General features: G+C 36.6%; 8 protein-coding genes and 2 long non-coding RNA genes across 10 annotated transcripts; 7 read left to right on the forward strand and 3 right to left on the reverse strand.

Moving 5' to 3' along the window:
• Window positions 1–8,662: 8,662 nt before the first annotated feature.
• Window positions 8,663–11,192, forward strand: LOC106175966 (tyrosine kinase receptor Cad96Ca-like). Its single transcript, XM_087018076.1, has 6 exons — window positions 8,663–8,769; window positions 8,914–9,095; window positions 9,318–9,440; window positions 9,841–9,952; window positions 10,398–10,497; window positions 10,995–11,192. Exons 1-6 carry the CDS (start codon window positions 8,712–8,714, stop codon window positions 11,173–11,175), a joined length of 756 nt encoding a protein of 251 aa, XP_086874202.1. The 5' UTR covers window positions 8,663–8,711; the 3' UTR covers window positions 11,176–11,192.
• A 12,452-nt stretch (window positions 11,193–23,644) lies between these two features.
• LOC147760642 (tyrosine kinase receptor Cad96Ca-like) lies at window positions 23,645–25,161 on the forward strand. The gene is made up of 2 exons (XM_087018404.1): window positions 23,645–23,869; window positions 24,351–25,161. The coding sequence occupies exons 1-2, from the start codon at window positions 23,790–23,792 to the stop codon at window positions 24,529–24,531; spliced, it is 261 nt and encodes an 86-aa protein (XP_086874530.1). The 5' UTR covers window positions 23,645–23,789; the 3' UTR covers window positions 24,532–25,161.
• Window positions 25,162–25,172: 11 nt separating this feature from the next.
• Window positions 25,173–26,753, forward strand: LOC147760643 (uncharacterized). Its single transcript, XM_087018402.1, has one exon. The coding sequence runs from the start codon at window positions 25,630–25,632 to the stop codon at window positions 26,749–26,751; it is 1,122 nt and encodes a 373-aa protein (XP_086874528.1). The 5' UTR covers window positions 25,173–25,629; the 3' UTR covers window positions 26,752–26,753.
• Window positions 26,749–29,409, forward strand: LOC147760644 (zinc finger protein 862-like). Its single transcript, XM_087018405.1, has 5 exons — window positions 26,749–27,073; window positions 27,241–27,464; window positions 27,681–27,898; window positions 28,162–28,285; window positions 28,486–29,409. Exons 1-5 carry the CDS (start codon window positions 26,858–26,860, stop codon window positions 28,979–28,981), a joined length of 1,278 nt encoding a protein of 425 aa, XP_086874531.1. The 5' UTR covers window positions 26,749–26,857; the 3' UTR covers window positions 28,982–29,409.
• Window positions 29,410–30,569: 1,160 nt separating this feature from the next.
• Window positions 30,570–32,256, reverse strand: LOC147760645 (uncharacterized). The gene is made up of 3 exons (XR_015335546.1): window positions 32,171–32,256; window positions 31,245–31,292; window positions 30,570–30,992 (listed from the first exon to the last, which is right to left on the reverse strand). It is a non-coding gene; the product is annotated as an uncharacterized LOC147760645 (long non-coding RNA).
• A 2,087-nt stretch (window positions 32,257–34,343) lies between these two features.
• On the forward strand, window positions 34,344–35,123 carry LOC106169420 (uncharacterized). Its single transcript, XM_013548878.2, has one exon. The coding sequence runs from the start codon at window positions 34,344–34,346 to the stop codon at window positions 35,121–35,123; it is 780 nt and encodes a 259-aa protein (XP_013404332.2).
• Window positions 35,124–44,390: 9,267 nt separating this feature from the next.
• On the forward strand, window positions 44,391–49,568 carry LOC106166809 (tyrosine-protein kinase receptor Tie-1-like). The gene is made up of 5 exons (XM_087017104.1): window positions 44,391–44,418; window positions 44,582–44,754; window positions 48,247–48,427; window positions 48,768–48,866; window positions 49,420–49,568. Exons 1-5 carry the CDS (start codon window positions 44,391–44,393, stop codon window positions 49,566–49,568), a joined length of 630 nt encoding a protein of 209 aa, XP_086873230.1.
• A 1,606-nt stretch (window positions 49,569–51,174) lies between these two features.
• On the reverse strand, window positions 51,175–54,261 carry LOC106175965 (uncharacterized). Its single transcript, XM_087017105.1, has 3 exons — window positions 53,844–54,261; window positions 53,070–53,150; window positions 51,175–52,027 (listed from the first exon to the last, which is right to left on the reverse strand). Exons 1-3 carry the CDS (start codon window positions 54,259–54,261, stop codon window positions 51,894–51,896), a joined length of 633 nt encoding a protein of 210 aa, XP_086873231.1. The 3' UTR covers window positions 51,175–51,893.
• Window positions 54,262–58,274: 4,013 nt separating this feature from the next.
• LOC106175958 (uncharacterized) lies at window positions 58,275–61,946 on the forward strand. Its single transcript, XM_087017109.1, has 2 exons — window positions 58,275–60,792; window positions 61,157–61,946. The coding sequence occupies exons 1-2, from the start codon at window positions 60,200–60,202 to the stop codon at window positions 61,944–61,946; spliced, it is 1,383 nt and encodes a 460-aa protein (XP_086873235.1). The 5' UTR covers window positions 58,275–60,199.
• Window positions 61,947–68,168: 6,222 nt separating this feature from the next.
• Window positions 68,169–69,315, reverse strand: LOC147760646 (uncharacterized). The gene is made up of 3 exons (XR_015335393.1): window positions 69,169–69,315; window positions 68,863–68,900; window positions 68,169–68,601 (listed from the first exon to the last, which is right to left on the reverse strand). It is a non-coding gene; the product is annotated as an uncharacterized LOC147760646 (long non-coding RNA).
• Between the last annotated feature and the right edge of the window lie 2,437 nt (window positions 69,316–71,752).

Raw genomic sequence — 71,752 nt, forward strand, 5'->3', positions numbered from 1 at the left:
AAGCACGCCATTTAAGAATTTCATATATATCATATGAGCAAACCTCGGACACTTTGTGAACAGCATATATGCAGAATATAATCACAGGAAGATTCTTTAATATGCTCATTTTCGTATCTGTCAGAAGACTGATGTCTGTTGATTTAGTATTCTTGTGCAATTAAAAAAAATAGTCACAGTAATAGAATCAATCTCTAGAAAACAATGATTAAACAAATCAGATTTTTTATGTCGTATATTCGTATGAAGACGATGCATTCTACAACATACATTGTTTATAGATTGAAATTGTCGATGCAAACATTTCATAGAAATGTTTTGACGTATTTTGGTGAATTTTGGTATGCCTTTTTCTTTAACACACACACACACACGCGCGCACGCACGACTTGTGGGGATCCACCCTAAGACTATCCCGGGACCCCACATTACATTGAATGGCCCTTAATAATGTAGCCCTAGGGGTTTGTGCTCAATGGGCGCACATCTTTGGAAAACGCTATCTGTAATACTGCTACAGAGATTCCCAGGTTCCATGTCTTATATTCTGCACACGGAAAAGAATTAATCGACTCCATGTTGTAATTTCAACATAATTTATTTTGCTAAACTAAAAGTTACATGGTACAAGCATGACCTCTCTCCACTTCTCTCTTTCCATCTCCCCTCTTATTCTCTTCCTGCACCTATTCTTCTTTCCCTTTAGATTTAAGTTCACAGGTTTTTATGCTAAACTTTATCAATTAAATTGTCAATCACAGAACTTAAAAACTGATTGGTTACTTCAGACACAAGTCCACCCCCTCATGGTGGGCACTCCCAATAACTCCATGTAATCAAGCTCTAACAGATAAGTGGCTTCGAATCAAAGGACATTAAAATTTGAACTGCACCACAGCAAATATGGCAGCGATGAAAACAGTGGAGGTAGTTGTGGTGACCTGTTCACTCTAACATTCTGGCTTATCACTGAAATGACCAAATATATCAGCGATGTTTTTAAGTCAAGTAGTGTTTCTTAAGTCACTTCACTTAATCGTTGAAGTAGTCAGTCATTTAATGGGGGAGTAACAAATAAATATTCCGTACTGGCAAGTGACGAGACTGTTATTGGTGATGTCTAAATGATGAATAAAAGATCTAAATAATGGTATAAATGACTTTACAAATAACAATTTAAAAGCGTTAAATAAACTAATTAACTTAACCTCAGAGGTAAAATAAAAATATAAAGATACGAGCATTAACATCTACCCCATCTTCAATAACTGCCCATGTCAACGTCAGAGGTTCATCTGCGAGGCTACCCTACATGTCAAAGTCCGCAAGCTTTTACATATCAAAGCGGAAGAGACTTTAAGCCTACGTGTACGATATGATTAAATTTTAATAGCCAGAAAACTTTCACGCAATATCACCTGCGATGGATTTTAGTAAGTAACTGTTTTTAAGTTTATTATCATGGCACCTATTAAAGTATGATCAGCTATATAGTTTAGCATCTTTAGACCTAGAGTTATCCTGGGCCCGGTTTCATCAAGGCTGGATAGCGCTATCCTATGGATAAAAATGGCCGCTCTCCTCTGGATAGAGCTATCCAGAGGATAGTGCGTTTCATCAACAGTGGATAGCGTTATCCAGGGGATAAGTCAGCTTATCCAGAGGGTAAAGTTGTCCGCTCGAAATAGGTGGGATAAATCTGCTATCATGCTGTTCAATCATCAAAAATGGCTAACCTGCTTGGTTTGGCAGTAAATCCTGTGAGATTTCACAGGCGGATAATAATTAGAAAGAGAATTTTAAAAGATGTGTGTTTGCTTTTAATGCTTTGAGTGATGCTGAAACAGTAAATTACATAACAGACTTGATCAAAGTTGACAGCGCGCCTGCTACTAATAGAACCCATGCAATCTCCATGAGAGACCAATTATCTTTTATTTTACTAAAACATACCTTTTAAATCGACGAAAAAACTCTACACTGCTATTGAAATAATCTGCCAAACTTGCCAAGTCAGCCATTTTGTTAGAAAGTATGTCACGACCTTGCCCTTCAACCTTGCCCTTCAAATTGTAAACATTGCATGAGGCACAACTAATGCAATGTGATGTGTTTTTGACACTGACACTAAAATATGCTGTATATATTAGTCCCATTATTTTAATTAATGTACCATCTTGAAATATACTTAGAATATTGTTAATCATGGGTAATTTATTTTCCAAATATGGTTTAGATCACTTTTTTTGTCAGCAACTATCATGGCTTTTATAATGTTTATAGCAACCAACTGCATTATGGGAATGTCTTTTTCTAAATATGGTATTGGATAAATTTTTATCCACTGGATTACTATCATGCTGTTTATCCAGCCTTTGTGAAACACAAATTTATACAGAGGATAACTATACAGAGGATAAGAAATCTATACCTTGGATAGTGTTATCCATAGGATAGCCTATCCAGCCTTGATGAAACCGGGCCCTGATGTTTATAATGTGTTATGAAGAGAAATGGTATTTTGGATACAAGGTTTTTCATGTGTTAAGATTCACAGCGCTGATTTGAAGGACAATGGCTGTGGAAACAGACTTTCATTGAAATTAACTAAAGATCTTTACCATTTGTATTTATCATTTTCAGTTACATCTTTGAGTAACATTTTTTCTCTGCTCTTATTCATACATCTGACTGCGTGTCATCTAGACGGTGAGCTATCTCGAAACTAACGTCATGCTAAACAGATAACATTCATTAAATATTTTATCTCAACATTTAAATAGTAAACGCTAAATTGGTTCAACATTTTATTGAAATACTTTTAAATGATAGGCCTAATACTTTGTATGTTCCAACTTGTTTCTAATTGGTTACTTTGTACAAATGTTACAATGCTGCTGCAAAGAATAATTTCAATAAAGTTTGATTTTGAACGATACATGTGTGGGTATTTCAGTCAATAGTCAGCTTGCCACAGTTAGTAAAGAGAATACCTTTGTGGCCAACACACCGCTAGTCATGCAGCTAACTGCTGGGGATCCATTCTCATTGTGGTGCAACTTCAGCACATCGAGAGATTTGTCAGCCTTGAGTTTTAGTATTAAATGGCTCAAGGATGGTAATCCATGGTGCACGGTTGTATTAGCAAAAAAGAATGGGACGACAGAGGAGTGTGTTAAAAGAGGCATAACTCCAAACAACGTGTACAATCCTAGTGGTACACAGAACTTTCAACTCAATATTCCAAAGGTTAACATATCTGACAGTGGAAACTACACGTGTGCCATGAATATTCTGGCCGATGCCAAGGACATCACCTTGTCTACAATGACTATTGTTTTGGTCAAGGCAGGTAGGCACCTTGTTTTACAATAGTGATAATAGTTTACAATAGTGACATAAAAACCTTCCGGAGCAAATGACTGAAGGAAACTGGGGCTTGATTCACAACATATCTTACGTTTGACTTTGGGATAAAGGTTTAGCCTAACAAGGTTTGATTGACTAAGTTATGCCTCACAGAGAATCTTAAAGGCCGCTTACTTCGGTGTTTTTTTAAGTAGGCCGCTAGGAGAAATTGCCAAAATACTGACTTTATGCTACAGACTTGACATTTAATATGGAATATTTCAGTTTCGAAGGTATGCCTAGGTAAAAATTCGTTCTTTTTTCAAAAAAACTCCTATCTCATATAAGATTTGTGAATGGAGAAGTGTGTAGTCAGGTGTGTCGCTACCAATTAACTGACTTCCATTCTGTTGCGCTACTACATTATGTAATATGCGGTGATATAATTGGGTAGTGTTCCTTTGGGCTGGTCAATGCTTGGCTTAGGCAAATCTTGGTTCTGTCAAAAAAGTATCCGTATGTCGGCAACTATTGCAGAGAAGAATTTGAAATTTTGCATGCAAGCGGTCAGTTTTGCAGTGCGTAAAATGAGCTAAGAAGTGCTTTACAAATTCGTTAATTTGTGGCAGAATGGCGCGAGAAAGACAGACATTACCAGACAGATTATAGCTCCAAACGGAACGGTCCGCACAGTTTTATAGAGTAATGCCCAGACTGATGTACCTACACAGATGTCACACCCAATGCATCGAAATCATACCTCCAGGGTAAAGGACGCACTGTCCTTCAGGTTATGCTGCTGCAACTAAACAAAAGCCACCCAGTCCGTTCAGAACGAGGGGTAAATTGCCACCAGAATGCGTTTTTCAAGGCCCTTAACGAACACCAAACTAGGTTTAAGCAGGCTAGAATACCAGACGACCTCCGAGGTACCCACTGTAAACAGCAAAACATCGTCGCCTGTTTCTGTAATGAATTGGGGGCCATGACCGTTTCTGTGTAGAACACTGAAACCACGTGGCTTTCTTTATTGAGGTCAGATTTCACCTGTACCGCCCAACTAGTCAAAACAGAGTTTACAGACATCTCGAAGAGGCCTACGACGAAGCATGTGCCGCGTCTAAAGTGATACGGGTCATTGACAGCGTCAGTATTTGGATTGGATACCACATTGGTGCCAAAACACCAATGGTAGTCATTGATGAAAACCTGAACCAGATCAAATAAATGAATAATCTGGGAACCACTTGACCATCATTTGATAGGGGGCACCTAAGGAACAATTTTAGGTTGCAGGGTGAAATTGCCGGTTTACACAGAGCACTTTAATAGCAGATATCTTACAGAACCAAGGGAATTAGCAGCTACCCTGGTCTTCAAAATCGCCACATTTGAACCGCATAGACAATATGTGGGTAAGCCATTACTCGCCGAATTAACTCCTACATGCCCTACATCAAAATTGGACCATATTGGACAATTTTGGACCGATGTCTGGAATAATATTCCAGATTGAACTCTAAAAACCTATCCCAAGGAATGCCTTGCCGCTTGAGAGCGCTGGTAACAGACAGAAGAGGCCAGGCGTAACAGCGACCGTTACTATGACTAGGCACTGACATGAGGGTCCTTTGTGTAGCGTATAACTCTTTTAATATAGAGATCCAAAATATCTATTTTAATTGATGTCGTATGACATAGAATAGGCAATGCATTTCTGTTTGCTTCACTGTCGAATTCAACCAATGAGCTGATGTCACCATGACATCAAAGAGATAATTTAAAGTTATTAAAACACGATTTTAATCCTTATTTTCATTTATCAGTCAAAATAGGAAAAAACTGATGAAAAATGACTTGGAAAAAATATTCCATGTTAAATGTCAAGCCTGTACTTGTGAAACAGACACTACACCTAATTTGATATGGGGCACATTTTCCCCGTTTTGAATACTCTCAATTTTATAACACCGTAACATATACCCATAATTCTAAAATCTTTATACATTCCAATCATAATATTCAAACTTCTGTCATAAAAACCAAGAAGATCACCAAAAAACGCATATTATGTCTGTGAAATAGTTCCTTATATACATTTTGATCTTTTTTATGCCTCTTGTGGGTTTTAAAGGTCACGTAGTGCACACCATTAAGTTTTTACCAAGCGACAAGACTTAAAACATATAAAGACAGTATAGGGGTCGTCCAGAATGAGTTAGGTCGCAATAGCTACCGTATAACTCCATGGGGCTCTCGTTGAATGCAATAAGATAAACAGATTCACACGCCCCCTGCTGTTGAGTAAAATACAGCAAAGCTGGTGACTATACGAGTATGCTAGAAACTACAGGATGCGTGTCAGCCTGTTAATCCGATTGCATTCAGCGAAAGTCCCCTTAGAGTTAGTGGGCAGTAGGTTGATACATTTATTGTGAACCATTCTAATTTCCTCAGAGGCCATTAAAGAGCTTCTACACTTAAGTTGCCTCTCGTTTCAACTCTTAGTTGTATGTCATTTGATAGGCCTACACTATTATTTCAATTTTACATCTTTAAATTTAATGACTTCACATATATATTTTCTGAACTCTATATTATAATATAACTGTATTTTATTACATGACATAGTCAATTGTTGTATTTTTCACATCGACAATTTTAATGGTTTTATGTTTTACGTTTAAGAACTTCAACCGTAATTAATTTCAGGTGTGTATTCTTTAAAAAAGGAATTTTAATATGGCATTAACTTTATCTGTCACAAATGATAAAATCAGCTGATGGACTGTTGATGCAGTACCAGTTGTTTGAAAAGCTTTAAGAAAAAACACTTGATTTAAAACAACCGCTCATATATTTGGTCATTTCAGTGATAAGCCAGACTGTTACACAGAGTGATCAGGTCACCCCGACCACCTCCACTGTTGTCATCGTTGACGTATTTTCCGGGACGCCATTTTCATTGTGGTGCAACTTCAATACATCAAGAGATTTGTCAGCAGTGAGTTTTAGTGTTAAATGGCTCAAGAATGGTAATCCATGGTGCACGATTGTATTAGCAAAAGTGAATAAGACAACAGAGGAGTGTGTTAAAAGAGGCATAACTCCAAACAACGTGTACAATCCTAGTGGTACACAGAACTTTCAACTCAATATTCCAAAGGTTAACATATCTGACAGTGGAAACTACACGTGTACCATGAATATCCTAGGCGATGCCAAGGACATCACCTTGTCTACAGTGACTATTGTCTTAGTAAGGGATACAAAGGAAGGTATGCGTATTAAATGCTCTGAATATAGCGAGTTTTGTGAAAGTTTCTTATTTATTAATATTTATATTACTGTTTTTTGCTTCACAAATATTTTTATACTTTTTTACAATTATTAAAAAATTTGTCACATCTCTTTCGGCATAATGTCACTGTAATTTCAATTCTAAAATTATTTTCAATGGAATTGCCATGTGTAAAATATGTTGGCCTCCTTTCAGATATCTCTACTGAGGCTACACTAATTGGATCATCTGGTACGTAGAAATAGTTTTTTTAGTTCATATTTCATATTTTTACGCACATGTCAAGAGCATGATTACCCTGGCGTATGTTCTCATTTAACCTTTATTGCATTGATTTCTAAGATTTTCATGTCAAATTTAATCACATTCGGACAAAATAAAGAAGGATTGTGCAACGAGTACAATAAATTGTATGTCGATTTAATTTAAGCTTAATGTTCTTTACTTAACACTCTCCAATAATGTATGAATAATGTGAAATGTGGTTAATAATGTATGGTCAACCTTTTTTATCAGCGATGACTCATTCTATCGAAAGAGAACCGAACATTATGGGTAAGTTTAATATATTCAAACTGAAATGAAATGAAGCGTAAACATCGAATTTATTCATGCGTAATAAGTATTTGTATCACTTAAACACGAGTGGCAGTGTTATTAATGGAATCATGTTACTTTCAGTAAACATTTATTATTTCAACTATATATGCTTTAACTATTCTTTGTATTATTTGTACTTTCATCAGACGATTCTTCTGTTATTGGAGGAGCTGTTGCAGGAATTCTTTTTGTAATCATAATTCCTTTCCTCGTGGCAGTTATCGTGTACAAGGTTTGTCACCAACTTACTTATTTCTACATTTTTAAATCTAGAGGTATTTCTGATAAACTGGTGTGATAATATGTTGAGCATCTGTATTTTGATTTATGATTCATGTATGTCAGTATACGCGTATTTCAACAGTAGAACATCCGTAGCTTTCTTGAAGTAAAAAAGGAATATATTATATGATATTAGATGTCAATTCGTTCATTTCAGAAAAAACGCAATGCACAAGTTTTCTCTGGCTTTGGCTGTTTTAGGTTTACTGCAGATGTAAAAATGTCCGAAAATGAGGAAAATGTTCAAGTGTATGAGTTACCGTTATCACTGACCGACGACAAGGTAGCACCACTTCCTAACTTTTATTTTAAGAATTTTTTTTTTATTTGGAATATAAAGACGTGTTAGGGACAACTCCCACAGATATTTGGATCTATCTCCCTGGGGAGTCTTACTGAATTGCTGTCAACTTGACCGGCTTAAACGTCTGTCACGCCTGGTAAAGATGGATCGATCTATGTATGGGAACCCAGTCTTAGGATCATGCTATTTCGTAACGACATAAATCTTTAATTTCAACGTCTGTATGTAGCAGTGGTGATAAGGTTTATTTTAATTAAAATTCATTTGTTTGTGTTTTTCATAGCAAAATGTATATTGTGAAATAGTGCAGAATGAACTGGTAAAAGATCTGAACGACATTCGTTTCGTACGTCCTATCGGTCAGGGGCATTTCGGGCAGGTATGGAGGGCAGAAGATAAAATGAACAATGCTGCAATAAACAACTTTGCAGTAAAACTCTTGAAAGGTAAAATAATTTTCAGCGGGACACTTTAATACGTTAACGTTCTTTCTCGTGTTATTGATTCACATGGCATTGATTAAGATCAGGTTTATACATGTGAAGATCAATGTAAAATGTTGTTTTTCGAGATCAAACACAATCCCATAATGGCGCTGATGGTCTTACTGACCGAAATACAAAATTGATATTCCGTGTTTTAAATAAATGACAAAAAAGAATTTGACATCGAACAGTACATGAGAAAAGCATCCAATATCGCAAACCCGTTTGAATTTATTGTTGCGCGCCAGTTGACCCACTTGCAATACTTTTACTACATGAAATGTGTAATTCTACTTGTATTGAAAAAATAATTTTATATAATAATTAAAAATATGTTTTAGATAATGCCACTGAAGCAGACAGAAAAGACTTTTTACAAGAGATTGAGACAATGGCTTCATTGCCAGTGCATCCGAATGTCGTGAGACTGTTAGGGTATTCTAAAGAAGGTACATTTAACTTAACTACTTTACTTAATTTTCAACGTGGAATGAAGATTCAGAATCTATGCGATACAATAACTTTTGTTCAGTTTTGGACGGAGATTTTAGCCATTCTGGTAGTGTTTCATTCTGCTTTTATGCTTATTCTAGAGCCCGTATTTATATCCCTTGAGTACCTTAGTAATGGGAATCTGAAGTCATTTCTGCGCAATAGCCGCAGTGACAACGCATACGGAAACCTGCATGGAGGGAGTAAGAGCTTAACGTCGCGCGACCTTCTTTCCTTTGCGCAGCAAGTAGCCGAAGGCATGTCACACATATCGAAACATGGGGTATGTAAATGACATAAATACTTATTGCCAATAGTGCCTTCTGATTAAAACCATTCCATGACAATCTTGTCTTCTGTTGACGCGTTTTTTTTGCGACTTGCATTGTGGAAAGGCATTAGAAATAACATAGATATAAAACACCGTTCCCGTTGACTACGTGTTCACTAATGCAGCTTTTGTTAAATACGAATGTTGCTAAAATATATCCATGTTCCTATACAGTTCCTGCACCGTGATCTAGCAGCTCGCAATGTCCTCGTCAGTGAGTCCCTTGTTTGCAAAGTGGCAGATTTTGGTCTCGCGAGAGATGTGATTGAGAGTCGAGAATACCTGAGTAAATTGCAGGTGCGTGAAATGTTAATAAATTATCTTAAAACACCTCCGCAATTCACAGTGTAACGTACATCACATGCAGCCATCCAATTTTTGTCTCCAGTTTATTTATCTTTTTTTATTTCAAAAATGTGCTGTAGTGGTTCAGTCGTGGTAAATTATAGCTGACGCAAGGGCGCCTTTATAAATATTTAAACTCTAACTCATGAGGCTTTGTGCAATAGCTTAAACGTTAAGTTGCGTTAAGAATTATATTTTTGGTTTTTATCGCCAGCTATAATTGTTGTTACTAGGGTGATCTTTTAGACTGTATAAAACAATCTATTTAAAAATCCGGTGATACCCAGTGCATTCATGGTAGGTTAAGAATGTGGATATAATACTGCATGCGTACAATTATCATATACCCCAGGGCCCCCTACCGGTGAGATGGATGGCCCCAGAGTCTCTGTCAGACAGTGTGTACACCACAAAGAGTGACGTGTGGGCCTATGGTATACTGCTCTGGGAGATTGTAACACTAGGTAAGTTATATACCACAAAGAGTGACGTGTGGGCCTATGGTATACTGCTCTGGGAGATTGTAACACTGGGTAAATTATATACCACAAAGAGTGACGTGTGGGCCTATGGTATACTGCTCCGGGAGATTGTAACACTAGGTAAGTTATATACCACAAAGAGTGACGTGTGGGCCTTTTGTATACTGCTCTGGGAGATTGTCACTTTAGGTAAGTTTTACATCCTGCTCTGATGACTGTGTGAACTTTACATTGTCTTTACATTATCATTGTCTTGTGCTCTGTTTGCTCTCGTGCTCTGAATTTAGTTTCTTCATCGATATCAGGACTCCATAATAAAACATAAGCACGTGCAGCATAAAACATGTCAACAAAGGCTTATGGCCGTTGCAATATGTTCATATAGTGATAGTCGAATCTGTTACAAATGGAATACTTCCCCTTTTAGGAGCGACTCCCTACCCTACCATGGTGACTGCAAGAGAATTACTGGAAGAAATTGAACAAGGTTACAGAATGAAACAACCTAAACACTGTACTCCAGAACTGTAAGTTAAAACGTTGTTTCTATTAGCATGTCACGCTGAACTGACGTTTCAATAGCTAGCTAATTGTCTCCTTTGTAAGTCTCCTCAATGAAACTAAATTCAACTGTGAATAACAATTTATTTTCATTTAAAATACGTGTTCAATGCATTTTACGTGTGCCAATATTAGTAGCCATGATATTATGAAATTGTCGCCTCTGTATTTATGCAAATAGTTTGCGCAGCCCATGCAAACCTGCAGTCAATACTAATACTAATGATATTCGGGAAAATGACGAGTATACTTATCTTATTCGCAATATCAGTGTATTATTTTCTTTTGTGAATGATTGTGTGGATTTTGCTCTTTTGACTGAAATGACTGCCACCGGGATATTAGAAGGACTCTACCGCCAATAGTCAAGGCTATGTATACTGTTATTTTTATAATGTGTGAAACATGAAATTTGGGGCTTTTTTTTATCTATCTACAATACAGTATATTATTCACATGTTAGATACCAGCTTATGACGTGGTGTTGGGAACAAGATCCCGGACGTCGTCCGTCATTTGAGGACTTGGTTGCCCACCTGGAGAAATTACTGAGAGAAGGGATGGCCACCCACGTGGATCTGAACCAGTTCTCAGAGAACGCCTATGGCAACGTTGAGAATAAGATAAAGGGAGAGAAACTGTGAAGTAGATTTAGTTGCTGTTTTTTCATATGAACCTGTATGTAGATTAAATATGCAGAGTTTGATAATTGTCCTTTTGTATTAAGTTATGTTTACTAAATGAAACCCCACTGTCGCTGCACATTGATCAGATGCTACATGTAAAAGGCTTCGTGAATCTAATGCAGAATTGTTCAGGCGTAAATTTCTTCAAAATCACAAACAACTGTACACAGAATATGCGGATACAAATTAAAATGCTCGTTCTTTGACGCTGACTTATTAGAAATTGTGTGGAGAGAAGAACAATGTCTGGTTTCACATTGTGTTCACTATTTATATATCAACCAAATGATACGTTTCATATCTGTTTATAACCACACTCTCAAGAATATATATAACAATTAATTTACATAGTTTAAAATTTGGAAGCCATATCAGTGACTTCAGTGATCTGAATAAAATGGCCAGGATACAATTCTCACTCAAATATTTACTTTGAACACAGAAGAATTAGGAATTTGTTTTATATACGATTGCTATTTCTAAGCTAGATTGGTAGGATGCAATTGTTGATTATTTAGTTCAGGCAAGTATGCTTAAACTAGGTCCATGATATAAGTATTTATTATATGTATAATTCTGATTCATTTCTTGCTATCAACCGGCCATTTTCGTAAAAATCCCAGTAAATAGTATCATTATTAGTGTGGTAAAATAAGCATACGTTGCATGGCTTTTGACGTACAAAAACATAATTTTGAGTAAGCATTGTACATATCTATTAATGAAATTATTTGGAAAATAAAAAAAAATCAAAACAACATTCTTTGAATTATTATTATTATTATTATTATTATTATTATTATTATTAAAGCACGTATCGATTTGAGAAATGTAAATATAAATGAAATATAAAACGATTATCTATATACAATAGGCCCTTAAGCACTTTCCAAATCAACTTTACTAAACTAAAAAAGATAATTGTCTTGTTCATAATTTAGCTACCAGTGAAAAATCTATACAGAGTAAATATTCATCTTATCATATTGGACCTTAATTTTCAGCAAGGGGTCATTAGGTACATCTTTGATCGGACTAGTCTGTATTACTATATAAGGAGTAAAATTCCAATATAATTCAACATCTCAACCAAACTACGTGTTTGTCATACAATCCCTGTTACCCCAAGTGACCTAGCTTAGATGATCTTGTGACCTTAATGTGATAGATAAAGTACGGAGCACCTGTTATCTACGCGTTGCTAGGTTGGTTGCCATGGTTCACATCTTGTTGAAGTCGGTGAATACAGCAATATTTAATATATGCAGATAAACATATGCTAGCAGTGCGTTACCTCAGCTTGGGTCTAATGTTAAGCGTCAGTTTTAATTTATCTGTAATCACAGATGATTCCCAGTATGTATTGCTACATTAGTATATCAGCAGACGGGTACTGAAATCTGGAAAATTTGAGTTTTCCAACATCTTGTCTACTGTTTTCATTATAATGCTAAATAATAATTGTGAAAACAAAAATAAATAACAAAATGAAAAATACAGGGAATTGATGAAAATTGTGTAAAACCGGCGGTGAATTCTAATAAGAAGTATTGAGTTTTTTTGTTTATTTTAGTATTGAGTGTTTTTACTTAGTTTATATGCAATCCCTCTGTCTAAAGAACATCAGGAATGTAATCATTTTTATCTACATTGCCTACTTTTGTGTCTATGCAAAATGTATTAGGTCACCATCTCCAAAAGTGAATATGATAGGAACCAGTGTAAACAACAAGTAACATTTTTTTACATAGGTGAAATATGACCAACATAAAAAACTCGTAATATCTCGTAAAAAGTAGAAATCATATATCGCTTTTCTAGGAAGCCATCACAGCTGCGTACTCTACTCGTTCGTCGCTCGGGTTTACGGTTAATGTTTTTGACTTAGCTGATCCTGTTCCCGTCGAGCTGACCGACTTGGGGTTATCATGTAGTGCCAAATCAGCATAGTGGAGGTTCTCTACATTCTTGTCGAGGGGCTGGAATGACCAAATTCTTATATAGTCTCTAGAGCACCAAGAGTTGTTAAATGTGAAAAAAATAAAAGTAGTCTCAGCAAAGGGTTCTTCTATATAAATAATAATAATAAAAAAAACAGACTCGACGTCCGTCTTCCATAACAATGTGACCAAATTTTTGTTAAAATACATATGCATTAGCTTAATTATTATCTCATGAAAGTATCGGTAAAATCCACACTACTTACGTTGCTCTTCCTCCAGTCATCTACATTCTCTGCGCTCTCTTCAATAGGCTGAAATGAGACCTATACCTTCAAGTGGTTTATAGCAGTTACATTAAAGGGTAATTTTATCAAAAACCACAGACCTACAGGTATGTTTCATGTCTGTCTTCCTAAAATGTTACTGAATATCTGTTAAAAATATGCATGTCGACTGTTAATCCAAGTCCTCATTTTTTATCATAAGAGCCACACTACTTAAGTTGCTCTTCGTCTTCTCATTGGTATTCTCTGCATTGCTGTCGAAAGACTTAAGATCGGCGGTGTTCATTTAATTTTTAATATGCCCTGTACATAAATAGGAATAACTAGTACATGTGTTGCATTTCAAGTTATGGCAGTGTTAAAGACATCGAATAACACTAAACATTAGCACGTATATGTTATTAGTTGATTTCTGTTCCTTGCGACTGCTGGTGCCGCTGCAACAAGACGGCCTTGTTCACAAGAAGCCTTTGATTTTATCAACATCATATCAAAACAGTTAAGAGTCCTACTCACATAACTCTTTCTGTACGTGGCCTTTATCTGGTCGATATCTGAACAATAGGATATGAAAAAATCAATTATTGGCGGAAAAAATCATTCAAACTTTGTTCTACATAAGTTTAAACAAGCTTTAATTTTAGTTTACACTTCAATCTGTCACGTAGACTGTTCAGCACAGAGAGTAAGTTACTAACCCGATGTGGAATTCCCTTTGCTATTCTTTTTCAGACAAGTGACCGCGACGATGATGATGGTAATCAACAGCACCCCTCCCCCGCATCCGGCGCCGACGGCGATAATAGTCTCTTTGGATAATCCAGTACTTGCCGGGTCCTTTGAACTACTGGATTTACTGGCTGTAATGAAAAAAATCTTCGTCAAGCAGCTGAGAGTATCGGACCGAATGGTTTCATCATTAAGTGATCACAATCCACACTGTAGAAAAATACGCCCCTACGATACAACCAGTTTGATAGTAACAACACGTCAGTGTTTTTGGCTTCTTTAAAAGCAGAACAATAGGTAAGTTTTCTCATAACTCAAAACATATAACAGTTGGCATAATCAACACGCTGTAAACTTTTTTTTTTTGGGGGGGGGGGGTGCTTTGCTATTTATTCAGATTTTTCGTCTGTAGACAAATCATCGCTTGACCCATCCCTGTGCTCACTTGGATTGGATGTTTTATACCATTTCTTATCAAATCATGTAGTTATAAATGGCTGGACAGTCAATTAGACTGCCTTATCTTTCTGTACATTTAGATACTTCATTAGAACTTTTATTGCTTTTACAGGAAATTTTACAGGATATGTAGGCATAGAACATATCTTTCAGGACAGTTTAAGTGCGTACAGTACATCTTTAATCTTTCATATGCCTTTTTCGTAGTGACTTATTAAATAACATGTGGACTACAGTATAAATTTGTATCTGATAGTCTTGTAAACGAGAAATTGCGAATTGACATTGACTTACGAGGTACAATACTAGAAACTGGAAACGTCGTCCTTTCTGAAAATAAAAGATACTGTTCGTTAGTTGATATTTCATGGCACGTTAAATAACACATTTTTTTCATTTGAAAAACTTGGTATGGAAATAAGATATAGACCATACATATGTAGAAGGCGGTAATGATTATAGCATAAAAGTAACAAAAACCTGTTATCCGAAAGATCTATGACGATGCTTACACCACCTACAGATATCCCTGTTATCTACTTTTTTAACGCTATTTATTGTGCTCTTCATCTCACGTTGTCGCACCTAGTTTGACATGATTAATGAAGATGTCAGATGACTTGTGAATATAGATGAAACGTTGGAAGGAAAAATCAATGGGCACACACGATTTTATAGCACACTCGTCCCATGTCCCTCATTTCTAATGTTGATTTTACTTTTCGACCATACATATAATGCAATGTTTTCTAGATTATTTTTGAATATTGGTTTTATTTCATCAGGACTTTGCAACATTCCAGCATTTAGAGCTTCTCGAAAGAGCTCGGCTGGGCTTTTGATGTCTTTTTGAACTCAACATTCCCCTGATATGTTTCATATATAGACAATTTGCTAAAATCAGTTAAAACAATTGCTTTATTACACAAAAGTTTATTTATTCACTTTCCAAGACTATAGTCTTTAGTCAAAGGACACGTAACGCCTAACATAATGAATTATTGACTATAATATGTACATTAAAACGTATGGGGACTGTACTATATGTCACTTGCAGAGGTAAAACTATGAGAAAGGACACCTTTATGAGTGTAACAGAATGGTTTTGTTTCTGATTTATTTTGAGGTTCGTGCTGTTAATAAAGGTATTGCTATCTGCAATTTATTCTCAATTTAAATCACCATGCAGTATATACTGAATATTATAAGAGAAAAATCAATACTACCGTCTAGGGGTGCAGAGCATATAATTACCATTTATTGCACTGACTTTAATACTCGTACTTGTAATATAGGCCTGTGTCGTTGTAAATGACGTTGTTAAAGATCGTAGATCTGTAATGATAATAAAATGCTCTTTTACAAAAAAAAAAAAAAAAAAAAAAAAAAAAAAATGCGTTTGCATTCCGTGTCGCTAACTTAGACAGAATGATTAAAGCTGGGACATTTTACATATGTATATTTCTTTGAAAACGATACATATAAAATTCTTTGAAAAAGGTGGTAGTACCTTTACTTTGCTTGAAAAATGTTTGTATGATATATGGAATAAAGCACGCCATTAAAATTTTCATATGATACGACGAGCGTATTTCGGACACTTTGCAAACAGCATTTATGCAGATTATCACCACACGAAGGTTCATCAATATGCTCACTTTCTTTTCTGTGAGAATACAGGTACTGATGTCTCTTTATTTTGTATTTTTTGTACATTTTGTACATTTTAATTGTTGTAAGACAATTTTTAAACAAATTTGATATTTTATGTGTTATAATTCGCATCAAGACAAATCATTCTTCAACATACCTGGATTATTTCTAAATTGAAATTGTTAATCCAATCTTCACATAGCAATGTTTTGCCTTAGTTTGATAATTTTTGATATGTATTTTTCTTCAACACACACACACACACACGCACGACTGTACATACCTGTAACTACAACGATAGTCATTGTTGGTAAGGTGATGTCCTCGTGATCACCTAGAATATTCATGGCACATGTGTAGTTTCCACTGTCAGATATGTTCGCCAATGGAATATTAAGTTGAAAGTTCTCTGTACCACTAGGGTTGTACACATTGTTTGGAGTTATGCTTCTATTAACACACTCCTCTGTCGTCGTATTCACTTTTGCTAATACGACCGTGCACCATGGATTATCATTCTTGAGCCATTTAACGCTAAAACTCAAGGCTGACAAATCTCTTGATGTGCTGAAGTTGCACCACAATGAAAATGGACTCCCAGCGTTCGGGGTAACCTGTTCACTCTGTGCTACAGTCTGGCTTATCACTGAAATGACCAAATATATGAGCGGTAGTTTTAACTCAGGTGTTGTTTCTCAAGTCACTACACACAATTGTTGAAGTAGTCAGTGCTTTAATTGGGGAGACTTTTCCGGTTTGGCAAGGGATGGGACTGTTCCTGAATACCTAAATACTGGTGTAAATGACTTAAGAAATAACTATTCAAAAGCGTTAAATAAAGTCCCTTCAAAGCTAATAAACTTACCCTCAGAGGTAACATAAAAGTACAAAGATACGAGCATTAACATCCACTCCATCTTTTTTAACTACCCATATCAACGTCAGAGGTTCATCTGCGAGGCTATCCTACATGTCAAAGTCCGCAGGTATTTGCATATCAAAGCGGAAGAGACCCTTTGCCTACATGTATGATATGTTTAAATTTTAATAGCCAGAAAACTTTTACGCAATATCACCTGCGATGGAATTTAGTGAGTAACTGTTTTTAAGTTCATGACACCTGCAAAAGTATGGTCAGCTAAATAGTTTGGCATCTTTAGAACTAATGTTATCCTCATGTTTATAATGTGTTATGAATAGAAATGGTATTTTGGATAAAAGGTTTTTTATGTGTTAAGATTCACAGCGCTGATTTTAAGGACAATGGCTGTGGAAACAGACTTTCATTGAAATTAACTAAAGATCTTTACCATTTGTATTTTCAGTAACCACTTTGAAGATACACTCTTGTCATCACGGTTTTTCTCTGCTGTTATTAATACATCTGATTGCTTGTCATCTAGGCGGTGAGATATCTTGAAACTAACGCCATGCTAAACAGATAACATTCGTTAAATAATTTATCTCAACGTTTTTTAAGAATAGTAAAAGCTAAATCGGTTCAAAATTTTTATTAAAATATTGAAATACTTCTAAATTATAGGCTTAGTACTTTATATGTTTCTAATTGGTTACTTTGTACAAATGTTACCTTACTGCTGTAAAGGATATTTTCACTATTGTTTGATTTTGAACGATAAATGTGTGGGTATTTCAGTCAATTGTCAGCTTGCTACATTCAGTAAAGAGGATATCTTTGTGGCCAACACACCGCTAGTCATTCAGCTTACTGCTGGGAATCCATTTTCATTGTGGTGCAACTTCAGTACATCGAGAGATTTGTCAGCCGTGATTTTTAGTATTAAATGGATCAAGGATGGTATTCCATGGTGCACGGCTGTGTCAGCTAAAGTGAATGCGACGTCAGAGGAGTGTGTTAGAAGAGGAATAACTCCAAGCAACGTGTACAATCCTAGTGGTACAGAGAACTTTCAACTCAATATTCCAATGGCGAACATATCTGACAGTGGGAACTACACGTGTGCCATGAACATTCTAGGCGATCACAAGGACATCACCTTACCAACAATGATTATTGTTTTAGTCAAGGCAGGTAGGCGCCTAGCTAGCCATAGTGACATATTAACCTTTCGGAGCAAATGACTGAAGGCATCTGGGGCCTGATTCACAACATACCATACGTTTGACTTTGGGATAAATGCTTAGCCTTTCGAGATTTGATTAGTAAGTTGTGCTTCACAGAGAATCCTAAAGGCCGCTTACTTCGGTGTTTGTTTTTTTAAGTAGGCCGCTAGGGCAGATTGCCAAAATACTGATTTTATGCTAATGTGAAACAGATGCTACACATAATTTGATATGGGGCACATTTTTCCCTCTTTTGAATTCTCCCAGTTTTATAATACCGTAACATATACCCATAATTCTAAAACCCTTATACATTCCAATCATAATATTCAAACTTCTGTCATAAAAACCAAGGAGATCACCAAAAACGCATATCATGTCTGTGAATTAGTTCCTTATATACATTTTGATCTTTTTCATGCCTGTTGTGGGTTTTTAAGGTCACGTAGCGCACGCCATTAAGTTTTTACCAAGCGACAAGACTTTTAACATATAAAGACAGTAAGGGGGCGTCCACTATGAGTTAGGTCGCAATAGGTGACTTCATGGGGCTCTCGTTGAATGCAATAAGATAAACAGATTCACACGCCCCCTTCTGTTGAGTAAAATACAACAAAGCTGGTGATTATACGAGTGTGCTGGAAACTACAGGAGGAGTGTCAGCCTGTTAATCCGATTACATTCAGCGAGAATCATCTAATGGTTAGTGGGCAATAGGTTGAAACATTTATTTTGAACCATTCTCATGTTGAACGGCTCCTCAGAGGCTGTTAAAGAGATTTTACCCTCAAGTTGCCTCTCGTTTCAACTCTCAACTGTATGTCATTTGATACATTGATTATTTCAATTTTACATATTTAAATTTAATGACTTCACATATATATTTTCTGAACTCTGTATTATAATTAAATTGTATTTTAATATATTACATAGTCAATAGTTGTATTTTTCACATCAAAAATGTTAATGGTTTCGTGTTCTGTGTTTCAGAACTCCGACCGTTATTAATTTCAGGTGTGTTTTCTTTAAAAAAAGGAATTTTATTAAGGCATTATATAACTTAACCTGTCACAAATGATAAAATCAGCTGATAGACTGTTGATGCAATATCAGTTGTTTGAAAAGCTTTAAGAAAAAACACTTGATTTAAAACCATCGCTCATATATTTGGTCATTTCAGTGATAAGCCAGACTGTTACACAGGTCACCCCGACCACCTCAACTGCTATGATCGTAGACATATTTGCCGGGACGCCGTTTTCATTGTGGTGCAACTTCAGCACATCAAGAGATTTGTCAGCCTTGAGTTTTAGCGTTAAATGGCGCAAGAATGGTAATCCATGGTGCACGGCTGTATCAGCCAAAGTGAATAAGACGAGAGAGGAGTGTGTTAAAAGAGGCATAACTCTAGACAATGTGTACAATCCTAGTGGTACACAAAACTTTCAACTCAATATTCCAATGGCGAACATATCTGACAGTGGAAACTACACGTGTGCCATGAATATCCTAGGCGATGCCAAGGACATCACCTTGTCTACAGTGACTATTGTCTTAGTAAGGGATACAAAGGAAGGTATGCGTATTAAATGCTCTGAATATAGCGAGTTTTGTGATAGTTACTTATTCATTACATATTTATATTACTAATTTTTCTTCACAAATAGTTTCATACTTTTTTACAATCATTAAAAACCTTCTCACATCTCTTTCGGTATAATGCCACTGCATTTTAATTCCTAACTTATTTTCAATGGAATTGCAATATGAAAAACATGTTGACCTCCTTTCAGATACCTCTACTGAGGCTACACTGATTGGATCATCTGGTACGTAGAAATAGTTTTTTACACTAGTTCATATTTAGAATGAGCTATTATACGCACAAGTCAATCGCATGATTACCCTGGCGTATTGTATTTTGTCTTTCAAACTTTTTTGCGTTGATCCCTAAGATTTCCATGTGAAATTTAATCACATTCGGACAAAATAAAAAAGGATTGTGCAACGATTCCAATAAATTGTATGTCGATTTAATTTAAGCTTAATGTTCTTTCTTAACACTCTCCAATAATGTATGAATAATGTGAAATTTGGTTAATAATGTATGGTCAACCTTTTTTTAAATCAGTGATGGCTCTTTCTAGCAAAAGAGCACCGAACAATATGGGTAAGTTAAATATATGCAAACTGAAATGAAATGATACGTAAAAATCGAAGTTGTTTACACGCAATATGTTTTTTTATCACTAACACACGATTGGCAGTGTTATCAATGAAATCATGTTTCTTCCAGTAAACATTTATTGTTCCAACTATATTCTTTCATTATCCTTGGTATTATGTGTACTTTCATCAGACGATTCTTCTGTCATTGGAGGAGCTGTTGGAGGAGTCCTTTCTATACTCATTGTTGCTTTCTTCGTGACAGTTATCGTGTACAAGGTTTGTCATCAACTTGGGATATCATCATTATAACTCTACAAAGTGACGTAATAGGATAAACCATGATGTTATTTCACATGATTTTGTAATTTTAATGTATAATTACTACAGTTTTAAATCTAAAGGTTTTTCTGATATTCAGGTGTGGTAATATGTTGAGTATTTGTATTTTGATATGTGATACTTGTGTGTCAATATACACGTATTTCAACAGTAGAACATCCATAGTTTTCTTGAGGTTCTATATTTAATATTAATTTGTTCATTTCAGAAAAAACGCAACGCAAAAGTTTTCTCTGTCTTCGCTTGTTTTAGAAGGTTAACTGCAGATGTAAAAATGTCAAAAAATGAGGAAAACGTTCACGTGTATGAGTTACCGTTATCACCAACGGACGACAAGGTAGCACCTCTCGCTACCTTTTATTTTAGTAGTTTTGTTTGAATTTGGAATATATAGACGTGTTAGGATCATATTATTTCGTAACGACATAAATCTTTTATTCCAACATTTGAGTATAGCTGAGCTGATAAGGTTTATTAATTCATTGGTTTGTGTTTTTCATAGCAAAACGTCTATTGTGAAATAGTGGGGAATGAATTGGTAAAATATCTGAACGACATTCGTCTCGTACGCCCTATCGGTCAGGGACATTTTGGGCAGGTATGGAGAGCAGAAGATAAAAGAAACCACGCTGGAATAAGTAACTTTGCAGTAAAACTCTTGAAAGGTAAAATCATTTTCGGGCGTGACGAATTTACACGTAAGCCTTTTTTGTCTTGTTTTTACTTTCGATTTGTTGCTGATATGAGAAGAAAAATCATTTTACACAAAATAAAGCAATGCTTTAGTGATTGATTCACATGGTATTGATTAAATATGCTAGGTATATATAATAGCGTTTTAAAAGCGATGAAAACATTGTATTCGAGCCTAAACACAGTCTCACCATGGCGCTGGTGGACAAAAAACTCAAACAGACTGAAATGGAAAAATTTATCTTTTGTATTTTAGACACATTGCTTTGAATAATTGACAGAAAAAAATAATTAGACAGTAAGCAGTTCATGCAAAAAAGTATCCAATAACGCAAACCTGTTTCAGTGGTTAATTTTGCGCCAGGTGACCGCCCCTTTTTAATATCTTTATGAAATGTATATGCGATATTCTACTAGTATTGAAAAATTTAATTAATATGATTTATTAATGCGTGTTTTAGATAATGCCACCGATGCAGACAGAAAAGACTTTATACAAGAGATTGAGACAATGGCTTCATTGCCAGTGCATCCGAATGTCGTGAGACTGTTAGGGTATTCTAAAGAAGGTAACTTAATAACTTTACTAAATTTTCAAAGTGGAATGAAGATTTAGAATCTATGGGATACAATAACTTAATTCTGTTCGGTTTTGGACGGAGATTTAAGCCATTCTGGTAGCATTTCATTCTGCTTTTATGCTTATTCTAGAGCCCGTATTTATATCCCTTGAGTACCTTAGTAATGGGAATCTGAAGTCATTTCTGCGCAATAGCCGCAGTGAAAATGCATACGGAAACCTGCATGGAGGGAGCAAAAGCTTAACGTCCAGCGACCTTCTTTCCTTTGCGCAGCAAGTAGCCAAGGGAATGTCACACATATCGAAACATGGGGTATGCAAATGACGTAAATGCTTACTGTTAATAGTGCCTTTTGATTAAAACAATTCCATGACAATCGTGTCTTCTGTTGAAACGTTATTTTGCGACTTGCATTGTGGAAAGGCATTGGAAATAACATACACCGTTCCCGTTGACTACGTGTTCACTTATGCAGCTTTTGATAAAATATAAATATTGTTAAAATATATCCATGTTCCTATTCAGTTCCTTCACCGTGATCTAGCAGCCCGCAATGTCCTCGTCAGTGAGTCCCTTGTGTGCAAAGTGGCAGATTTTGGTCTCGCGAGAGATGTGATTGAGAGTCGAGAGTACATGAGTAAATTGCAGGTGCGTGAAATGTTAATAAATTATCTTAAAACACCTCCGCAATTCACAATGTAACGTTCTTAACATGCAGCCATCCAATTTGTGTCACCTTTTTATTCATCTTTTTGTTTCATTTCCCAAATGTGCTGCAGTGCTTCAGTCGTGTTAATTTATAGCTGACGCAAGGACGTCTTTATAAATATTTAAACTCCAACTCATGAGGCTTGTGTTATGGGTTAAGTTGTGTTAAGAATTATATTTGTACGTTTTTATCGCCTGCTATCGACATTTGTTGTTACTAAGACAAACTTTTAGACTGTATATAACACTTTATTTTAAAATCCGGTCATACACAGTATATCCATCGTAGGTTAGGAATAATTATGTGGCTATTTCCCTGAGCTTAGGGATATAATACTGTATACGTACAATTATCATTTATACCAGGGCCCCTTACCGGTGAGATGGATGGCCCCAGAGTCTCTGTCAGACAGTGTGTACACCACAAAGAGTGACGTATGGGCCTATGGTATACTGCTCTGGGAGATTGTCACTTTAGGTAAGTTATACACGGCCATTTCATGACAATTTTCACTTAAGTAAAAAATGACGTGCAGCATAAAACGTAACTGTATCACTTACTCCTTTTTTGCAATTTACGGCTTAGTCACTAGGCCTACTTCCATGACACATGCACATGGCACCTTCGTATACCTTTAGGTAAGTTAAACATCCTGGTCTGATAACAGTGTGAACTTATGTCTTAACATTATCATTGTCTAATGCTATCTTGAGCTGAATTTAGTTTCTTCATCAATATCAGGACTCCATAATAAAACATAAGGACGTACAGCATGATACATGTCAAGAAAGGCTCATGACTGTATCGCTTATAGTTATTTTGCAATATTTCCATTATAGGCCACTATTTCAGAGAAACACATGTAGTGATAGTCGAATCTGTTATAAATGGAATACTTTCCCTTTTAGGAGCGACTCCGTACCCTGCCATGGTGACTGCAAGAGAATTACTGGAAGAAATTGAACAGGGTCACAGAATGAAAAAACCTAAACACTGTACCTCAGAACTGTAAGCTATAAATTTGCGTCTAACAGCATGTCATTGCTGAACTGGCGTTTCAATAGCTAGCTTATTGTCCTCTTTATAAGTCTCATCGAAGAAACTAAATTCAACTGTGAATAACAATTTTTTTCTATTCTAAATACGTTTTAAAGACAATATTAGGAGTCATGACATTATGAGATTGTTGCCTCTGTAATTAGTATGCAAATAGTGTGCGCAGCCCATGCAAATCTGCATTCAATACTAATACTAGTGATATACTGGAAAAATGACGAATATACTTATTTTACTCGCAATATCAGTGTATTATTTTCTTTTGTGTATGATTGTGTGGATTTTGCTCTTTTGACTGAAATAACTGCCACCAGGATATAAGAAGGACTCTACCGCCAATAGACTTTGTATACTCTTATTTTTATAATGTGTGAAACACGAAATTTGGGGTGTTTTTATTTATCTACTATACAGTATATTATTCACATGTTAGATACCAGCTCATGACGTGGTGTTGGGAACAAGACCCCGGATGTCGTCCGTCATTTGAGGACTTGGTTGGTCACCTGGAGAAATTACTGAGAGAAGGAATGACCACCCATGTCGATCTAAACCAGTTCTCAGAGAACGCCTATGGCAACGTTGAGAATAAGATAAAGGGAGAGAAACTGTGAAGTAGATTTATTTGCAGTTGTTTTTTCATATGAATCTGTATGTAGGTTAAATATGCGAAGTTTGATAACTGTCTTTTTACTTATCAGCGTTTGCGTCCCGCGTATTAAGTAATGTTTACTGAATGAAACCCCACTGTCAATGCACATTGTGCGGATGTTAAATGGCTTCTTGAATCTGATGCGGTATCGTTCAGACGTAAATTTCTTCAAAATCACCACAGAATTATGCGGGCACAAATTAAAATGCTTGCTCTTCGACGCACTACTAACTGACACTGACTTATTAAATATGGAGGGAAGGAGAACAATGTCTGTTTTCATATTGTGTTCAGTATATGTATATCAACCAAGTGATACGTTTCATACCTGTTTATAACCACACTCACAAGAATTTATATAACAATTAATTTACATAGTTGAAAATTTGGAAGCCATATCAACGACTTCAGTGATCTGAATAAAATTCTCACAATTCTCACTCAAATATTTACTTTGAACACAGAAGAATTAGGAATTTGTTTTATATACGATTGCTATTTCTAAGCTAGATTGGTAGGATGCAATTGTTGTTTATTTACAGGTAGTTCAGGCAAGTATGCTTAAACTAGATATAAGTATTTATTATATGTATAAGTCCAGAGTTGGAAATAACTGCCCGTCCCAACGTCCTTGTCGGTCTAATTTCATGAAGGACGGGTAAAAATAATTTGGAGACCGTCCTGTGGTCGGGCCGCACTTTGAAGTCGTCAATAGATCTGAGCGTGAAACACCGCGTCTTTCTTGATTTTGATTTTCACTATATATAAATGCTTTCAATATAAATCACATGATCATTCCAAATATATGGGAAAATAGGTCAGAGATACGTCATTACATCACCTCCGACTATTACAGCGGGAAATTTCACGTGAACATTCCAAATATGGGAAAATAGGTCAGTTATACGTCATTAAATGACTACTTCCGACTTTTGTCGCGGGAAGATTCGCTGCAATAAGCCAATCAAATGCAAGGTAACATCGGTAATATGATAAAGAAGACAATGTGGCTAGCTAATGTGGCGTACATTTTAACTTCTACGTCTTTAGAAACACCCACATGCTACGAAAATTTCTTGGCCTTCCTGAAAAAAATCATGAAAAGCGACCAGCGACGGAGGTTCGTAAAGACTATGACCAGAACAAAAGGCAACGGACAATAGTTCCAAATTGGAGGGCAGAGTTCAAGTGGTTGATATGTGACGAGAACCGACAAATTTTATATTGCAACACGTGTCGTTCCGTTTACGGCCCGCTTTCTTCAAAATCGAACATTCCGGGGAAATTTAACAGATACAAAAATGGACCCTTTGTTAATGGATGCAAAAATTTAAGGCACGATGCCTTAAAAATTCACGAACAATCCGAAGGACACAGATTCGCCGAATCGTTTATTACCAAAAAAGCTGGAGAGTCAACGGCTGAAAAAACCCTCCTTAGCCTGAACAGAGCAGTGGTGGACAAACTAGACAAACTTTTTAGATCAGCACACGCCATTGCAAAAAAATCAAGACCAATAAGCGATTTTGTCTGGCAATGTCAATTAGACATGAAAAAAGGACTGGATTTGGGGAACACATATCTCAACAACAAAAGTTGCAAAGAATTTATGGTCGCTATTGCGGAAGTGGAGCGGCGCAAAATTGAAGAAAAATTGGAAGAAGCCAAATTTGTTACCGTCATGTCAGATGGTTCCACTGATATCTCTGTCATAGAGAATGAGATTGTTTACGTGCACTTTACAATTAAAGGCATCACTTACTGTTATTTTCTTGGACTAGTGGAGTGCGAGAGTGCCAATGCAATTGGTATTTATAACGCAATTTTGAATGCTTTGAAGTTCAGTCGTGTGGATGTTTTAGAAAGGATTGTGGCCTTTGCTGGAGATGGAGCAGCAGTAAATACGGGACACTTAAACGGTGTCATTTCACATTTTCGAAGAAATGTGAATGAATCAACAGTGATGGTGCAGTGCTTTTCTCATAGGGTGGAATTGGGATATAAAGCGGCTCTCAAGGTAAGAATATCCGTACTCAAGTATTATCATACAAGAATATTACATGTCAATACTTTTGTGCAACAAATAGTAGATCTAAGTTGGTTATTCCATCCTGTTCATTATCAGGCAATTGAAACAAAGCAAAATTGGACAGAAATTAGATATATCAATTTTGTCACATGAAACTACCAGTTCCATAATACCAGTACAGTTTATTTACTGATTATTCTTTACTTTAGTTTTGCTTTGGTGTAAGTGATTTTTTGTTGTTGTTTTTCAGGTAGCCCCAATGTTCACCAAAGTAAATGATCTATTAGATGGTTTGTTTAAATTTTACCACAAAAGTGCTCTTCAAAGGAAACAATTGAAGAGCAATTTTGTAGACTTGCAGATCTCTCAAGCTCTCCCAACAAGGGTGGGCGGTACACGCTGGCTAGGGCATGTGCAAACTGCCCTGAATATTCTCTGGAAGGGATACCAAGCATTTGTAACCCATTTAAGCCAGGTAAAATATGCAGTAAATTTATTGGAGAAATATATATATTTTTTGAATATTGAAAAAATATTTTTGTATAGTACCAGTTAAAATGCCTTATGATGAAGGAAATCCAAACGTATGCTTATTTTTCACATTTAATGAAATTTTGTGATTTTTTCTCATACTTCTTGCAGGCAGCTTTGAGAAGTAGTGGACAATCTGCTACTCAGTCCAAAGCCAAGCATCTAGTGAAACTCTTGAGATCTAAAGATGTGATAATATTTGCCCATTTCCTGACTGATGTTGTGGCTGTTTTGACCAATCTCTCCATGTGCCTACAGAAAAGAGCAACATGTTTGTTTGAAGTTCACCAGGAGCTGGAGTGCACAATTGCTAACATCAAGAAATTAGGAAATAGGTAAAATGTCTGTGTGCTTAGAGTAGGTGATTGTTGACATAGTTTGCTTCTTCAATGTGCTCATCACTTGCTGGTAGTCTATAGTTGCTCCTAAATTTTTAGTAGCTTGAATAACCTTAGCTATAGATTATATTAACAGTTTCACTTGCTTGAATCCCTTTGCTAGCAGCATATGTTTTTATTTTTTTTATTACAAAGCAACTTGTACATTTGTAGGCCTGGGCCTGCACTTAGAAGGGTAAGTGAGGGTGGAGACTCTTTCCAAGGAGAGCTTCTGTCTGGAGATGGCAGCTGTGATGCACAGATGAAAAGGGTGCTGGGTGCTTTGGTTGATAGTTTAGAACACAGATTTCAGGATGTGGAGAAAGGGTTGTTGAGTGCAACAAGAATTGCTGACCTCAAATCTTGGCCTACAAGTATTGATGAAGATGATGGTATTAATGATAACAATTTCATTGCAAAATTGAGTAATGCATCCTGTAGCTTTGTCTTGGTCTGTGGTTCAAATAGCCTTGTTTGCTGTGGTCACTTATACTTTATATGCATTAAACATTTCTGAAGTATACGAAAGTGTTTAAACACTACATTTAAATGTAATATAAGTAAAATGATGTACCAAACTGAAAGGAAATCCAAACTGAATCATTCAAACTGAAAGTAGGCCTACTCACTAAATTGACTACATTCTTTTTTCCAGATTTTGGCATTGAGCAGGTGATTGTGTTGATGGAACATTTCAGGGAAAGGTTGGCTGGTGCAGGCATTCATGTAGATTGTATTGAGCCAGAATGGATAGTGTTAAAGAATTTACTGTATAAAAAGTAGGTTGCATATTTAAGGTTAACACAGCTATATATTATTAAGAGTGCACTCTTACATGTACAGCAGTATCAGTTTTGCTAAGAGTTCATGTTGTATTGCAAATGAAAGAATATAGAATTTGAGAAGCACTAAGTTGGAATTAATTGTATATATTAATTGTACATGTTATTTTAGTTAAATCCATGATTTCACTTTTCAGTCACAAGGTGCATGTCATGTCGTGGGCCACAATCAATGAGCTGTATGGAGAGCGGTGCTCAAATGTATTAGGTTTAGTTGATTTAGTTCTTTCACTGCCTGCTGGTACAGCAGAGTGTGAACGTGGGTTTTCCCAGATGAAGATGATCAAGAATCAATGGAGAAACAAGTTGAAAGCATCATCTATGACTCTGCTAATGTCAATCCAGCTACATTCAAGCACAATTCCAGAATTTGACCCCAAACCAGCAATAACTCAGTGGTGCACTGGGGCAAGAAGAAGGCCAACTTTCATGGAAAGAAGCAAGCCCAAATCTGCTGTTGACCAATTTGAGGAGATAATTGTTGATGTGGAACAGGGTGAAATGGAGGGCACCAGTGTTCAGGTGACAAGTGAGCAACCATCAAAATCTGTTGACTCAGACTACGAGTCAGATTTTTCAGACATGGAAGAGAGGGATGATAATGAATACAGTGAATCTGGTGGAGATGATTAAAGGAAATTATTTAGCAAAAATCTCATGAGTAAATGCAGTTTTTTCAATTAACATTTTGACGAGTTAATTGACATTCATCAATTTTATTCACCAAACTGATATTGTTTTACTTGCAAGCAGCTACTGCTTACCATGCCAATGATTTGACAGTTCAGTTTTGAATTTTAATGCTCCTTTCATGAAAATTTGCAGTGATGTAGATACCTCAGTTAAATTAAAATACTTGTTCTTCAGTACTGAGTGTATTGACTATTGTGCATTTTGTTTCTGTCAAATGGTTTGCTATAATTTTAATTAATAGATGTTTGGTAAGGTGCATCATATTTATTTATTTATTTTTTATATTTTATTTATTTATTTATTTATTTTTGCAATCCATGATGTATGGGTGGGGGAACAACCATAACTGAATATAAAAATAAAATTGATTTTTGGTATCAAGACAGCACTAGTATTATGACTTTTGAATTTTGAAAGAAAACAACTTTCAAAAATGTCTTGAATTATTAAATATAGTCATACATGCACTGTATTATCATAGTTCTGTCGATTTAATGAGGACAGGCTGGTTTATGGTAGGACAGGTAACTTTCAAGTGTAACCTGTCCTGCTGTCTGGTTGAATCCTAGGAGGAGTTTCCAACCCTGATAAGTCTGATTCATTTCTTGCTATAAACCGGCCATTTTCGTAAAAATCCCGGTAAACAGTATCATTTTTAGTGTGGTAAAATGATCATATGTTTCATGGCTTTTGACGTACAAAAAACATAATTTTAATAAACATATTGTACATATCAATTAATGGAATTATTTGGAAAATAAAAAAAATCAAAACAAAATTCTTTGAATTATTATTATTATTAAAACTCGTATCAATTTGAGAAATGTAAATATAAATTAAATATAAAACGATTATATATACAATAGGTCCTTAAGCACTTTCCAAATCAAGTTTACTAAACTAAAAAAGATAAATGTCTTGTATATAATTTAACTACCAGTGAAAAAACTATACAGAGTAAATATTCATCTTATCATATTGGGCCTACATTTTCAGCAAGGGGTCATTAGGTACATCTTTGATCGTACTAGTTTGTATTACTATATAAGGAGTAACATTCCAATATAATTCAACATTTCAACCAAACTACGTGTTAGTCATACAACTGACCCCAAGTGACCTTAGATGTTCTTGTGACCTTAATATGATAGATACAGTGTGGAGCACCTGTTATCTACACGTTGCTATGTTGGTTGCCATGATTCATATCTTGTTGAAGTCGGTAAATACAGCAATATTTAATATGTGCAGTTAAACATATATGCTAGCAGTGCGTTACCTCAGCTTGGGTCTAATGTTAAGCGTCAGTTTTAATTTACCTGTAATCACAGATGATACCCAGTGTGTAATGCTAAATTAGTATATCAGTAGACGGGAACAAAAATCTTGAAAATGTGTCTCGGGAGGAGAGTTTTCCAACATCTTTTCTACTGTTTTCAATATGATGTTAAATATTAATTTTGAAAACAAAAATAAATAATAAAATGATAAATATAGGGAATTAATGACATAATTCCCCTAAAATTCTACTTCAAGTATTGAGTGTTTTTACATAGTTTATATGCAGTCGCTTTGTCTAAAGAACTTCAAAAATGTAATCATTTTTATCTACATTGCCTACTCTTAATTGCGTCTATGTAAAATATATTAGGACACCGTGTGCACCATCTCCAAAAGCGAATATGATAGAAACCAGTGTAAACAATAAATAGCATTTTTTTGCAAAAGTAAATCATGACCAACATAAAAACTCGTTAAGTTTAGTAAAATGTAGAAATGATATATCGCTTTTCTAGGAAGCCATTACAGCTGCGTACTCTACTCGTTCGTCGCTGGGGTTTACGGTTAACGTTTTTGACTTAGCTGATCCTGTTCCCTTAGATCTGGACGACTTGGGATCATGTATTGCCAAATCAGCATAGTGGAGGTTCTCTACATTCTTGTCGAGGGGCTGTAATGACCAAATTATTATATAGTCTCTAGAGCACCAAGAGTTGTTAAATGTAAAAAGCATAAAAGTAGTTTCAGCATAGGGTTCTTCTATATAAATAATAATTAAAAAAACAGACTTTTGTTCGACGTCTGTCTTCCATAACAATTTGGCCAAATATTTGTTAAAAAACATGTACACGTATGCCTATTGTTTTTTCCATTTGCTTAATTAATATTTCATGAAAGTATCGGTACGATCCCCACTACTTACGTTGCTCTTCCTCCGGTCATCTACATTCTCTGCGTTCTCTTCCATAGGCTGAAATGAGACCAACGCTTTAAAGTGGTTTACAGCAGTTACGTTAACGGGTGTTTTTATCAAGCTTTATGTTTCATGTCTGTCTTCCTAAAATGTTACTGAATATCTGTTAAAATATATTGATGCCAACTGTTAATCCAGAGCCATACTACTTATGTCCGTATTTCACACAGACCACGAATCCCACGAATCGCCAGGAATTGACAAATTTCAGGATTCGTGAGAATTTGTGAGATTTTGCAAAGTTTCTGGTCTAATTCGACACGATTACGATACAGGTGCGAGAGTGTTACGAATATTCGTGGGATTCGGCTGGAATCACACAAATATTGTCAAGAATTCACTACCATATTTTTGGAATCGGGAGTTCGTGGCCAAAATTTTGAATAGCTGAAAATTTTTGCCACGAATTCCCGATTGATCAAGTATTGCAAGAACTGACAATGATTATATACGAATCTGTTAAGAACTTCACGAACTGATTACGATTCAACCACGAATACTGAAATTTGGCGATTCGTGGTGATTCGTGGGTCTGTGTGAAATAGGGGCATTACGTTGCTTTTCCTCTTGTCATCTCTATTCTCTGCATTCTTGTCGAGGGGCTTTAAAAGTGGCGACTTTTATATTGATAAGGAAAAGTGATGGTGTGCGTTTGATTTTTTATTTCCTCTGTAGATATACAGAACTAGTACATGTGTTGCATTTCAAGTTCTGGTAGTGTTAAAGATATCGAATAACGCTACACATTAGCACTTATATATAATTAGTTGATTTTTGTTCCTTCCGACTGGTACCGCTGCAACAAGACGGCCTTGTTCACAAGAGGCCTTTGATTTTATTATTATTATATCAAAACAATAAAGAGTCCTACTTACATAACTCTTTCTGTAAGTGGCCTTCATCTGGTCGATATCTTATCAATGAGATATGAAAAAAAAATCAGTTAGTGCCACAAAATTTGTACTTCAAACCTTGCTGTACATATATTAAAACAAACATTTAAACTACAATTTTGGTGGACAATTTAATCCGTCACGTAGACTGTACAAAGAGTAAGTTACTGACCCGATGTGGAATTCCCTTTGCTATTCTTCTTCACACAAGTGACCGCGACGATGATGATGGTAATCAACAGCACCCCTCCCCCAGCTCCGGCACCGATAGCGATTATGGTCTCTTTGGAGAATCTGTTACTTGCCGGGGCCTTTGAACTACTTACTGTACTGGCTGTAATGATAAATTATCTTCATCAAACAGCTGGGAGATTCGAGCTGAAAAGGGTCATCATTTTGTGAATACAACCTACGCTGGTAAATTAATGCCTTTGCTTAATTGGAACTTCTCAAGCAGGGGCTCATATCCCCTAAACAACCAAATAAATTAATAATAATAATAATAATAATAATAATAATAATAATAATAATAATAAATATGGGAGAATAAAAAAAGACACAATGAACAGGCTACTTAGATCCAACAAGAACAGGACCAACACAAGGGCTTGCAGAACCAAGAATGGTCAGAAATCAATATCACAGAGACCATTGCCGCCATAAACAAGACCAGCAATTGGAAGGCACCTGGGATAGATGGAGTTGCCAACTTCTGGATCAAAAACCTCCCCAGCACACACGAAGACCTAGCAAGGGCATTAACAAACATCATAGAGAATCCAGATGATTGTCCCTAGTGGCTCACTCAAGGTATCACAGACCTGCTCCCAAAGACAGAGGAAACACAGAACCCAAAGAACTACAGACCCATCACCTGTCTACCGACCATGTATAAGATCCTTACGTCAATCATCACAGAAAAGACCTACACCTTTCTCGACAAAAACAACCTGTTACCGGCTGAACAGAAGGGATGTAGGAAAGGAAGCTACGGATGCAAAGACCAGCTGCTAATTAACAATGCCATACTTGAAGAGGCCAAGTCCAAAAGGAAGAACTTGTCAACAGCATGGATCGACTACAAGAAGGCATTTGACAGCGTGCCTCACACATGGATAGAGAAGAGCCTACAGATCTACAGAGTCTGTCCCACCACCATCCGATTCATTGTACAGAGCATGAAGAACTGGAAAACCACCTTAAATCTCCACCACGCAAATGGTTCACTAACATCTAGACCAATCAACATCAACAGCGGGATCTTCCAAGGAGATTCACTCTCACCACTGCTCTTCTGCCTGGCATTAGCGCCCCTCAGCACCATGCTCAATAGATCCAGCTATGGGTACGAATCACAGAACGGCAAAGTTAACCACCTCTTCTACATGGATGACCTGAAGACCTTTGCCAGAGATGATGGTCAACAGACAGGCCTACTCACCATTGTCAAGGCCTTCAGTGATGACATCAAGATGGAGTATGGACTCGACAAATGTGCAAAAGCCACCTTCAAGAGAGGACGGCTAACTAAAACCACCAATATCAACCTTGACATCAACACCGTCATCAAGGAAATAGAACAAGAAGGCACATACAAGTACCTAGGAGTGAATGAGGGAGACGGCATCCAACACGCCGCCATGAAGGAAAAGGTTAGGAAAGAGTACTTCAGGAGAGTGAGAATGGTACTGCAGAGCGAACTCAACGCGGCCAACCGATTTGAGGCTATCAACACCCTAGCCATACCTGTAGTGACATACAGCTTTAACATCATCAACTGGAAAATGAGCGACATCAGAAGACTAGACACCAAGACCAGGAAGATGCTGACCATGGAAAAGATGCACCACCCAAAAGCTGATGTTGACAGGCTGTACCTTCCAAGAGCAGAAGGAGGAAGAGGCCTGGTCCAACTCGAACTGTCCTTCAAAATTACCACCATAGGCCTGGACACATACCTGACATCAACAGAAGACCCACTCCTCCAACTAGTGAAATATCATGAGGATAGAAAAAAGCTCTTCTCGATCAAAAAGGAAGCCTCAAAATTCAAGCAGGAGCTGAAAATCCCAGAAATACCACCAACCGAGAATGAAGCAACAACAAAGTATGCCCGCAGAGTCAAACAAAGCTAAAACAACTTGGCCAGCTACAAATGCGGAAAACCTGGGAAGAAAAGCCAATACATGGAAAGTACCCAAAAAGGACCAAAGAGGCAGATGTAGACCAAGAAAAGACCAACAAATGGCTGAAGACAAACGGACTAAAAGCTGAGACAGAAGGCCTGATCATTGCTGCACAAGACCAGAGTCTGGCCACTAGAGCCTACCACCATCACATCATCAAAGATGGAACTGACCCACAATGTAGGATCTGTGGAAGATACGAAGAGACCATTGACCACATCATCTCAGGCTGCCCAGAACTGGCAAAGACAGAGTACATTCACCGACATAACAAAGCAGCAACCTACCTGCATTGGAAGATCTGCAGAGAATACAAGATCAAGACAGCTGACAAATGGTATGAACATCAGCCCAACACAGTCACTGAGAACAATGAGATCACCATCCTGTGGGACATGCCCATACAGACCGACAGAGAGATCAAAGCGAATAGACCAGATATCGTTATCAAGAACAAGAAAAACAAGGAATGCACCCTTATAGACATGGCAATACCATCAGAACGCAACACCTCTGTCAAGGTAACAGAAAAACTGTCAAAGTACAAGGACCTGGAGATCGAGATCAACAGAATGTGGGGTACAAAGACCATAACAATACCTGTGGTCATTGGAGCTCTGGGACTTGTGAAGAAGGGATTAGAGAAATACACCGACAAAATCCCTGGAAACATCAACATCCACGAAGTCCAGAAGATAGTTCTCCTCGGCACAACACACATACTACGAAGGGTGCTATCAATGAAGTAGAAAGGAACAACTACCCTCTAGCGCCTCAGGACCATTGTTTGGGCCCGGCTCTTTAGGACGTAATAAACAATGCAGAAAGAAACCACACTTTATAATAATAACAAATAGCTAAATAATATCAATAATAATAAAATGACACTGGAATGTACTGCACAGCCTAGCCATCAACCATGCCCATTTACATAATAATGTCTTAGGCCGCATTTACAACCAAGTTGATCCGCGGACTAACTAGTCCGGGGATCAAATATGGCTCACCTGACAATGGATTCCCGCCCACCCACCCCAAGAGCGTCGTCCCAGCAGGAGTGGGGCAATTAAATCTCGCCACGCTTTAAAGTGGGTCACGTCGTAATTAATCCGTGGACTAGTAATTCCACATACCAACTAGTTCTGAATACACCCTTACTTAGTTACAGAGTTACTTCGAGAAATAATCACTGTCTCATGCGATATACAAAGCAGCAAAATTGCCGAAAAACTCTCGGAAACCCTAAGTGCAAGAGGAAGTAGGGTGATGCATAAAGGAACGTTTGTGCTCTAAAGGCGTTTATTGTTATTGCAAGAACATATACTAAGATAAGTAGTTCACATTCAAAAGAAATGTAAGACGTATCGATCCCCTTTAATGCTAAATTTTGTACATGTATTAAATGTTTTTTTTAAAAGATGTAAGTTATGATGTATATTTGAATTTGATAGGCATGAGAACTGACATCGACTTACGTTTAGTTGATGTAATTGGCCATGCAGGAGTCGTAATCTCTGAAAATGAAATAAACTGTTAGTCAAATTTTCATCTAACGCTTTTCATTTATCTAATAGAAAATCTGCCATGATAATTGGGTATTTAATCTAGATTTTTTTATGAAAGGTGCATATGAAGATATGAACACCACTTGTTTGAAAATTTTGGATTGAAGGGGAAAACATTAACCGAAACATGCCTTACTGTCTGAAGTAGCACACTTATCGTTCAATTATCTACTGATGTGTTTTACAGCTTTTTGTTAAACGACTGTTTTTGTTCTATTGTGTATGTGTACTATTCAGTCCTGTTACTTACTTTGGTATATCTATGAAGATGCCAGATGGCTCTTGATCGTAGATAAATCGTTGGTGGGAAATAATCAGGAGTTTTATATCGGCTTTGTTCTATATTTCCCATTTTCTATGTTGATTTATCTTTTCGTTAATAAAATACAGTGTTTTCTAGGTCATTTTTTATTTTGGCCATTTCAACAAAATACTTTGCATCGCCCATACATTAAAAGCTTCCCCACGATGATATGGATGCTTTTCTTTACTAAAAAACGCTAAAGTGTTTCAGGTCTGGCATAGTTAAGAGTTTTCAACACAGGAGTTCATCTCATTAACTTCCAATGCTATGATATTTCACCAAACTAAGACCTGAGCCATGTGTATGTACTAAAACGTACCCAATTGTATTATGTTATAGTTGCAGTGCTAAAATTACAGACTTGATATTTAATATGAAATATTTCAGTTTTAAAGGTATACCTAGATAAAAATGCGTTCTTTTTTTTTTTTTAAATCAGATCTTATATAAGACATCTTACTGGAGAAGTGTGAAGTCAGGTGTCGCTGCCAATTAACTGACTACCAAGTCTGTTGCTCTGTTGCCTTTGCCTTGTGTAATATGCAGTGATTTAATTGGGCAGTGCTCCTCTGGGCTGATCAAAGCTTGGCTTTGGCGAAGCATAGTTCTGTCAAAAAAGTATCCATATGTCGGCAACTACTGCATAGAAGAGTTTGAAATTTTGCATGCAAGAGGTCGGTTTTTGCAGTGCGTAAAATGAGTTAAGCAGTGTTTTACAAAATTGTTAATCTGTGCCAGAATGACGCGAAAAGCACAGCCATTGCCAGACAGATTGTTGTGTCAAACGGAATGGTCTATACAGTTTTATAGAGTAATGCCCAGACTGATGTTCCTACACAGAGACCACGCCCAATGCATTGGCGTCTTACCACCAGGGTACAGGACTCATTGTTCTTCAGGATATGCTGCTGCAATTAAACCAGAATCACCCAGTCCGTTTTGAAGGAGGGGCAAATTGTCACCAAAACGCTTTTTTTCAAAGCTCTTAGCGAACACCAAACTGTTTTCAGCAGGTTAAGATACCAGATGACATCTGAGGAAGCCACTGTTAACAGCAAAGCAACGTACAGGTAGTCTGTTTCTCTAATGAATTGGGGACCATGACCGTTTCTGGGTAGAACACTGAAATCGCTTGGCTTTCTTTATTGGGGTCAGACTTCACCTGAACCGCTTAACTGGTCAAAACATAGTTAACAGACATCCTGAAGAGGCCTACGACGAAGCGTGTGCCACTTCTTAAGTGACCAGGGTCATTGACAGTGTCAGTATTTGGAGTGGATACCACATTGGTGCCAAAATACCGATGGTAGTCATCGATGAAAACCTGAACCAGATCAATTAAAGGAATAATCTGGGGCACCTTAGGAACAACATTAGGTTGCACGATGAGATTGCCGGTTCACACAGAGTACTTTTAATAGCAGATAACCTACAGAACCAAGGGAATGAGTAGCTACCTTAGTCATCAAAATCGCCATAATTGAACCATATAGACAATATGTCGGTAGGTCATGACTCGCCGAATCAACGGCCTGCATGTCCTACAACAAAACTGAGCCAAATTGAACAAGCTTTAACCGTTGCCTGAAATTTTATTTCAGATTAAACTCTAAAAACCTATCATAAGGAATGTCTTGTCGCTTGAAACCTCTGGTAGCAGGAAGATGAGGTCAAGCGTAACAGCGACTGTTGCTGTGACTAGACACTGACATGTGGGGCCTTTGTGGGACGTGTAACTCTTTTAAAGACAATAGTTAGGAAATATGGGGATCCAAAATATCGTTTTCAGTGATTGTCGTATGATTTAAAATAGGCAATGTATTTTTGTTTGCTCCACTGGCGAATTCAGTTAATGAACTGGTGTCATACTGACATCGAATAGATTATCAAAAGTTATTAAAACACGATTTTAATCCTTATTTTCATTTATCAGCCAGCAAAATAGGAAAAAAAACTGATGAATTATGATTTGGAAAAAATATTCCATATTAAATGCCAAGTCTATATAAGCAAAGCCAGTTTTTGAGTAAAAAAGCAAAGTGAGTTCGGTTCAAATTTTCGTTTTAGTTTCATGTTGTAGTGCGATTTTCAGTTTTTCTTATTCACACTACCATGCAGCATATACTGCATATTTAAAGACAAGAACCATTATAATCGGATAAGAGTACAAAGTATATAATTACCATTTATTGTACTGACTTTAATACTCGTGCTTGAAATGATGGCCTGTGGCGTTGGTTGATCTGTAATGACAATGATGAATACAATACTCTTATCCGAAAAAAAAAGAGAGATTGTATCTGGTTTCACCGACTGGTCTTAGGAAAACTGGTTTAAGATGGAGTTTTACATTAATAAAATTTAAATACAGTTTTTGGGAAACGATGCGTGATAAAGACTGATCTGTTTAAATAAAGTGGCCGTACTTTTTCTTGATTAGCAATACGTGTGCACGATTATAAGGGAAATACTTCGCATTCAAATGTTTCACACTTTACAACGAACTTAGACATATATATAAAACTACCATCAATTGCTGCACATGTAAGTTCAGTATAAACTTACCGTGTTCCCATGGAGGTAGACCCGGTGTGACAGAAATGGTAGTACGCTCGGAACCGTATTTAATTCCCCATTACTTTGTACAGGTGACAATCGTCCCCTATACTAACCCTAACCTGAACTAATCACTTGGGACCCCGGTCTTCCATTCCTAGGACTACCATTAATGTCACAAAATGAAAATACTCATCTTATCTGTCGGCAGATAGGCACTGATGTCTCTGTTTTAAAAAGATTATCACGATTTGCGAATTACGTTTTGTACATAAAGATACAATACATTTGAAAATATCCAGAATTTGTGTGTAATATTTGTATTGATACCAAATAGATTATAATTAACATAGATCTAGGTTGATTGATTAAAGATCCAGATCGTCAATACCATCATTTCAGAGTGATATTTGAAAGCATATCTGTTTCACACACACACACACACACACACACACACACACACACCACGACTATACATACCTTTCACTAAAACAATAGTTCTTGTTGGTGAAGGAATGTCATTTTGCTTGCCTAGAATATCCATGGCACACGTGTAGTTTCCACTGTCAGATATGTTCGCTGTCGGAATATTAAGTTGGAAGTTCTGTGTACCGCTAGGATTGTAAACGTTGTCTAGAGTTATGCCTCTCCCAACACACTCCTCTGCCGTCTCATTCACTTTTGCTGACACAAAAATGCACCATGGAATACCATCTTTAATCCATTTAATCTGAAAACTCACAGTTGACAAATCTGTGGACGTGCTGAAGTTGCACCACAATGTAAAAGAGTCCCCAGCGGTGGTTTCTACGGTAACAACAGGAGAGATGGTTTCTACGGTGACAACAGGAGAGGTGGTTTCTACGGTGACAACAGAAGAAATAGTTTCTACGGTGACAACAGGAGAGATGGTTTCTACAGTGACATCTGTAGTCGTGGTTGGGGTGACCTCTTCACTCTGTATCACAGTCTGGCACACCACTGAAATAACCATATATAAGTCCGATGTTTTATTTGAGAATCATAACTTACACACCCATACACTCCCAATGAACTAATCATAAAGTAATGAATTAAGATAGCAAAGGGTGAGGTTGTTCTTTGAAATATCCAAGATGAATGAAACCCAAATATGAATATATCCCTTGCAACTCGCTCTTAATAGAATGCCTGTTACCTCAAAAGAAAGATAATAATAATTAATCAGGGAAAACCCGTTTCAAAGTAATAAACTCACCGCCAGACGCAGGATACATGCAAGTAAATACGAGCGTTAACATCCACTTCATCTTCAACTGTTCGTGTTAGCGTCAGATGATTGTCTGCGAGGTTACCCCGCGTATCAAAGTCCGAAGCCTTCTGCATATCATTATCAAAGCGGAAGAGAGTTTTAACCTACGACATGTTTGAATTTTAATATGTGAAAACTTCGACATAAGATCTATCCCAAGGCTAGTAAGTTTTAACATTAAAATGCTTTGTCTTCTTTATTTAACAAGTAGTATGATCACGGTTTCACGGCTTCTAAATTTGGCATACAATTTTACAAATGTACCTTGATGTTTATAATATGTGTTATTCAACGAAATAGTATTTTAGATAAATGGTACATTAATGGTATTAGGTTCATTGGGTTGAGCCTAGGAGGAAATAGTTATGAAAATAGACTTCCATCTGATTTAAGATATTTACGATTTGTGTTTTCAGAGGCTATTAAAAGCATGTTTTTTCCTCTGGTCTTATTTATACATCTGACCATGGGTCATCTAGACGGTGAGATAAATTTAAAATTAGGTCATTTCTAACAGATAACATTCGTTTTTTAATTAACCTATATATGTGTTTTGATTGTTAGATTGACACGATATTGTTGTAAAGCTACAATATTAGTAGCTCAAATTATAGGCCCTAACTCTTACATGTACCCGATATTGTGTAAATGTAAACCATACTTCTGAAAACAAACTTTGGAAAGTAGTTTGATTTATAAATGGTTAATTGATATTTCAGTGTTTTGTCAGTTTGCTCCTGTCAGTGAAGCGTTGATCCCAGTGACCACTGTACCACTGGTCATACAACTTACCGCTGGGGACTCTTTTTCATTGTGGTGCAACTTCAGCACGTCCATAGATTTGTCAACTGTGAGTTTTCAGATTAAATGGATTAAAGATGGTATTCCATGGTGCCTTTTTGTGTCAGCAAAAGTGAATGAGACAATAGAGGAGTGTGTTGGGAGAGGCATAACTCTAGACAACGTTTACAATCCTAGCGGTTCACAGAACTTCCAACTTAATATTCCAACAGCGAACATATCTGACAGTGGAAACTACACGTGTGCCATGGATATTCTAGGCAAGCAAAATGACATTATTTCACCAACAAGGACTATTGTTTTAGTAAAAGATAAAAATGGAGGTAGGTGCAACATACATTATACATGTTTAGCGTCTTATTAAAGTGAGGTTTGCGAAACACCCATGCCAATTAAACCGTAATATACATGCTAAATTATCAATAAATAAATTTGAACGAATTAGAAATTGTATTCAATTTTTAAAACATATATGTGTATAGAACCAAAATGTACGGTTTGCCCATTTTTACATTTACATCTACATTTAATTTTTACCATGTTTGTACCATGGTGTTAGAAACCTAAATGGTAACGTATTTCCCAGTAACAAGCTCCGTGTCATATATTGTTTATTTTGTATCGTGTTAAAATATGATTTTGTAGTGATTCAGTCAAGGTAAGTTAAAGCTGACGCAAGGAAGTCTTTATAGATATTTAAACTGTAACTCAGGGGGCTTTCTGCCATGGCTTCGACGTATGTTCTCCGGAAAAAATGTCCGAAAAGGTAATTCTTTACAAAGCCTTTGGTGCAATAGGTAACAGAGACATATATAGTGCTTTCATGTGCAGTTTGACATTTATGACAAAAATGTGCACCACAAAGAATAAAAAGTTCATTTAATGCTTTGTTTGCATGTTTAAAGAACAATTTTGTTACATACATGGACTATTGTAATGCATAATACTGTATGTAAAGCAAGGAACTCCCTAGTCACATGTCACTTTCGGTAATATGGTAATGTCAGTACATTCTATCTTAAAATGCATGAAATGTAATGAGTAAATCATGTTGATATACTTTCAGATATCTCCACCGAGGCTACATTAATTCCATCACCAGGTGCGTACAAATTCAGTATAAAGCTCCATACATGTATTTATTATAAACACATGTTAAGGGCGCGTTATTACCCTTACATATTATACCCAAGTCTTTATTTCTGTTATTCCTTATATTTTTATGTTATGTACTTTAATCACATTAAGCCAAAACACGGGAGGATTCCAGTCCAAAAAAAAAGTAATTATACGTATATTTCATTAATGTGTAATATTGTTTATTAACATTCTGAATGGGCGGATAATGCATGACATATATCTTTTACATCAGGGATGACTCCATCTGGCGAAAGAGCACCAAACAATATGGGTAATTAAATGTGAAAATAGTTTCATTGGATCTTAGTTTTGATAGTCAGAAAGTTTTGTATCATGTAAACTTTCTGACTATCAATATGGGTAATGTTAATATTTTCATACTGAATCGAAGTGAGGCATAAACTACAAACGCACCCATGTGTAAGGGGCAGTTTTATTCAAGAGTTTTATTCACGAGAACGTTAATGTTATAAATAGAATTATGCTACTTTCAGTAAACGTCTATTGATTTAACAATTCAACAGGCCTTTATTGTTCTTCATTTTTACCTTCATCAGACGATTCTTCTGTTATTGGAGGAGCTGTAGGAGTAATTTCTATACTTATAGTTGCTTTCCTCGTGGCAGTTATCGTGCACAAGGTTTGTCACCAACTTACTCGGGATATCATCATTAAATTCCATAAAGTGACGTTATATACTAAATGATTTGATTTTGCATATCATTAAAATGTATAATAATAATTTTTTAAAACGAGAGGTATTTCTAATATACTGGTGTGATAATATGTTGAGTATTTGTATTTTGATTTATGATACATGTATATCAATGAACATGTATTTCAACGGGAGAACATACAAAGCTTTCTTTAAATAAAAAAAGGAATTCATTATATTTAATATCAATTTGTTCAATTCAGAAAAAACGCAACGGGCAAGTTTTCTCCGACTTTGGCTGTTTTAGAAGAATTGCTGCAGATGTAAAAATGTCAAAAAATGAGGGAAACGTTCACGTGTATGAGTTACCGTTATCACTGACTGACGACAAGGTAGCACCACTCCCTATCTTTTAATTCAGTAAATTTGTTTGAATTTGGATTATATATATATATATATATATGCACGTGTTAGGATCGTGTAATTCTGTAACGACATTAAACTAATTCCAACGTTTGAATATAGCTGTGGTGAAGAGGTTTATTAATTCACTGATTTCTGTTGTTCAAAGCAAAACGAGTATTGTGAAATAATGCAGAATGAACTGGTAAAAGATCTGAACGACATTCGCCTTATATGCCCTATCGGCCAGGGGCATTTTGGGCAGGTATGGAGGGCAGAAGATAAAAAGAACAATGCTGGAATAAGTAACTTTGCAGTAAAACTCTTGAAAGGTAAAATCAATTTAGGGTGCATTTACACGTTAGCCATCTTTGTCGTGTTGTTAACGTTACTTTCGATTTGTTGCTGATTTGAGATTTGTTGCTTTACACATAATAAAACAATGCTTTAGTGATTGATTCACATGACATTGATTAAGTATGCCAGATATATATAATTACGTTTTAAAAGCAATGTAAAATATTGTATTCGAGATTAAACACAGCCTCACGCGCTGATGCCCAAAAAAATTCGGACAGACTGAAATGCAAAATTAATCATTTGTAAAATGACACACTGCTTTGAATTAATGACAAAAAAAAAAAAAAAAGAAAAATAAAGTAAAATAAAATAAAATAAAATAAAATAAAATAAAATAAAATAAAAATAGAAATAAAAAAATAATAAAGACTGTGAGCAGCACATGCTAAAAGTATCCAATAACGCAAACCCGTATCAGTGGTCAATTTTGGGCCAGGTGACCGCCCTTTTTAATACATTTGTAAAATGTATTTTGATATTCTACTAGTAACGAAAATTATATTAATATGATTAATTGATATGTGTTTTAGAAAATGCCACCGATGCAGACAGAAAAGACTTTTTACAAGAGATTGAGACAATGGCTTCATTACCAGTGCATCCGAATGTCGTGAGACTGTTAGGGTATTCTAAAGAAGGTAACTTAATCACTTTACTAAATTTTCAAAGTGGAATGAAGATTAATTCAGAACCTATGCCATGCAGTAATTTAATTCTGTTCAGTTTTGGACTGAGATTTAAACCATTCTAGTAGCATATCATCCTGCTTGTATGCTTATTCTAGAGCCCGTATTCATATCCCTTGAGTACCTTAGTAATGGAAACCTGAAGTCATTTCTGCGCAGTAGCCGCAGTGACAGCGCATACGGTAACCTGCACGGAGGGAGTAAAAGCTTAACGTCCCGCGACCTTCTTTCCTTTGCGCAGCACGTAGCCAAAGGAATGTCACACATATCGAAGCATGGGGTATGTAAATGAAATAAATGCGTATTGCTAATAGTGCCTTCTGTTTAAAACCATTCCAATCTTGTCTTCTGTTGACACGTTATTTTGCGACTTGCATTGTGGAAAGGCATTAGAAATAACATAGATATAAAACACCGTTCCCGTTGACTACGTGTTCACTTATGCAGCTTTTGTTAAAATACAAATATTGCTAAAATATATCTATGTTCCTATTCAGTTCCTGCACCGTGATCTTGCAGCCCGCAATGTCCTCGTCAGTGAGTCCATTGAGTGCAAAGTGGCAGATTTTGGTCTTGCTAGAGATGTGATTGAGAGTCGGGAGTACCTGAGTAAATTGCAAGTGCGTGAAATGTTAATAAATTATTTTAAAACACCTGTGCAATTTACAATGTAACATTCATGCAGTCATCCAATTTGTGTCTCCAAATTATTTATCTTTTTTTCATGTCCCAGATGTGATGTAGTAATTCAGTAGTGTTAAATTATAGCTGACGCAAGGACGTCTTTATAAATATTTAAACTATAACTTATGAGGCTTGTATCATGGGTACAGTTGTGTTAAGAATTATATTTTTACGTTTCATCGCCTGCTATCGACATATGTTGTTACTAGAACAAACATTTAGACTGTGTATAACAATCTGTTTAAAATTCCGGTCATACACTGTAAAAACAGTGTTTAGCATTTAAATACATACAACACACGTTAGGCACCTATACGCATTTAGAAATCTGTGTAAATGCTAAACGCGTAAAGCTTTTCAAACGTTTCACAGAAGAAAAAGCTAGACACGTTGGCATTGTTACACGTTTAGCTATGTGTTTAGCTTCACCGGCATATGATTCTATAACAAGTCTATCACAAGCTAAGCACATTGGCTAAGCACTTCCTCTGCTAAGCGCGTGAGGCTGCTAAACATATGGAGCTGCTATAGGTGTGGAATTCCGTAACGCGTGGAGCTGCTAAACAACATGTTTAGCTTTTCAAGCTCGTCACAGAAAAAAATGCTTCACAATCCCATATATACGATCCCATAACAAGTTTATTACAAGACTCAACAATTTTGCTTAACACTTCCCCTTGTAAACATATGGGCTGTTGGAGGCGAGAAGCAGCCTGCTCGAACGCGTTGTGTCCTTCCTTGCAATAACGTGTGATTATTTAAAATAGGCCTATTAAGTAATAATCCAAATAACAAATAACGTTTTCACGACGTTATCAGCTGGTTACATGATGGTGACGGTATAGAATAACGTCATGGTAACGTTATGGGTGTTTTTAACTCCATGCAAAATGATGCCCTTGCAGTTTTATATACGTTTTATAACATTCTGGAAAAACATTATTTAATGTTTTGAAAACTTTTTTTTATTAATCACCAAAACACGTCTTATGTTGTATGAACTACAGTTAGCGGTTAATTCCAAAATGGGCTTGGGTTAGTCGGCGACTAGAGCGGTGCGATTTGAAAAATATTCGGACTATCGTTACCAAAATAACCAGCATGCGATGAAAGCTTAAAAAACTATTATAATGAATACCCCACCATCATCCTGATATTCTATTGTTCATTACTTCCGGAAAAAATAAATGAACATCAATACCTTAACGCATTTTATCAAAACATGAAAAAATTGTTTTAAAGTAAAAGTGATAGTTGTTTCGTGTCTTTAGTAAACTAGTGAATTTTCCTAACTTGTTTTTCAGAAATATATTCCAATTAACTTCCTCGCAAGGTCAGCTAACACGAGGATGAATAAGTCCCGCTGTAAAGGTGATGGTGTGAATCAACTATGTTGACAGTTCACGGTACCCTGTTATAGATAGATAGCTATAGCAGTTAAAGGTGACCGTGACTTCGCGCGCGCGCGCGGGTGTGTGTGAGAGAGAGAGAGTGACTGAAACAGTTGAAAACGTTACAACCTTTAAGTTAAACAAATACACCCTACATTTATTAGGCGTCAAGCATGTCAAAGCGTGTAACATGTTAATAGGCTAAACGTGCTTAGGTGCTAAACGCGTGGAAAAAATGAGACAAAACAGGCGCTTAGAAATGTGTCTCAGAGCTAAACACTGTTTTTACAGTGTACCCAGTACATCCATGGTAGGTTAAGAATAAAGGGTTACTACTTAATATGGAATATTATTTTTTGGCGAGTTTATTTTCTACAAAATATTCATTTTCTCTCTAACTACTTTAAATCCAAAACTGAGGTGTCACTCCATGTGTAGCCAGGTGTGTTACCTAATTACCATACAACTGTCGAAACAGTTGATGCATGCAGTTGCATGTTCTGTGGTCAGAAATGTGAGGGGTGGTCTTTTCGGCAATTTCTGCCCTTGTATAAAAACGCATGGGTTGGCCAATCTTTGGAGTGTATTTAGAGAAGCAACAAAGATATCGCTCTGAAACTTGACAGGTACCTTGAAGAAGATATGGTTCGACAGCTAAGCAACGCAGCTTACTATGGGATTCTTGCTCTAGGAGAAAATGGCCAGATACTGACAGCTATTGCCAGGCAATGCAACATTTATCAGGAACCGTTAGTAAAGTCCTCCAAAGAAAAGCTACAAAAGGGGCACCAACTACAATACTTCGACCAGGGTGTCCGCGTATCACACCAAGAAGACAGGATCGCCTTCTCCTCAGAGTGCGCCTTGCTGGTCGTACAAAGACAACCAGTGACCTCAGAAAAGAGGGGCAGAAGGTCATTCAAACGCCCATTTCAAGATCCCTCGTGAACAAGAGATCACTGCAAGCCGGTTATTTTGCACGAAGGCCAGTAGGGAAACCACTGTTAACAGCAGGTCATACACAGCGACGTCTGCAATAGGCTGGGGACACGTGCCTTTGTAGCCAAAACATTGGAATCACGTCGTTTTCAGTAATGAGGCCAGATATGGAGTTTTTAGGGTTGATGGTCGAATCCGTGTCCGCCGACGTGTACGAGAGGCATAAAACGATGATTGTGTACTGGCTAGGGTGCAAGCAGGGGGGTGTTAACGTCTCTGTTTGAAGAGCATTTTATGCCGGTGCCCAGAACCAGTTGGTTTTTCTAGGAGGCAACCTCAACCAGGGTTCCTACAGAGACATTCTACAGCAAACAATGCTTTGATTTGTAAGAGTCATCTCCAGGAACAACTTTGTGTACCAAGACGACTGCGCAACCCCACATCGAACTCGCAGAATCACTGTTTTTCTTCGAAACCAATGGGTTCAGCAACTGCCCTGGCCTGCAAACTCCTCAGATATGAACCCAATTGAAAGTCTGTGGGCGGAAGTAACTCACAGAATTAATAGCTATGGTCATCGGCCGGTAAATAGTGATGAACTGCGACAAGCGAATATCACTGCGTGGAATGATATCCCCATCCAAACTCTAAAAAACTTTTCACAAGGTATGCCACGGCTGCTGGAGGTCACACCTGCTATTGATGACTTTTCATGATTTACTGTAATGATTTCTTTGACTGTGTAACATATCACTGTCGGGAGGCTATCATTTTCTTTAATATCTTAGCTTAAAATTAATACTGACATCAAACTGTTGATATGGTTTTCTGGGGGTGTTCTTTTCTTTTGAATGACATCTTATGTCAGATTTGATATTATTGACCAAAATATCTAACAATAGAAGACTGGATATTTTTATCACTCAATGGCATACGTTTTTGATGAATCAAGCCAAATTTTTTTAAATCAGCCCTCAAAAATAACAATGATAAAAAATATTCCATATTAAGTGGTAACCCTGTAATTCTGTGGCTATTTCCCTATTACCTGAGCTATGAGATATAATACTGTATGCGTGCAATTATCATATATACCAGGGCCCATTACCGGTGAGATGGATGGCCCCAGAGTCTCTGTCAGACAGTGTGTACACCACTAAGAGTGACGTGTGGGCCTATGGTATACTGCTCTGGGAGATTGTAACACTAGGTAAGTTATACACCACAAAGAGTGACGTGTGGGCCTATGGTATACTGCTCTGGGAGATTGTAACACTAGGTAAGTTATATACCACAAAGAGTGCATGACGTGCTGGTCTTTGGTGTACTGCTCTTGGAATTCGTTACTTTAGGTAAGTTAAACATCCTAGTCCGATGACAATGTGAACTTGTCTTTACATTATCATTGTCTAATGCTCTCTTGAACTGAATTTGGTTTCTTCATTAATATCATACTCCATAATAAAACATAAGGACGTGCACCATAAAACATGTCAACAAAGGCTCATGGCTGTATCTCTTATAACGTTTTCGCAATATGTTCATTATAGGCCACTATTTCAGAGAAACATATATAGTGATAGTCGAATATGTTATAAATGGGATACTTTCCCTTTTAGGAGCGACTCCTTACCCTACCATGGTGACTGCAAGAGAATTACTGGAAGAAATTGACCAGGGTTACAGAATGAAAAAACCTAACACTGTACCCCAGAACTGTAAGCTATAAATTCGTGTCAGCATGCCATCGCTGAACTGACGTTTCAATAGCTAGCTAATTATCTTCCGTATAATTCTCATCAATGGAACTAAATTCAACTGTGAATGACAATTTATTTTCATTTGACATACCCTTTTAGGACATATTACGCATTTTACGTTTGGCAATATTAGTAGCCGTAACATAAGGAGAATGCCGTCTCTCTTTTACAGTGTGCGCACCCCATGCAAAGCTGCAGTCAATACTACTATAGTGATATACTAGACAAATGACGAATATGCCTACCTAATCCGCAATATAAAAGAATTATTTTGTTTTGTGTATGATTGTGTGGGTGTTGCTCCTTTAAAATGACTGCCAGAGGGATGTTATAAGGACTTTACCGCCAAGAGACAAGGCTATGTGTATTGCTATTTTTAAATCGTGAAATATAAATTATCTTTAATAGCTATCTTCCAATTTGAGAAACATGACATTTTGGGGCGCTTTTATCTATCTACTATACTATTCTCTTATTAGATACCAGCTCATGACGTGGTGTTGGAAACAAGACCCCGGATGTCGTCCAACATTTGAGGAGTTGGTTGTCCATTTGGAGAAATTACTGAGAGAAGAGGTGACCACCCATGTGGATCTGAACAAGTTTTCTGAGAACGCCTATGGCAACATTGAGAACAGGATAAAGGGAGAGAAACTGTGAAGTGGATTTTTTAGTGGTTTAAAAAATTAGAGTTTTTATCTGAGACTATATCTAAATGATTTAGAAATATTTTTTTGCATAATCAAACTTTAGTTTTTTATCGTGTTTAATTATGTTTCCTGAAGAAAGCCACTATCATTGCACATTTACTGAATACCAATCGAATTTGTGAACCTGAGGCCGAATAATTATGGCACTTTTCTGTTCAAGATCACATAATGTGAGTGCGAATTGGTATTCCGCGTTGTTCAAAGTGTATTCAAGAGGAACGTAGGCAAATCGCTAAGAAGCATTATGTGCTTACTTAAAGAACAAGAAAATAACAAATTCTACACGCACACACACACATATATACAAAAAAAAAAAAAACAATATGCAAAAAAAAAAAACATTTTTAAATAGTCACAACAAACAATAAACGAACATTAGGCTAACTGAAAACTGAGCAGGTTTGTGATTACACAGGAAATAAACCGACAATATTAGTAACAAACAAAAAATCAAAATTTTTTAAAAATGTATAAAATAAAAAACGCACTGTTCAAGTATACTTTCAAAGTTGTCAAGAAGGAACGTAGATACGGTACCAAAGAACGTTTCATTTTGTCCAACAGTTGAAGATTTATTTCCATGAAGAAACAATAATAGATTTTCCTTTTGAGACCTCATCTCCCTGTAATAATTCATTTTTAAAGGGGCGGGTAATTTCCATTCTGAAACGGGAATCTGAAAAAAATGTATAGGAGATTAGGGGCACCGCAGGTGTAGTGAGATGAATCAACTGTATTTTCGGATAGTAAAGCAAAGTCCCTTGTTTAGTAATGTGGCACTTAATACCATGTTTTCATATTATCTAAGTGGCAAATTTAGTGTTTTCAATTTCTAACACACTGACGAGATTGCATATAACATTTGAATTAATTATTAAAAATTATTTGGAAAACATATCATTGACTTTAGTGGTCTTGATGAAAACAGTCAGGTTCATGTTCTCACTCGACGATATATTTTTGTACAAAGTAGAGTTGAGTATCTGGATGGAGTTTACATTTTATTTGATAATTTTTGCAAGTATTGTGAACGTGACACTTGTCCTATCATACTGTGCCTATGTGATTAGTTTACATTTACACCCAATAAATGCAATTGCACTTTTTCCATATAGTTTCTTTATTGGATACACGTCATTATATACTTAAGCACTTGTGCACAGGGTGATAATCAAATTGATGAACAACAGTGAGGGAGCTCGCGTAAATAAACAATATAGGTACAAAGTCTTTACATCAATGATTTAATCAACGTTATAAAGACATCACGTTTTCACAAATCATTAAAGGATTGCAATTCAATATTTTCTAGCAGAGGCAAACACACCTGTAACCACCTTGTGTGCCATGCATAAAGACAAAAAACTTATTTGAATTCGACACAGACGTCATATTCTTTCCGCAGAATCCATTATTATGATTTCGATTTTCTGAAATACATTTTTGAAATATCATCCATCTGTATGCACAACGGCATTTCTTAGAACATTGGTAAAATATTTCACCATTAACATCTAAATTGCCTACATTTATACATATGCAACTTGGGTTAAGACAACCTGTATCATCCCCCCAAAAAGCAAATGAGAAAGAAACGGATACTTAAAACACAACTCCCTTTTTAAAGATTTAATAAACCCAATATTAAAAGGCAAATTCAAATTCGTAGAATAAGTAATAATGGTCTAAAGGTGTTCTATGAGGCCATCACAGTTGCGTACTCTACTCTGTCGTCGCTGGGTCTACGGTTAACGTTTTTGACTTAGCTGATCGTCTTCCTTTAAAACTAGACAGTATCAAATCGGCATAGCGGAGGTACTCTAAGTTCTCCTCAAGGGGCTGAAAATAATCACATTAGTCAACGAGGGCGTGGTCATTATAAACACATTGACAACGTCTATATTGATAAAGATCTCGAAGGTGAACATTTGAATTTTTACTAGATATACAGGAATATGTATGTCAAAGATACTGAATAACACTAATTTTTTGTACATTCCTTTGATTGTATATCCCCATATTAAAACAATAAACAGTCCTACTCACGTTACTATAGCTAAGCTCTGTAAATGTCTTTTCTCCGATAAGTATCTGATCAACAAAATATAAAATAAAGAAACTACATGCAGTAACTTAAAATCCGTCATTCAATATGTGTTGCATTATTCTTTAAACCAGAAATTAAACGATATTCTCAATAGACATTTTGACACATTACGTACCCGGTAGACTCTACATCACCAAGGATTTCCTACTAACCTGATGTGGATTTCCTTTAGCTTTTCAATTTTACACAGATGAAAGCGACGATGATGATAATTGATAGTAAACCTCCCAAGCTACTGAGAACAACAACAATAACGATCAAGCCGATACTTGTCAGACCCCTTGGACTACTTTCATTAATGGCTGAAATGAATGAAATAGTTTTCACCAAACAATAAAAAACATCTTACTCTTCGCTATCTTGTTGTCGCTATCTTGTACATGTACAACACTTACAACATCAATTTGACACATGATCCGAAAATCTTATTTTATTTTAAAACAATGAAAATAACAATGTTATCGCGTACGTGTCATAAATTCTCAATTTTCAGTTTTGGCAGTGTCTAAGATGACAAAATGTAATCCCAGTGAAAAAAAAATTAACTGCAGGGCCGTAGCCTCCGGGGGGGGGGGGGGCAGGGGGGGCAGCTCCCCCCCCTGGGATTTGAGGTGCAAAGGTAAAAAAAAAAAAATTGCAGGCCAAGGCCAATTTGCATGTTGTGTTAAAAAATGACTGTAGGCCTACTTATGGCAAAATGAACCCACAATTTCTGACTTCTGATTGAGCAATAAATAACAGTTAAAATGCACCAGAATGCAGTTTTATACATAGAGTTTTAAAAAATTTTCCACACCGTGGGAGGGGGACACCCCCTCCCACCCCCTCCCCCCTCGGGGGCTTCGCCCCCTCGTATCCACTTACTGCCCCCCTGGCATTTTGCTCAGGCTACGGCCCTGAACTGCTTAATGAAAAGTATCATATCCGGTTCTTGCCTAATCAAATTTCCCCCGATTAAAGCGCATTTCGCCAATTCGTCAAGCATTTAATTTCCCCTCCCTGCACTTGGATTCTACGTTATATAGATGTACCATTTTTAATGAAATAATTTTTTATTGCAATAGAAGAAAGGCAAGTACATAATAAACTTTGGATTGGATTGGAAAATGATATATTGACAACGGAACTGTAATTATGGTTCAATTTCAAATAAATACAATTATCCTTTAATCTTTTCTTTTTATCTTTCTTTTCATGTATTGGCTCCTTAAAGACATGAAATACGTCAATTATTACGTATATTTGAATTTGGTCCTTGTGAATGGCTAACAGTGAATTGCATAAGCAGCAAATCTTAAGAAAGCAAAATTTCCCTTATGATAGGAGAACAAAACGGATAATTACCGTTTATTGTGCTGGCTTTAATACTTGTACTTGTGATAGAGACCCGTGACGTTGTAATTGGTGTTGTTAAAGTCTGCTGATCTGAAATGACAATAGGCGTCTTTTTTATGAAAAAGCACTTTTTTGCAATAATGATACTGTACATGTATCAGCTATTTACGGCTGATATGATTTTCATATGCATTTTTTCAAACGATGCATAAAAAAGACCGATAAATTTGAATAAGATGGCAGAATTTTACTGGCAAAATGTTTGCATGATTATATGGAAAAAAGGCACAGCAATAAATAATGTCAAACAAAACAACGAACGAACTCAGATACACTATCGACAGCATATATTCAGACCTACACTTTATGTGTCATTACATTTATCACAGGAATGTTCAATAAAGACTATGCTGACTTAGCAATCTCGTCTTAAATACTGGCAGATATGCACTGATCAGTCTGTTTTTTCTCCATTTTGTAAAAAAGCCTGACAACATGCAATCAAAATGTCATGAAACAGGAATAAAACGTTTGAAATATGCGTGGAATATTCAACTAGAGAAAACAGATAAAAGCACATCTTGGTTGTTTGAAAATTCAGTGTGTCAATTCCACAATATGAGAGGTGGTTGAAAAAAATCCAATTCATGCTTTATTTTTTCATACACAAACGCACTTTTTCACCCACTAGCACACACATACGTACACACACACACACATAAATACATGCACGCGCGCGCACACACTTGCACGCACTCACACTTGTAAAGCGGCCATAAATACCGTGTACTAAAACATAAGTCCTTGTTGATGAGACAACCTCATTTTCCTCTCCTTGAATACCCATGGAACACGTGTAGTTTCCACTGTCGGATAAGTTCGCCGTTGGAATATTAAGTTGAAAGTTCTGTGTGCCGTTAGGATCGTACACGATGTCTAGAGTTATGCCTCTCCTAACACACTCCTCTGTCGTCCCATTAACATTTCCTGGCACAGCCGTGTACCACGGAACACCATCCTTCACCCATGTTATGTCAAATGTCAAAGCTGTCAAATTTCTGGATGTGCTGAAGTTGCACCACAGTGAAAATGGCTCCCCGGCGATGGTTTCCACAGTGACAACTGTATTGGTGGTTGGGGTGACCTCTTCACTCTGTGTTACAGTCTGGCTTATCACTGAAATGCCCAATAGCAAATCCATCCTCATAAAATATAGTATCAAGTATTAACAATAATTAGACAACCTTATGAATATAACAACAAAATGGTTTTACCTAATGACATTTGGAAACTAATTTTTTTTCATGCTTGTGTTATTACAAGATGAAGACCTGTTTGCAATATTTTGACTCTATACCTATGCAGCATAAACAACATAACTTAAGTAAAGAAACAAAGGCCAATAAAGCATATAATTACCGGTTATTGTGGTAGCTTTAATGCTTGTACTTGTGATAAAGGCCCGTGACGTTGTATTTGGTGTTGTTAATGCCCGTTGATCTGAAATGACAATAGGCGCTTTTTTATCAAAAGCACGGATTTTTTTACAATTATGATACTGTACATGTATATGCCATTTACACCTGATATCCGACAAAATGGATAAGATGAATCTGTTGCACTGAAATAATTTTCACATTCATTTTTCAAACGAGGCATAAAATAGTCTGTTCGATTTGAATAAGATGGCAGAACTTCACTGGCAAAATGTTTGCATGATTATATGGAAAAAGGGCACACCAATAAATAATGTCAAACAAAACAACGAACGAACTCAGATACACTATCGACAGCATTATTCAAACCTATATGTATCATTACATTTATCACAGGAATGTTCAATAAAGACTATGCAGACTTAGCAGTCTCGTCTTAAATACTTGCAGATATGTACTGATGAGTCTCTTTTTTCTCCATTTTGTAAAAAAGCCTGACAACATGCAGTCAAAATGTCATAAAGAAGGATTAAAACATTTGAACTACGTGTGGAATATTCAACTAGAGAAAACAGATAAAAGCACATCTTGTTTGTTTAAAAATTCAAATTGTCGATTCCATCATTTGAGAGGTGGTTGAAAAAAATCATTATCATACTTTATTTGTTCACACACTAACACACACACACAAAGATATATATATATATATATATATATATATATATATATATATATACAATCACACACACACACACACACACACACACACACACAGAGAGAGAGAGAGAGAGAGAGAGAGAGAGAGAGAGTGACAGAGAGAGAGAAACGCACTCACACATAAAAATACGGCTATAAATACCATTTACTAAAACAGTGGTCCTTGTTTGCGATATAATTTCATCTTCCTCGCCTTGAATCCCCATGGAACACGTGTAGATTCCACTGTCAGAAATGTTCGCCTTAGGAATATTGAGTTTAAAGTATTGTGTTCCGCTTGTGTTGTTTACGTTTTCTAGAGTGATACCTCTCCTAACACACTCCTCTGTCGTCCCATTTACATTTCCTGGCACAGCCGTGCACCACAGAACACCATCCTTCACCCATGTTATGTCAAATCTCAAAGATGACAAATTTCTGGATGTGCTGAAGTTGCACCACAGTGAAAATGGCTCCCCGGCGATGGTTTCCACAGTGACAACTGTATTGGCGGTTGGGGTGACCTCATCACTCTGTGTTACAGTCTGGCTTATCACTGAAATACCCAAATAACAAAATCATCCACATTACATATAGCATTAAGTATTACAGGTATGTCAGTTTGTCATAGAGTATTGGATGTAGGATTTAGTTCGGCAAGGGATGTGGAGGTTCTTGGAAATATACGACGAAATCCCAAAAATATAAATACCTACTGGGGTTAATGGCACACCAACTGCCCAACAAAATATGATGTAGTATAAAAATAAAAGAAATATACAAACACTTTCTGAAATAATTGCTCAAAATTGCTCGTTTAAAACTAATAGGCTTACCCTCAGATGCAATATTCATGCACATAGCTAAGAGAATTAACATCCAACCCATCGTCTAAAACTAACCATGTCAACATTAGATATTTGTCTGCATGGCCGCCTTAGATATCAAATACCAGAGTAGATAAGACTTGACCTATGACATTTGAATTTTGATAGGCAGAAAACTTTGCCTACTATTACAGGCCAACGCTGACGTTTAGTATGTTACTGAATTCAAGAAGACGTATGAACATGGTGCATCCCTCCCCCCCCCAAAAAAAAAAAAAGATGATCATCCAGGCTTGTTGGCATTACTCGTTCTCTGTTGATCACTCACTCTAGACATTAACGACATCTCAGCCTCTCCAAAAAACTTCGATCTTTATAATCTGTTTACTATTCGAAAAAAATCATACTTTGGAGAAAGGAATTTTCGAGAATAAGTATCAATTGCTTTCAAATTAAGCAAATGGGACCTCCGATAAATTTTACTAAAGATGCATTTTCAGAAGCGTCTTTGAATATACTATACACAATTGTGAGTATGTTTTTTCTGCCTTTATTTAAACATCTCATTTAAGATCATCTGGGCCGTGAGCTAATTGTTAACTTACGTCATTCTTGCAGTTAAACATTATTTAATTTATTTTATTTCAAATTGCATAGCTTTGAACAGTATTAAAAAAAACTTCCAACACACACTTCATGGAAGTATATCTGTGAGGGTTTTATCCCGTCACTCCGTACTTCATCAGTTACACTGATGTCAAGATACTGTGTATAGTGACTGGTCTAAGTGAGATCTGCTGGACTATATATTACTCTATCCCAGAAGTGAGACTGGCTATGTCTCCCTCCCCACGTCCTTGTCCAGTGATGGCCAGTGGGTCCAAATGTACATAGATTTCTTTACCCTTTGATTGAACCAAGGGGGTGGGGTGGGGGGGGGGGGCAAGATCCAAGATTTGTACACTATCTCAACTGAAGGAATGTTTGGTACCGCGATATTGATGTGTTCGTGTGGCACAAAACCTCAGGTGTGTTGGCACAGCTACATCTCCAATGTTCACTGACTCTGGCCATCGCGACATTTGGTTACAATTGCTGCGCCCGTGCTTTTTGCAAGATGTTTTGCATATTGACCGCTGATGTCAGTCGAATTATATAGACACAATATCCAGACTCAAATTTTCGGCATATTCTTTTACCTGTACAAATTTGCTTTAAATGGGTCACATTGTGCACTTATCAGCGTATACCGTATACGGGAATCTTAAATGGATTGATTTAAAAAGACGAATATGTGGATATTTCAGTGATTTGCTGTAGTCGATAACCAATTGTCATACAACGTTCAGCTGAACCATCTTCACTGTTGTGCGACTTCAGTACATCCATATTTTGTCAGCTGTGGGTTTTAAAATAAAATGGTTTAAGGTTGGTATTTCATGGTGCACTGAGTAAATGGGGCAACAGAGGAGTGTGTTAGGGGAGGCATAAGTCTAGGCAACGTGTATGGTACTAGGTAATTAAATAGTAAAAACACGAAATTTGCTAGATTATTTGCCAATAATTGTGCAAGAGCGGCGGTGTCTCTTTAGAAACCGTGTCTTTTAACACACAATGGCTGCTTACTAAAATCAGGATGTGTGATATAGACCCAAGCAATACAATAGCCATGAAGAAAGTCTTTTAAGTTAAAACATGAACAAGAACAAGTCTTTTAAGTTAAAACAAGAACCTATTTAAATGAGCTCTGCTCAACAGTTTTGGGGAGAAAGACGAAGCCCCGGACAGGGAAACTTTATGACTAGAATTCAGTTTATTTCATGGGTTACAGAGAACAAGGACAAGTGCATGGGGTATATATTACATAATGTACGGTAATTATGGCAATTAAGGGGAGGTCTCTGTTGTTCTTTCCCTATTTAAGTTCCTTGCGCGCGGCCTAACATTAAAAGAATTCAAATAGACCAAACGCGTGCTTCTTTTACACCCCATTTCCAAAGATTTTTAGATCGATCTATCCCTGTGGGGAGTCTGACTAGATTACTGTCAGATTGGCCGGCTTAAGCGTCTGTCCCGCCTACTAAAAGCTGTAAGGGGGTAATTAACTATGGTGCCCGCTCGGCTGCAATTTAGCGTGAGCCCCCAGGGAGTTAGGTCGATCCAAATCTTAATCTTTAGATCGATCTAAATCTCTGGGAAAGCACCCTTAGACCAAGTAGCTTTCTGATAGAACAAGTGTTCATTAATTCTTTTGTTCGTTTTCCAGTACATGTGATTTGTATTAAGTGGGGTTACGTATGATAAGATTGTTTACGATATTAATATTTGTTCTAAAACACTGTAGCTTTCTTTGTTACTATTATTATTATTTGTTCATCCTTTCTTCGGTTACTACATACGCTATGCGATAATTCTACTAATAAACTGTAACGGAAATCCCAAAAACAATTTTTTGTAACTTTTTCTTATTAAATTGTAAGTCGTTGGGTTTACTGCCAAGTTATTTTTCCCTTTCTTAATTTATTCATTTTCTATAATACTATACGCATGAATTTATAACAGTTCTTTATGACATAAAAATAGGCCGGGTGAATTGTTGACCATGCGCAAACAAATGGTATTTTGTTCAATTGCTGCAAATTAAATGAGATATCAACTGACACAGATTAACCTACAGCTAACTCGTGATTCTAAAAATTAGTGAACAAAAGGACAGTTCGCCACAGGAGAGAGGTTGTTTACACAAGTACTCCAGAGGGGCGTACCAACCCAGTCGACAGGGGTATTTGGCCAGACACCATATTCCGCTTACAATCGTTAATCTACCCTGTATAATTATTACAGTCGTCTATTGTATTTTTAATACTAAATTTAGTGTGTGATCTTCAACTGATACACGGAATAAATAAACACATAATATTGACAGATACGGTAGGACAACCGCCCAGTAATAAAACTTTCTATATGTGTCTATCACAACACAGTGTCAAACCAGATATAGATTACCGAGGAAACGAAAGTCACTTTAAAAGCTTATTTTCGGGATCAGCGTCTGGTCTTTATGACTTAAAAGTATTCCTACATCATAATATGCACTGCCTGATTAACTTACACAATACACGAGATACTATACACCGGCCATACGTAAACTGTCATATGCTATAACTGATTCCAATACCCATTATGATGTCCTGTCATTTTTCTTGCATTTTTCACCTGTCAAAGCTGATCAAGTACATAAAATTACGTTATTCGACTATCTACCATGCAATGCGACTTTGAGATTTTCCAAATGTAGACAGGTGTAACAGTAAATCAAGTTTAACAGGAACCGAGGTTAGTAGGAATAGTAGTCCTAATGGGACTTTGGTACTTGGCTCGTTATTATAATGGGTAGGACAAAAACCTATAAAAGTATTAATAATATTTTTCAAACCACCCTTTCGACCAACGGTATCTAATGAAATAATTATATTGTACACACTTTATGAAAACATTCGCTTTACGTCGATCAATATTATGATTTGCCGCAAGTAATGTTTTTAAACCATTGCAATCTCCAACTCTACAAATAGGGTCTATCAATATTGTGATTTGGATGTTGGTCTAAGTCGATGTCACCTTAATGGGGTATACAAAATTAAGTCAAAGTCAATAACGGCGCATTATAAAATGCACTAAGTTCCATACCCTGAACCATAATTGCCTCGAGTAATGTCTTTTAACCGTTGTAATTTCAGCTCAACTAAGGTTTATCAATATTTTGATTTGGATGTTAGGGTAGTGATATTGAATTAGTCATTCACCTATATGGGGAATACAAAACTCATTCAAAGTCAAAAACGGCACATTATAAATGCATTATATTCGATAACCTGATCCGCAATTGCAGCAAATATTTATTTATTTTTTTTACATTGTAATTTTCTACTCACCAAAACCCTTCTCCTTAACCAACAATAAAAGACGATGGCATTTTAGATGGTGGCAGGCTATTGGATATCTGAAAATCAGTTTTTACTACGGTGTAAGCACGAAAGCACATTGGGACCGTGACAATGTGTTTTTCCTGCTCTATGGGCACCAGGTGTGTGTCGCAATACAAACGGCGTATTGAAGTTAAACTCACGGGGTGAGAGACATGGCTGGTAAATAGGGACTTTAAAACAAATGATCAGAGATGGGTCTTGGGCATTCTTCAGGATTTACTGTAGAAATCGAAAATCAGACGCCACACGAATTGCATTTACGCGACTCTGATGCAATAGACCAAACAACAGGTGTGCTAACTAAAGTTGCTGCTTCTGTACAGCCAAGCACTATAGCCCAACAAGCGATAGAAGGTCATGGTTATGAACATGCAAGCCGCGGGGCACATGTGGAAAATATTCAATATGCCGTTCAGCCGTACCAAAGCAAAACATCGGATAACATATCGATACAGATCGAGAGTCAAAGCACTGCTATGCAAAGTGTTTCACATGATGATCATACCGATTGGGTTTTTCGCCTAGAATTATGTGCCGCCTTTTACAAAAAAGATGCATTCTATGTCATGGAAATAATTAGCCCTGCCGGTGAAATGTGTGCAAGAGAAGTGTTTAGAAAGGACAATGCTTTGAAACACCGTCGTAAAAAAGACAAAAATTGTACCGTGGATCCAAAACCAGCCAGCGGTGACTGTCCCTTCGCAGTAGAGATGATAGTTAATCGGAATCCTCGTAGAAATTCTGGTTGGTGGAACGTACGTTTCATTGTAAGAGAACGCACGATGTAAGTAAGTACGTATACTCCTGGTTATTTGGATAAGATATTTCATTCCTGAACTATACTGTATAATGTGTACTTATGTTGCAAATTAGTTTTGTGCTACTAGAAATTCGGACCGTTTGTTTTTGCTCACGATCCACTTGTAACTCAGCTTGTTTCTCTCTTTAACATCAGTCTGACGTGCAGGGAATACGGAATTTCTTAAGATATATAAGACAAACGTAAAAAAATACCAGCTCTTTCATCAAAGCATTACTTGCGTAGTTAAAAAGTACTACTAATTTATATTTAAGAAACCCTATATGTAAAAAGTTATTTTTGCAAAGTTTGATAAATGCATCAGGCAAAATTCTGCTTATTATATTAGGTGTATTGTAAAGTCAGCTTGCTTCGTAGAAAGACTACAATTTGCGTTCAGTGTATGGAGAGCGTGCAGGACAGCTACAGTACGTGAACTAAAGGACATCGCCAACGATTTGCACCTTCATCATCAAAACATTAGTATCGCCAGAATCATGGGTCATTCCACTTCAATATTTGCCGCAGTACTTGGCGCTGCAGGGACTGCCGCTTCTATTTTAACAGCGGGCAAGCTTACGGTTTTACTAGCAGTCAGTGCTGCACTCGGAGCGAGTGGCAAGATAACAGTAAGTGGCAGCACCATCGCACACTCTGTTCTCTCAGCATCAGCACAAGCGGAGGCTAATGAGGTCTTACAAAAAGACCACAATGCATTACGTGACATATTGGTACTGCTTGAGACTTTGAAACACATAAGCAGAAAGGATGTAATGGAAATCAAACAACATTTTGAGGTACGAAACACTGCAAACATCCCCGAAAAATGTATCATATTATCTACCATGCACCATACTGGTAAAATTGGCTTCATTGTGGGTTCTAAAATTTTGTATAAACCAATCATGTCAGCACGGAAACTGGTCGAGGAACTAAATGCAATGGACACAGGACCCCGGTTGGCCACACCAGGAAACGAAAACTTGCCGCAGCTTTTATTAGAGGCGATGGGTATCCAGGTCCCAAGATACGTTTTAGATTCTGCCAGTGGAATTGTTCCACTGTTTCTGCCAGTGGAACAATTCCACTGGTGTTTTTGCCTCATGATATCTGGGGCCTTGTTGAAGCAGCTGCCATAGTGGCTAGTGACAGGGGGACTGAGATAACAGAGTTATTGCAAAGCACCGCAGAAGCTCTAGAGAAGGAAATACCAAGCCAACAAGATTTTGATATCCTAGTTAACAAGTTTATAAGCAATATTTAAAACAATGTACATCTTCTTCCAACTTGGCTCAGTTGTCGCGTGCTCACAGAGCTGCGATGTTTTGACCGATATACTTTTATCTGGTTAAATGGATTTGTGTTATTTCTTTTTAATAATATGGGGAGTGCTGTAGAAAAAGATGGTAACAGGTAGAGGTAGATTGTGGTTCTAGAGCATGGCGTTTAACATTTTAATATTCATATTTGGAATAAGACAATAGATCAGTCAATGGGAAAAACAGTTACCACTGCGTCTCTTGCATCTAACATTTTTCCATTTATATACCGTATTTTATACCGTAAAAATTCCTTTTTGAAACATTTTTCATGACTGACAATTGAATAAATCTACATGTATGTGCGCATTTGAATACCGAGTATAGTTTAAGCCAGAGCAGAACTTCATCAGCTGTGTCTGTTTAAAGGAAAACAGTGCAGTTCTTTTTTTTTCTGATCACGTTTGAAAAATCCCCGATGAAAATGACAACATAAAGAGGTTTTTTGCACTAGATCATGTTTAAGAATTTTCCTCTTCTTTGTCATGTTATAGAATCGTAAAATATCCAGAAAATAGGAAAACCTAATTATGAACTATACTGTAGCTATGTATGTGTTGCTCATGACTCACCATAATGAATCAAGTAAACGTTTAATAAAAATGTTATATATGTTTTAAAATTACTACTGGTCTTGTTCTTCATCGTTTTATTCTCATATTCGATCTGCATTTACTCTAGTCTCTAGTTGATACAGCATCAACCATTATTGTTTACTCATGTCGTTAGCAATCTCTTTGCATCAGCAATAAAGAAAAACTGGCATGGGGCAATTAAGAAGGAGCAGAGCGTGTTCTTTGGACCGACTAATTTGGCTGAGAGCTAAGGATTACTTGCCGATTCCCATACCCTGTTATCATCAGTGACAACTGTATTAGTGGCTGGGGTGACCAGGGGCGGATCTAGGATTATTTGAAGGGGGTGCCCGCTGATGCGAAGCAGACCCTACCCACCCCCTTTGGCGTGGGGTCCGGAGCCTGCTGAAGGGTATTGGTATTTTAGAGGGAAAACGGCACACTTGGTACGGTTTACAACTATGAATCAGCTTATCAAATGTATAGTTTCAAGAGGGGATCTCATTGGGGTTTTTTTTTTCAAAAATCGAAAGGGGGTGGGGGCCAGGAACCCCCTGAGCCCCCTAAATCTATCTGTCACTGGCGACCTCTTCACTTTGTGTTACAGTCTAACTTATCACTGAAATGGGCAAATAACAAATATATTCACATAACATATAGTATCAAGTATTTTGTCAGCTTATCGTGGAGTAATGGATTAAGATTCAGTTTGACAGGGGATGCGCTTGTTCTTGGAAATGTCCATTATGACAAAATTACCCAAAATTACCAACAAAATATAGTAAAAAATAAAAGCAATTTATTAAAATACTTCACAAAGTGTCAAAGTTGCCAATTGAAAGCTAATTTACTTACCCTTAGATGCTAAATACATACATGTACATAGCTAGGAGCATTAACAGCCACTCCATATTCTATTACTGCCTATGTCCGGGAGCATCATATGAATACCAGAACGGGTGAGCTAAATTTTAAAATTACCCCATTCTTTCAGTTAGGACAACATTTCGTTAATTTCCTATCAAATCTCGGTGTTGAATAGTTGGATTTATGCGGTGCAAGCTGGTCTTTGCAGTGTTGCTATCACGTTGAAATATTTTTTTAATTTTCACTTCCAACACAAACTTTTTGAAAGCGTATCTGTAAGAGTTTCATCCCGACACTTCGTACTTATAAGTTACTCTGTTCACTGATATCAAGATACTGTGTGTAGTGACCAGTCTAGTGAGGACTGTCCAATATTACACTCTCCCAGATTTGAGACATTGTGCCTCCCTTCCCTCGTCATTGTCCAGTGGGCTCAAATCTACATAGGGGGTCAAGGTCCAAGATATCTACTCTATTTCAACTGACTGAATGTTCGGGTATCGCAATGTAGATGAGCTGCAAGACGTCAGGGGAGTCGGCACGAGTCAGTTTCCCGTGTTCCAGCGGTAGGCATTGGTCCCATTTCTTCATTTAAAAAAAATTGTTCTACTCAAAAAAATATTTATTTCGTGTGGTTATTACTCAGGACGATTTGACGGAATGCATATCTTGCCCCCGCCCCCCACCTTCTGGTATATATTCCTCCCTAAAGCAAGCACATCTATTACCATTGAAAGACAATTTAGTTCGTACACGTAAGTAGAAGTGATATTTTGTAAAATGACGTCGACCCATTGATACATATGTTACAATAATTTGTCTTTGAATTCGACACATCTTAGCGACATGATGTAATACAGTGTATACAGCATATCCTCTCCCCAATATACAATATTATTATTTTGGACTTCTGAAATACACTATAGACCTACTATAGGTTTACATTTTTGAAATGTCAATGTTTGACATCTAAACCGACCGATAACATAATTTGGATGATTTGATAAGCAGGGGCGGATCCAGGATTATTTGAAGGGGGGGGGGGGTCCGCGGATTCGAAGCCGCTCCCCCCCCCCCTTGGCGTGGGGTTCGGGGCCCCCTTAAGGGCCCCAAACATAATTGGTATTTTAGAGGGCGAACCGTGCTATTCAGTACGGTTTAGAACTATGATTCAGCTAGTCAAAATTATAATTTCAAGCGGGGACCACTGGTGTGATTTTTTTCTTCAAACATCGAAGGGTAGGTCAGGACCCCCTGAGCCCCCCCCCCCCTCTTAAATCCGCCACTGATAAGGTTGAATGAACTTCGGCACTGTCAGTTTATACATGTACATGTACAGAGGGTCTCTGATGAACTCAACGGTATAATAGCTGATGAAAGATGGCATGCAGAATGTCATGTTTCATTTGTGTGATTATGTTGCCTTGTGTTCTTCAGAACGGTAGGTCTATGCATAATTACCCGTACGTGCATTATGCATTATTACGTCTGTACATGTACATAAAAGGCTCTTTAGTTTATAATATTGGTTGTACATCTGAATGTTGATTTTGTTAACATGTGTCATGCTCGCTTTTTTAATAATAAGATATTTTGGCTTGATTTTCATATATTCACTGTGATAATTTTGTCTCAGCTCTTTGTCGGAAGGCAGTTTTAGAATCCTCCACGGTCACTTTCACAGAGACTACCGAGGTTGTTAGTGCAACAATATCCGGAGACACGACCGGTGACGAATTATCCACTGAGGCTTCCAGTGTGACAGCAGGCAATTTTACCTCAGACCTTTCGGCACCACTGGAACCCACGGTATCTGAAAATATTATTGACAAGTCCACAGTTCTAAAAACTACGTTCCCAGCTTTTGAATCTATCCTTGATCCTGTCAGAGGAGAAATAAGTGAGTCTCAAAATATCACAGTACCAACCACTGAATTGCAAAATCATTGGGAACGATCATTTGTTAACCCGAGTATCGTAGCATTAACGGTCTCACCTAGTATTAGAGCCTTTGTTGGAGAACCGGTTTATCTATGGAGCAACTTAAGTAGTTTTGCAAACCTGTCCGATGGGTTTGAAATCCAATGGAATAAGAATGGTCAGGTATGGTGTATAATCACAGAAATAAATACAGAGACCATTGTCGGTGATTGCATCAGAAGAAATGTACGCACTGAAAACATGGGTGATAATAACTTCAAACTGATCATTCCGGAATCTTACTTAAATGACAGTGGCAATTACACCTGTGTCTTTAATATACTTGCAAATGCAAAGGATCCTGCACCGAGTGATACCGTAGTATGGATAGAACCAGGCAAGTAATTCTACCCTCAAAATGTTGTGTATGACCTGTGATGTTTCTTTTCATAGTAAACATGCATATACATTTACAATGTCAACAAATTTTTCTACCGTAGGTAATCATAATTTAGAAATCGAACTGTCCGTAAGAACTTTATTCCACTATAATGAGTTAAAAAAATAAAGGGTTGCTTAGGTGTATTTGGGATTTTACTTACTCATATTCCAATTTTAGTACAAACTACACCAAAAGCGTTGGCCACGATAGTAACTGACCCTGCTACAGGTATTTACGTTTATATTTTTATTTTATTCTTAACGCTTACAGTATTTACAAATATAAAATGTTAAAAATTGAATGCTTAGTATGGTAATGAAAATATTTTACTCATTCCAATATTTGGTGTGATTTTAAGATTCATCCGATACGACTGCGCTCGTATTACTCATGAATATACTTGCTACCATTTGGTTTGAGGAACTTTGAAATACTCAGTACAGTTTTTAGAATAAAATCCGCAACAGTGGTACTGTGCATGAGAAGAAATACACATATAGAAGGGTTTGTAACAGATTCTCCGTCAAGGTTGTGAATAATGTCAGATCGGCATTGACTCTACGCAATTACATAGGCTAGACTGCATGCGTAGAATGGAATTGTTTTTTTAAGTTTTGGTAAGTGCTGAGAAAGATCCATAATATAAGCATGTATGATAGAAAAAAGGATAAAGCTCAGCATGATATTAACGCCAGTTTACAGTGGGGAAAGTAGATATATGGCTTATTTAGTACAAAAAATAATAAGCAGAAAATACCATACTTTTTTCTGTTTATACGTATTGATTATTTAAATAATTTGAAAAACAAAAACAATTATCTCTTTACTACAAATTTCAAATCAGATTTACTAAAATTATAAAGCATATCTTTTTATATTTTAGCTCAACTATATTCTTTAATCATTAAATTATCTCCATAAATCAGGATCTTAATAATAATAAATTTATTTTAAGTCTAAAATCCATTTAAAATGTTCAGTAGACTTTACATAAAATATTATTAATAATACTACATAAAATATCATAAATAAAATCTAGGTACAACAACCATTATTCCATACAATTTAATGCAATTAATACAAGATTTATAAAACCAATTAAGAGTTAATCAAAATATTTCCTAAAAAGGTATGTTTTGAGTTCTTTTTTAAAATGTTTGGTAGACTGAATTGCTCGGATTTCCAGCGGTAATAGATTCCATTCCTTTGGACCTGCAGCTTTAAAAGATTTATCACTGTAGGTTTTTAATCGCATTTTTACTGGGTAGCAATTGGTCTACAGACCGCAGATTTCGCATTGGACTGACTAATTCATTGATGTAGCTTGGTGCCAATCCATAAAGAGCATCGTGAGTAAAAACTAAAAATTTGAATAAAATTCTGGCTCGTAGAGGTAGCCAGTGTAAACTTTTAAAAACTGGGGAGATGTGTATACTTGTGGATGTCCGAGTTAATAATCTGGCCGAAATATTTTGAATGCGCTGCAGTCTAGCAATTTGTTTCTTTGGACAACCGTATAAAATGTAGTTGCATTAATCTAATCGAGATGTAACTAAACAATTTATAACTGTGGCTGCAGCAGAGTCAGACAACTGATTGCGAATTGCACTTAAGTTCCTAATGTTAAAAACCGCTGACCTGCATACACTGGCAATATGTGTGTTCATACAAAGTGATCCATCTAAAAATACACCAAGATTTTTTGCATGAGGTGTTGGCTTAATAATGCTTGATCCAATTTAGTGCTATATATGATACATGCAAATGAAGCTATACTCCATATAGGGTATGCAGTGTCAAACACTAACCATGCAAAACTACACTTTATTTAAAACAGTTTCATGGTACGAACATTAATATAATCTCACGTCTTCAGCAAGGGTCGGTGGGTGCATCTCAGTGCGAATTTAACATTACCTTCCAATGTAATATATCCCACGGTTATTCATGAAATGACCCTCTCCTCTAAGTGACCTTAAGATAATCATATGACTTATTTATACTACATACAGTGTAAAACATACGTTATCTGAGCGTTGCTTAGTGAGTTGCCATGGTTTACATACGTAAAGATAAGCGAAGTGTGTTATAAATCAGCCTGATTATATTACTTGAACTTAACTCAGTTCACAGATCAGCGAGGATAAAATGTTGCGTCAGTAGAACTTTTCTATACTAAAAGCATAAATCAAGCCTTTGTACCTACTGTTAAAAATAAGAAAACTAATTTGTTTTTCACTGTCTTGAGCCAAATATGATTAGTCATATAATATTATGTGGACAGGAATATTGGTAGCTCATGCACATTGTTTTATATTTGGTAAGTATATACACTGTCGCTAAATGCACACATTTATACTATCTTGGTTGGATCAATTACTATCATTAATGTACATCATTTTTCGTTAATTAAAAACCCAGCTTATGAATCATCTCCAAAACGCGAGTTATAGGAGTAAATAACTACAAAAGTTAAACGCTCTTTTCATAGCAACTAATTCGGCAGTGTCTAGTGTTTCACTACCTGTGCGTACTCCACCCTATCGTCTCCAGGATTTACGGTTGATGTCCCCGTCTTAGCTGATCCTTTTCCCTTAGAACTGGACGACTTGGGGTTATCATGTAGTGCCAAATCAGCATAGTGGAGGTTTTCTGCATTCTTATCAAGGGGCTGAAAATAGAATAACGTCCTTGAGCGAGTACACGCGTATGCTAAGGATGAGTGTCATTATTATTGATATCAATTTATTAAAGTAGAAACGTTTTTGCTGATCATGGTGCAGATTAACTATTATTTTACATACACTTTTTAGTATACACGTTTAATTTAGACTTCATTTTGCTTTTTTATACTTGTTCTTAAATACATGTGAAATATATGATCATTAAAAGAAGAATTTTAAACTTATGTGTCACTACAACTAAAACTTACATTGCTCTTTCTTTTATTATCCTTTTTTGCATTGACATCTGAAGAATATGTAAACAGATGGTGCTCCAATAAGTAAAAATAAAATGCTGATGATCACTTATGAAAATTTTTTGCTTCGCTGTCAGGGTTTCTTATGACACGTTTGCTTCAATGAGGTTAAAACGTGTATCTTATGTTAGTCAGCGACAATCCACAACATAGATACTTATATTTATACATTTATAGAGACTAACTGGCAGAAAATACCCATCCTGGTTGTTCTGATAAATAAAATGCGCAAAGCCCAGACAAGACTAAACTACTTACCTGTGGTAGAAGTGCCCTTGCCCTTCTTTTTCACACAAACAACTGCGATTATAATTATGATCAGCAACACGCCGCCCCCTGCCCCTATACCAATGATAACTGGTTGAGATAGAGGGGGTTGATCAGGGGTTCCATTCGTCTGTGAACCTTTGAAAATAATTATGGTTCCATCAGTTTAAGAAGCTAAGGAAAAGTGACTATTTATGACAACGTTTATCAAATTGAAAATTGAAACGGGAACTGAACATCATTAATTACACAAAATGTATTTTTTTCTTAACTGAAGCTCAACCTCTAAAGATACTTCGTAAGAAGCTACTTAATCATACTTACGGGCTGTCGTATTTTCAGGCGGTGTCGTCGGTTTTTCTAAAACGTAAAAATTGGATGTTAAATATGTTAAATAGAAGAAATTACATTCTATACATATAATAAGTTCATTTTTTATATTAAAATGGTAAACTGACAGCAACGAAGAATACAATAAAATAATAATAATTCATTCCAAGATCATATCAGTAGCACGTTTTTCATCATATGTTAACACAATGAAGACTCGGAATAAATGTAGGTATTGACTGAGTTTAGATATGTTGGTCTGTAAGTATATCAGCATTGGCGTCGAGATGTGTTCATGAATATCTATTTCAACTATAAACCAAACATCATTGGCAAACAAACCTATGATATATTCCGTGAACCATTAGTGTAGGCGAATTTTGTAGTTGCCAAATTTAGTTACAACAGCGGTTTTTTCAGCTAACTGTTAGTCAGAAATTCAATATAAAAACGCCATGCCAACTACACATTTGGAAAATAACTCGTTAGATAAGTGTTATAACAACTCTGTCATACTTACAATAATCCAACTCGATCTACTCAAAATTTATCAGAGCATCACGGTAAAGTGATTAAAATCACTCTGAATATTAATCTGAATATAAGTGTGAATCGAGCAAGTTGCAACATTAGACAAATGTTTTCGACAGTTGTCCCTCACCTGATACATTTACCAGTGTGGATGTATTTGGACGTATAAGAACACCCGTGCTACTAAGAGTTATTGTACAGCTGTGGTTTCCGCTGTCAGTTAGTATCGCACTTGGAACAGGGAGTTGAAAATCCTGTGTACCAGTTGGGTTGTATACATTGTTTATGAAGATGCTTCTGGTAGCACATTCACCCGATGTGGTGTTTTTTACTGCTCTAGAAATAAAGCACCACTCTTTTTCATCCCTTAACCATCTGATGGTGAATCCAGCGGTCAGGTCTTGGTGACTGGTAAGGTTACACCACAGAGAAAATGGATCTCCACTGTATACGTTTATGGTAGATGAAGTGTTTCCTGTTTGACACTGAGCTGGAATTAAACGATTTGATTTTGCCATGTAGCCAAGTGACATAAACTTTCTGTATAACAGTGACTGCATATATAGGCCAAGTAAAATGGCATGCATATATAAGCCAAATGCGATTACTTACGTCGGTTGATGTCCCTTAAACATACAAAGAGGCGTATATTTTTTAATGTTTTAAACGTTTCTTGAAAATATTCATACTCACCAAGATGACATGAGCAAATTAAAATTCCAATTAGTTTTCCTAGCATCCTTTCTAAGTGGTTAATTGCTTAAAATATTCTGTCAGATCGTTGCTTCACTTATTTTACAATGTCATCCAAAGTCCAACAACTAACACATATCGTTATCAAAGCGGAAGACACGATAACCCAGTTTAGTATCAGGAAGAAGGTATGGGCATTGATTTTTTTTACAAAAATATAATTATTAGATATATTAGAGTCTTGTCCTTTCCAATTTGTGTTTGAAATATTTTACTCCAAATCATACTTGATTGCGATTTATTATTGCAATTACATAACAGTTGACTATAACCCCAAAGTACAGGCAGGGGCTATGATTCCCGAATTGGCAAGACGGCAGACCAGCTTATTAGATGCGTACATTTCCACGGTGATACATCTATTTTTGAAAAGTTGTGTTTTTCATCTTACACTAGCTGGTGAGTATACACTTATTGTAAACTGAGATTTAAATACTTTAGACATTGTCTTGGTTGATGCAGTTAAATTATTCTGTATAGGCAAAAATGAAATATCTATGAATTTTATATAGAACAAAGACAATGTGAACTGGCATGTTGTCTATATTCCTAGTTTTAGTTGCTGGTCAAACAGGCAATGATGGAATCATGAACAGCCCCTGTACGTTAAACATATACAGTGGAGATCCATTTTCTCTGTGGTGTAACCTTACCAGTCACCAAGACCTGGTCGCTGGATTCACCATCAGATGGTTAAGGGATGAAAAAGAGTGGTGCTTTATTTCTAGAGCAGTAAAAAACACCACATCGGGTGAATGTGCTACCAGAAGCATCTCCATAAACATTGTATACAACCCAACTGGTACACAGGATTTTCAACTCCCTGTTCCAAGTGCGATACTAACTGACAGCGGAAATCACAGCTGTACAATAACTCTCACTAGCACGGGTGTTCTTATACGTCCAAATTCATTCACACTGGTAAAAGTCTCAGGTAAGCCACAACTGTGAAACTTATTAT

Source organism: Lingula anatina, chromosome 7 (genome assembly GCF_051362555.1).
Source record: "Lingula anatina isolate TDL-2025a chromosome 7, LinAna3.0, whole genome shotgun sequence".
In the NCBI taxonomy this organism is placed as follows: domain Eukaryota; kingdom Metazoa; phylum Brachiopoda; class Lingulata; order Lingulida; family Lingulidae; genus Lingula; species Lingula anatina.

What these genes read in the sequence shown, in the direction of transcription:
- LOC106175966 (XM_087018076.1), top strand. Translation starts at nt 8,712, where the DNA reads ATGGCTTCATTGCCAGTGCATCCGAATGTCGTGAGACTGTTAGGGTAT. An exon ending in AATACCTGAGTAAATTGCAG is followed by an intron (nt 9,441 to 9,840) that starts GTGCGTGAAATG and finishes CATATACCCCAG; the next exon opens with GGCCCCCTACCGGTGAGATG. An exon ending in AAACACTGTACTCCAGAACT is followed by an intron (nt 10,498 to 10,994) that starts GTAAGTTAAAAC and finishes TTCACATGTTAG; the next exon opens with ATACCAGCTTATGACGTGGT.
- LOC147760642 (XM_087018404.1), top strand. Translation starts at nt 23,790, where the DNA reads ATGGTGACTGCAAGAGAATTACTGGAAGAAATTGAACAGGGTCACAGA. An exon ending in AAACACTGTACCTCAGAACT is followed by an intron (nt 23,870 to 24,350) that starts GTAAGCTATAAA and finishes TTCACATGTTAG; the next exon opens with ATACCAGCTCATGACGTGGT.
- LOC147760643 (XM_087018402.1), top strand. Translation starts at nt 25,630, where the DNA reads ATGCTACGAAAATTTCTTGGCCTTCCTGAAAAAAATCATGAAAAGCGA.
- LOC147760644 (XM_087018405.1), top strand. Translation starts at nt 26,858, where the DNA reads ATGTTCACCAAAGTAAATGATCTATTAGATGGTTTGTTTAAATTTTAC. An exon ending in TTGTAACCCATTTAAGCCAG is followed by an intron (nt 27,074 to 27,240) that starts GTAAAATATGCA and finishes TACTTCTTGCAG; the next exon opens with GCAGCTTTGAGAAGTAGTGG. An exon ending in AAGAATTTACTGTATAAAAA is followed by an intron (nt 28,286 to 28,485) that starts GTAGGTTGCATA and finishes TTCACTTTTCAG; the next exon opens with TCACAAGGTGCATGTCATGT.
- LOC106169420 (XM_013548878.2), top strand. Translation starts at nt 34,344, where the DNA reads ATGCGGAAAACCTGGGAAGAAAAGCCAATACATGGAAAGTACCCAAAA.
- LOC106166809 (XM_087017104.1), top strand. Translation starts at nt 44,391, where the DNA reads ATGTCACACATATCGAAGCATGGGGTAT. An exon ending in AGTACCTGAGTAAATTGCAA is followed by an intron (nt 44,755 to 48,246) that starts GTGCGTGAAATG and finishes CATATATACCAG; the next exon opens with GGCCCATTACCGGTGAGATG. An exon ending in TAACACTGTACCCCAGAACT is followed by an intron (nt 48,867 to 49,419) that starts GTAAGCTATAAA and finishes GTTGGAAACAAG; the next exon opens with ACCCCGGATGTCGTCCAACA.
- LOC106175965 (XM_087017105.1), bottom strand. Translation starts at nt 54,261, where the DNA reads ATGGATTTGCTATTGGGCATTTCAGTGATAAGCCAGACTGTAACACAG. An exon ending in GACTTATGTTTTAGTACACG is followed by an intron (nt 53,151 to 53,843) that starts GTATTTATGGCC and finishes TTGTCATTTCAG; the next exon opens with ATCAGCAGACTTTAACAACA. An exon ending in TAAAGCCAGCACAATAAACG is followed by an intron (nt 52,028 to 53,069) that starts GTAATTATCCGT and finishes CATTCATTTCAG; the next exon opens with CCATTAATGAAAGTAGTCCA.
- LOC106175958 (XM_087017109.1), top strand. Translation starts at nt 60,200, where the DNA reads ATGGGTCTTGGGCATTCTTCAGGATTTACTGTAGAAATCGAAAATCAG. An exon ending in ATTGTAAGAGAACGCACGAT is followed by an intron (nt 60,793 to 61,156) that starts GTAAGTAAGTAC and finishes TTATTATATTAG; the next exon opens with GTGTATTGTAAAGTCAGCTT.